Source organism: Pieris brassicae, chromosome 11, assembly GCF_905147105.1.
Source record: "Pieris brassicae chromosome 11, ilPieBrab1.1, whole genome shotgun sequence".
Lineage (NCBI taxonomy): Eukaryota > Metazoa > Arthropoda > Insecta > Lepidoptera > Pieridae > Pieris > Pieris brassicae.
Window position 1 is genome coordinate 7652142 of NC_059675.1, and position 56447 is coordinate 7708588.

At 33.9% G+C, this 56447-nt stretch overlaps 5 protein-coding genes across 13 annotated transcripts; 3 read left to right on the forward strand and 2 right to left on the reverse strand.

The window, feature by feature from the left end:
* Positions 1-15061: 15061 nt before the first annotated feature.
* LOC123716763 lies at positions 15062-48916 on the forward strand. Of its 7 annotated transcripts, none has more exons than XM_045672655.1 (20): positions 15062-15199; positions 15709-15900; positions 16086-16361; positions 16673-16820; positions 27694-27993; positions 28330-28488; positions 28833-29016; positions 31643-31792; positions 32704-32819; positions 34702-34876; positions 37031-37159; positions 38225-38370; positions 38526-38742; positions 38886-39157; positions 39356-39537; positions 39686-39877; positions 42834-42993; positions 45138-45262; positions 46408-46577; positions 47754-48916. In XM_045672655.1, exons 5-20 carry the CDS (start codon positions 27906-27908, stop codon positions 47944-47946), a joined length of 2658 nt encoding a protein of 885 aa, XP_045528611.1. In that variant the 5' UTR covers positions 15062-15199; positions 15709-15900; positions 16086-16361; positions 16673-16820; positions 27694-27905; the 3' UTR covers positions 47947-48916. The 7 variants fall into 7 exon arrangements, 6 of the variants coding, with proteins under 6 accessions (XP_045528611.1, XP_045528610.1, XP_045528613.1 ...); XM_045672657.1 differs by lacking the exon at positions 15709-15900 and adding an exon at positions 15391-15662 and having other exon boundaries at positions 15065-15199; XR_006754610.1 differs by lacking the exon at positions 15062-15199 and having other exon boundaries at positions 47754-48186; positions 48454-48916.
* On the reverse strand, positions 19359-22091 carry LOC123716767. The gene is made up of 2 exons (XM_045672665.1): positions 21680-22091; positions 19359-20676 (listed from the first exon to the last, which is right to left on the reverse strand). The coding sequence occupies exons 1-2, from the start codon at positions 21810-21812 to the stop codon at positions 19802-19804; spliced, it is 1008 nt and encodes a 335-aa protein (XP_045528621.1). The 5' UTR covers positions 21813-22091; the 3' UTR covers positions 19359-19801.
* On the forward strand, positions 19405-21678 carry LOC123716765 (protein ANTAGONIST OF LIKE HETEROCHROMATIN PROTEIN 1-like). Of its 2 annotated transcripts, XM_045672662.1 has the most exons (3): positions 19405-19712; positions 20754-20968; positions 21089-21678. In XM_045672662.1, the coding sequence occupies exons 1-3, from the start codon at positions 19405-19407 to the stop codon at positions 21637-21639; spliced, it is 1074 nt and encodes a 357-aa protein (XP_045528618.1). In that variant the 3' UTR covers positions 21640-21678. The 2 variants fall into 2 exon arrangements, with proteins under 2 accessions (XP_045528618.1, XP_045528617.1); XM_045672661.1 differs by having other exon boundaries at positions 20754-21678.
* On the forward strand, positions 22120-24571 carry LOC123716768. The gene is made up of 2 exons (XM_045672666.1): positions 22120-22603; positions 23607-24571. Exons 1-2 carry the CDS (start codon positions 22471-22473, stop codon positions 24479-24481), a joined length of 1008 nt encoding a protein of 335 aa, XP_045528622.1. The 5' UTR covers positions 22120-22470; the 3' UTR covers positions 24482-24571.
* LOC123716766 (protein ANTAGONIST OF LIKE HETEROCHROMATIN PROTEIN 1-like) lies at positions 22605-24878 on the reverse strand. 2 transcript variants are annotated; one of them, XM_045672664.1, is made up of 3 exons: positions 24571-24878; positions 23315-23529; positions 22605-23194 (listed from the first exon to the last, which is right to left on the reverse strand). In XM_045672664.1, the coding sequence occupies exons 1-3, from the start codon at positions 24876-24878 to the stop codon at positions 22644-22646; spliced, it is 1074 nt and encodes a 357-aa protein (XP_045528620.1). In that variant the 3' UTR covers positions 22605-22643. The 2 variants fall into 2 exon arrangements, with proteins under 2 accessions (XP_045528620.1, XP_045528619.1); XM_045672663.1 differs by having other exon boundaries at positions 22605-23529.
* Positions 48917-56447: the final 7531 nt, after the last annotated feature.

A 56447-nucleotide genomic window follows, 5' to 3' on the forward strand; every position in this document is an offset into this window, starting at 1 on the left:
CGATCTAGGAAGGCCATAGGTAGGACAGGCGTAAAGCAACCAGTAGGTATGATAGGCAGGGACGCAACAGTCATGCTTTTTCTTTTGTAGAAGTCTGTGGAATATTATTACGAAATACTATACTTGACTTCCTGTGAAACTAAACTGTTTAGACCATGCCGCTACGTCTTCGTAACAAACTAGATGGATTTTAATATAGTTATGTGATATATTTTTGTTTCATATCAATTCTTTTGTTTTAGTTGTACCTGTTTAAATTAAAATTAATTAATTGTGTTTTTTATTACTTTACTAAATGTTTTTATCTTCTAAATATTAAAAGCTTTAGTAATTTAAATACTTAGTTGAAGTTTTTAATTTGTTTTCAAACTTAATCAACTAAATGGCACATTCGATAAATTTACTGAAACAAAGTAAATTTAATTCTCTTTTTTATTTGATAACAGCCATAAAAGGCGGCCCATGGAGTCCCATAATCATGGGTAGGATACCGGTCTTTTAGGGAGATGTAAGCTGCTGCTGAGTTATCTAACTCTCTGGGTATAAAATATACATTTAAATCAATACAATAGTTAAATTTTTGTATTTTAAGTTAAAATTCACGAGATTTTAAAGTAATAATTTTGAAGTATTTGTGGTCAATATTATTTTCTTTTTTTTATCCTTTTTTAATCTACATCGATAAGTCGAGTGTTATCGACTGTTAGTGCATACAATAAATAATTAATGTACCTGTTTCATGATTATTCCTCCTCGTGTGCCTGACACATGCCGATGACTTTTGGATCTAAGGCAAGCCAAGGTTTCCTACACAGTTTGAGCGAATGTTAAATGTGCACCAATGGATCTCTCCATTGGTGCGCACGCAGTTTTAGTAGGAATATAAATATACTATATAGCCTCTGATGTGCGTACTAAAATATATAAATATTGTTCTAAACGAAATTGATGCTAAAGAGAGTATGTTATTTTATTGCGAATACTTATTGTCGTTATGTTTATATATTAAATTTAATGGGATCTAAATTTGTTTCAATAGGCAACTAAATGCGGTTTAAGTCAGGAAGACAGGTTAAAAGAAAAATAATTTTAAAGTGAAACGAGGTAACGGTTTCAAACCAACTTGCGGCAATTTTTTATTTTTATCCATGAAATTAATTCATTAAATACTAATAACCAAGTAAGTACTTCAATCACTTTTGCAGGTGTTGAAAATTCATTTCATACTAAAAATATACTGCAATTTACTAATTAACTTCTGTTTGAACATTCTCCGTGCTGTAAATAGTTTTAGAATAAATTGGCTTTAACCAAGAGTGTCAGTTAATTATATATGTACTAAATATTTTAAGGTAACTCTGAATAATAATAATTATTCATTTATTGTATTATGGTCACACAAAATTGACTTACTTAACGTATTCAAAACATTTGTTTATATGTGGGTAACACTGAAAATGTTTAGAACGGGCCAGTTAGGAACATTGCTAAAGAAAACTCATTGCATTCATTTGTCATTTGTTTTTGTAAATTGGCGGCAAATCTAAAACTCTTGAAACACGTGAAAATTCACCTGACACGAGAAAATTTTCGGTCAATGATTTATTATGACTTTCGTTGTGGGCTTTAGTCAACAACAAAGCTATGATAGGGGGCGATTGATTCCAAGTTGTTTATATTAAGCAACTATTAATTCTACCAGGATATCAGATGAATAATATTGAAATAAATGTAAAAATGATAATCATTTAACGCATTTACCTAGTCTAGCCATAAATACTGAAATAAAGTAAAAAAAATCTATTGCAAATAACATTTATTACTTTTACAGTGGATTAGTTTAATACATAAGTATAAAACAATTTAAAATAATAAAAGCTTATTCGAAGTGGTTGAATTGGCTGCAAAACACTGTTTCCATGGGAAAATCCTTCACTGCACGGATTGTGTTAGGGATCGTACGGATTTTGTTAGGGACTCCAACTTATCGTGGCGTTTAGAGCAGGCCGTCTTCTCTAGAACTGACTATAAATCATAGTCCAGCGGATTAAGATCGGGACTAGACGACGGCCAGTCTTCAGCTCTGATGAAGGCCGAAACGTTCGCTTCCAAGACTACGTAGACTGAGTTTTATGAACCGGCGCAGTGTCTTACTGGAAGTACCCTTCTTGGTTATTGAACATGGTGTTGATAAGGGGCTTCTTTACCCCGATGCCGGTACCGATGTTTTGATACCTTTTTTATAAAAGTACTTCTTCATTGCTAATAGCCACCAAACCATGACCGAAGTCGGATAGTGTACACGTTGCACTCTGTCGATTAATTAGAAAGCTACCTTAGAGCATTGAGCATAAATACGGTCATATTGTTTGTTAAAATGTTGCTCAATTGTAAAAATGTTCTCATCCGTAAACTAAATTTTTCTGTGACCTACCCTTGCGTACCGCTTCAGTGGTTATTTCGGTTTAACCACCCTATTCTTTTAAAAATTATAATTTAAGAAATTCCTAGTACGTCTCTTATAGGCTATGAGTCCTAAATACTAAACATGGTTCTAGGTGTTATTTTCATCCCCCGGATAAAATCTATTGCTTTCGGACAGGATTTCTTCGAATTCTTTCCCTTACTGCTTTGACCACCTTTTTCGTACGAACGCTACGTGGACGGCTAGATCTTTTTCTGTCACAAACAGAAGAGGTCTCGTTGTACCTATTAATAAGCTACAAACAAACACAAACATTTTACTAATACCCAGCATATTGTCTCCATACCTACTTTGTGTAATGTAATCACAGCGATTAGGTTCTCTTATCACCAGACTCCATTTTAATATTGAAAAATATTGTAAAATGTATTGGTGCAAAATGAAAAACCCAATGAACAATGATATAAAAATGACAGATTCTAAATTCAAAAGTAATATTTTGTTCATTTTCAATTGAACCAGTATTTATGGCCAGGCTAAGTATGACCTACGATAGATACGGGTCCTGATTTAAATAGTAGTAATGTAACTTATGGAATTAGGAGTGCATAGATAGATATCTAATTATAATCAACCTGCATTTATATCTTATCTTATCCCGTTAAGTCTGCATTGATAGTCTATTATTCAAAAGTTAGAACATTAGATGATATAGGTCAGGTTAAGCAAGAGGATTACGCCATTTAATCTGTCGTGAAGTCACTTTCATTTTTTGTATGCAAGCGAGAGTGCCAAAAGTTTTGCGCACTGCGTCGCTTCCTCAAACTGAATATGTATGTGGTAAACTTGCCAATTCAAATTCGGCTTCAACCTTCACCACCTTGCAAGATATTTAAGTTTTACAAATTAAGATATTTCGACTGTTCATTTTATTTAACGGTATGATGATTCAGTACAAGTGGCGAACGAGAAAATAAGTTCGTGCCTCAACTGTAAAAATATATATAAAATCCTTTAATAATTATTAGATTTTACGTGACGTGTACCTTAACATCGTGAAGGAACTGGTATGTTTTAGACATTACAATCTGAGACCAATTCATATTTTATTATATTAGGGTTGAGGTGGATTATTATTATCTATGTACTATTCCATTTATTCATTTGCTAATGCCACGTTTGAGTAGCAGGACCTTATTATATTTACATGATTTATTATTACTTTATCTATGTTAGTACATAATCGGTGTTAAATGAGAGTAATAGAAGCAACTATGCTTATAAATAACATATGTATATCATAAACTTTTATTAATATTGAAGAATAAATTACACGTGAACTTCGCGGTACTCTTTAATAAAAAAAATCGTACTTTTTAAAATTAAATATTTAATTATTTGCATATGAAATAAAAACTGATAATTATTAAAATGTCGTCATTGACACGTCCATGACCTAACGAAAACTTGCCGCACTACGCTGCAATCGTAGAAAAATGCCGCAAGGCTGACGTGCTTATATATTTTTAAGTGAGCACACTACACTTTAATGATGCTAGTAAGATAGATTAAAGTAAATAATGATGAAAGCTCACATTGGACCCTGATAAATGCTTACGCTTGTCACCCTGCGACTAATTGTACTTCCGTTATAATTTTTTACTTTGTCTTAAAGCGTCTTAATTATTTGAGTATTATTCATTTTTTTAAAACGCTACAATTGCTTGAATGGTCTGGCCGTGCTGTAACAATAGACTTCCGTTCAAATACTTGACTCAGAAACCCATAATGTCCCTTAATTTAGTGCCCCGTTATCCTCTAGGAATGTGATCTTTTTGTGATGATTTTCCGTTCTTACTATAAATCTTCACGACGTAATTACTAATTTCGGTTACTTGATTTGTTTATAACATTATATTTATCTCTATGTCTTACGTTACTTTATCACATTATTTCAAATAATATAAGAATTGACTAATTTAAAGGTACACACAGTTTACACATTTAAATAACGTGGTAATGACATCTGAAAGTAAAAACCATAAAAATATATATATATTTATTTATTTTATTTATTTACACTTCGTTACACTACAAAATAAAAATTAACATAATTAAATCAAAAGGAGGGCAACTGGCGGCCTTATCGCTTACGAGCGATCTCTTCCAGGCAACCACTGTGAGTAAAGAACAAATAAATGTATTAAATAAGATAGGCAACTAGTGCAAAAATACATGTAATACACAGTTATTAAAACAAAAACTAAACAGGAATAAAATATTAAAGATAGAAAGTAAAAAGACACATAAATCACGATAATTTAAGATAAGTCTCACGTCAGTTAGTAGTTAGTAAGAAAGTTAGGGATACGATGTGGACAGGTAATGTTTGTAAAGAAGAAATTTAAAGGAAGATAAAGAAGGAGCTAAGCGAATAGGGACGGGAAGTGAATTCCATAGCCTAACTGCGGAGACCTTAAAGGAATCGCCAAGAAAGCAGGAGTTATGAGATGGAATTTCAAGGGTATAATTTTCGGAAGAGCGTAAGCTATAGTTATGGGCTCCCAAAAAATTGAAATCATTTTTGAGCTAGGAAGGAGTTTTAGGGTTGAACAGGATGGAATATAGGAGATGAAGAACATGAGCATCACGTCGCTGACGAATTGGCAACCAGCCTAGCCGCTTACGGAACGCAGAAATATGATCGTACTTTCTTAGACCGAATATAAATCTGATACAGAAATTTTGGAGACGATCCAGTCTAGCAATTCCTCGTTAAGATCGGAGGAGCAAGAATCGGCGTAGTCCAGTAAAGGCAGGAGGAGAGATTGCGCCAGTGAGGTTTTGGTACTAAAGGGAAGAAAATTACTAAGACGTCGAAGGATACTGGAGGCACCGTACAATTTTCGGCTAACTTCTTTAACATGCTGCTCCCAGGATAAATTTTGATCAAATAAAACCCCCAAATTTTTTACTGTACGGCTAAAATTTAAAATTACACCGTCGATATGGATAGGGGGTATCCTGGCCCAATCAATTCTCATCGTGAAATAGGAGCTGCCAATAATTCGTCGTTCCACAACTGAGCGTTTTCTAAGGCAGTTTTTGCCGCGCACCACCACTATGTGGAACCAGCTGCCCACTGAAGTATTTCCGAACCAATTCGACTTAGGGTCCTTCAAGAAAAGAGCGTACCAATTCTTGAAAGGCCGGCAACGCACTTGCGAGCCTTCTGGCAATGTGAGTGTCCATGGGCGGCGGTATCGCTTCACATCAGGTGAGCCTCTTGCCCGTTTGCCTGCTATTACATAAAAAAAAAAAATTAATACCTTACTCTTTTTGGGATTGATTAAGACCAAAATTTTTACTCCAGTCAACTATCTTTGCCAGCTCATTGTTAGTAGATTGTATGGCTTGCGGGAGATCATCGAGACTTGATTGTACGTAGATTTGAAGATCGTCAGCGTATAAATGAACATTAGTTGAAAGTCGGAAAGTTAAGGAGTTAATATATATAGCAAAAAGAAGAGGAGAAAGTACGCCACCTTGCGGAACGCCAGATTCAATCAAACTCCACTGAGATATGCAATCGCTTGTCTTAATACACTGGCGGCGCCCATTAAGATAGTTAGAGAACCAGTAAACAGAATGAGAAGAAATATTAATATATCTAAGCAACCCCATTAGAATTTTAAAATTAATAGTATTAAAAGCGTTGCTGAAATCGAGCAGTGTGAGAATTGTGAGTTGTTTGTGGTCCATGCCTTCGCGAATATCATCGGCTACTCTGACCAGAGCAGTAGTCGTGCTATGTCCAGGTCGAAACCCGGACTGAAGTGGAATCAGTATGGAATTTTTGTTTAGGAAATGATTTAATTGCTCATGTATAACGCGTTCAAGTACCTTGGATAGAAATGGGTCGAAAATCAGAAAAAGTACTAGGATTAGCCCTTTTGGGGATAGGGATGATAAGTCCATCCTTCCAGCAAGAAGGAAATTCACCTATAGAAATGGAAAAATTAAAAATATGTGTGATTACAGGAAGTATAAGAGAGAGAGAATAGGTATGATCATAGCACGACCAATCAGGTCAGAACCAACAGCATTGGAATGAATAGACGAAATACTCGATTCAACTTTCTGACTAGAGAATTCAGCGAAAGAGAAAGATGGAATACTAGGACGAGGGAGAGATGATATATACTCAAGTGTTAAGTCCAGATCGATATTACTTGTGGGCGTTTAGGCTGTTTACGTCGATATCGGGAGTCATGGCAGTACGTGGTGGCTTACCGATACCCAGAGATTTTAAAAATTTCCATATTTTTGAGGGATCCCCATTAGACACTGAGTCGTGAATGTGTCGTCTCTGCGCATCCCGACAACGCGTGTTGCAACGGTTGCGCAAGGTTTTGTAAAATACATGTTCCTTATCCGTTTTGGCTGTTCTCATCTTGGCCCTAGCACGGTTTTTTTGTTTAATCAAAGATTTGATTTCATCGTTGAGCCAAGGAGCAGGTAAATGCTTGAGTTTAACGGGCCTCAAAGGAGCATGTATATCAAAAAGATTAGTGATGGAGGCATTTAGTAACTCAACTTTACCATTGAGGGTGGGACACTCGTAAATCGTGCTAAAGTCAATTCTGGCCGCATCTATAAGCAGACGCTCGGTGTCGATCGCAGCAAAATTGCGCCTAAGGACTACGGTGGGTTTTAGTTTAGGAGGTTTAAGATTGAGAGACAAATAAATGAGGTCGTGATGAGAAAAAGCAACAGCAGGAAGTTGGCCATGGTTGGTAACTAGGTCATTAGAAGAGGTAAATATAAGGTCCAATAAGGAAGGAGTGGAGCCTGGGACTTTGTGCGTGGCATTAAGTGGCAGGTTATGAAGATTATAAGACTCGGTGATGAAGAGCAACTTTTTCGATCGACAGTCGTCTTTGATTAAGCAGGTATTGAAATCACCCATAACTATTATGTTTTTATAAAGAGGCGAAAACTTTTCAAGAGTATTATCAAAGCCTGCGAAATAGTCGACTAAAAGAGAAGGAGAGTAAAACACTCCAAGGAGAATTTTAGTCTTACTGAGCATCACCTCGACCAGAAGATGCTCGCATTCATTAGGTGGTGGTGGTTGAGGAGACATAATGATAATAGTGTAAGGGATGTGCGATCGTAGGTAAATAGCGACGCCACCTCCACGCATTCCAACTCGATCATTTCTTATTAGGTTAAAGCCGGGGATAGAATAGCTGAGGGAGGACAGGGTTGGACACAGCCAAGATTCTGATATAAGGATAGCGTGAATTTCGTTGGATACAAATGTTGTCAACAAGTCCAAATGGTGAGCAGGAACGCTCATATATGTACATATGAATGTAAATATATTGGAAAAAAGAACGAAAATTTGAAGAAAATGTAAATTTTTAAAATGTAACAAATTATCAACGACAATTATTTTTATACTTACAAAAAAACAGTGATTAAAATGTTGTAACATTGATGCATTTTCGCAACTGAAATATGCTCCCTTATCATTTGTTTTATGTATCTTCTTTCTTTAAAGGCAAGTTACGTGCTCACATTATCGGTATTTTTGTCTAAGGCATGCCATAATATGAAAAATCATAGTTAAGAATCCCAAGCTTACACACAAATACATATCACCAGCTGTATACTGTTCAATTTTAATGGCAAAAATTGAGCAATGTAGGCGAAAACCCCCGCTAAAAAATTCTGACTTTATTTTTTCCAGTCTTAACTGATGTGTTGCACAGTGCAGGCGCAACATAACTCGATATGACTCTGGACTAAAGTCTTATAGACTATTTTTAGTTTACAATTATTAAAGTGTTTGTCTTATAATGAAAAAATGGCTTGCTGTATAAGGCTTACTGTGTAAATATTTGTAAAAAATAATAAAAATATAATTAAGACACTACCTCTACATTTTAAATGACTCAACCCTTTTAAATACAAGTCTTATAATACAAGTAATTTCACGCATTGAATAAAAACATCCTTTAGAACCAAAAGAAACGAGGGAAAACGTAGAGAAAGCTAGATTGCTATTGTACGATACACTTTTGTGTTTTGTAAAAACCCCTCAAAGATGTGTGCTCAAGATATCCTTACTATATAGAGCTCTGATCACATTATCATGTTTACAAACAATATATTCTAAGTAATTTTGATGACATACTCCTCCATAAAATATGTTCAAACAGTTCAGGAATGATCCTGAACTTATCACAGTCTGCAATTTTTGAGACGTGAAAGAAAATAATAATAATCTTGTTATGATGGTGTTTTATAACTATGTAATATCATATAGCATAAATAATAGTGATGATGATCAAGTGTTCAATACGAGAAATTCGAAATTCAGTCACTAACCCACATTTCGGTTCCTCGCGAAACAAAAATGTTTGCGGGCCGAGTACACTGACGACTGAGTTCCACCACGTATATTGTCTATAGTCTCACATATAGATATACGAGTACATAATGACAATTCACACTTCTCGTAATACTTTCCGTAAAGCACAGCAAGACAGTTAATAATATTAAAATCAAAATACATAATTGTAATAAAAAAACGTGACTTTCAATTAAAAAGTGTATTTACTTTAAATCTCTTATTTATGAAATAAATCTTGAACAGAGAATAATGTGTCCCTCGTCCCATGGGGTAAAAAGTTTCATTTCGAAAAGAATAGTAAAAACGAATTTATTAATTCTTTTATATAAACTTTAACCGGCTAAAGAACTTGACAATTTATTTTCATGATTTTGTCCTTTCAAAACATTTGAATCAGGGAATAGTGAGATATATTTTATGTGACAATGACCTTTATAAAGGTTGTACATTTTTAATTATGAGACGTAAATAGTTACTACTATAACGATAATTAATTTAGTAAGGAAGCCCTAAATTGAATCTCAGGATTCTGTGTTCGTTATATTATATAAAAAGGATGTAGATTAACATAAGTGAAATTACGTGAAGGTATCAGATATAGTTTAATTACATATTAGTAAGGTGTTACTAGTACGTATTAACGTGACACGTATGTTTAACAATTTCGACTCAATACAAAATCAAAATTATTAAATTCTGAGTACTGGGGCGCTGCATGAAATTTTGTTGATAATAATCTAAATAAAACAAACTATGAATATGCCTTATCCAATGGACGTAATGCGGGCGAGAGCAAACAGTGCTTCACCTATAGCTATCTTAAAATTTGACGCTTTGTGACGTACACCAACAGTATTTGGAACTAGCCCAAATATTTCCTTACCAAAGGACTAAGGGTCTAATATTCAGTGTCGATTTAGCAAAGTATAAATCCCATATTAACGATTTACAATGATCTGAGCGGCATATTTTAACATCAGATGATCCGTGTTATAACTTATGTACCCACCTATAAATACTGTTATTTTTCCCTGGCAAGTAACTAAAGACTTAATCGAATAAACAAATGGGATGATAAGCAGTACAATTTTCGTATACCAATTCATTGTTTACCAACATTACTGAAAAATTATTACCCAATCCATTATTGTCTTTTGTTAAAAGCGTTATTGTACACGCGCCTTTATTCAACGGCAACGTCGAGTCATGTGCTTTGTTATGTCCGATTAATTTTATAATAGTGAACTAGAATATGCATAGTTCATTTCTTGACACTTTAACTAGATTAGTAATTAAATATTATATGTCAAAAGTCACAGGTAAGCTTTGTAAAGTAAATAAGGAAAATTAATGTACTGATTCTTATTAACATAAAGAATATTAAAGAATATTTTGTAGGCATTGAAAATTTGTAAAAGCAAGAAATGTGTTTTGCCCTTTATAAATATATACTAGCACACTAGAACACGCGACATTATTCACCCTGCCTTGTAATAATTCAGACTGCCAGCAATTAAGGAAAAGCCTCAACGTTTTTAACACGTCGACCTCTACCAATTGTATTTGACGGCTTTAACATTCGTAAAGATAAATTAAGAAGCAAAAGAACAGTACTAACGAGCGAAGGTTTCATTATAGGCTAGGGTAAGTTATAAAAACTTTTACGCTTTACGAGGTTCTGTGGGGAACGAATCCTTGCAAATGGCTAGAATTTAGTTTTGGTTAGAGAACTAATACGAAACGGTGAACTTGTTGGGATCCATTTCTTAAATAAACTATTAAATTTATATTACTTGTTATGGAATCCAAACAATTATCCCTTTTTCATTGTTCACTGTAAATAGAATATATTTTATACATTATTCAAGTAATATATGAATACATCAACAAATAGTTGGGCATCAAATTTCAAAATCAGAAGCATAATAGTTATGGCGTTCGTTCAATTTTGACAATGTATGTAAAATCTACGAATAAAATCGATAGATTGACTATTTGGTGATATGTTAGCGTAAATGATGATCGGCTTGTATTTTATGGAATTAATTAAAGCTTCAATGTTATTGTTGTAAATGTTTTACACATTACAAAATTTACACCACAGTTTTTGAATTTACTTCGTTTTTACACTTGAAACTCCCAATACTATGGAGCACTCATTTATAACGAACAAATGAACGAAAAATGCAATTAGTGAGAAAGAAAAACGGCTCACAATGAAAGGAAACTTTTTGAAGACATAAATCTTTCTTGTTTGAATTTAGTTTCGACAGTCAGCCAGCTCATAAAACCCTTTATGTTGTTTTTATATTAATGAAAGTTTGGTTGATGATTATAAAAATGCATAATAAAATTTACCTATATTATTTATATTTAAAATTTTGACACTTCAAGTACTTTTAATTTGTTGATTGATTATTGTGTTGATAATATATAGCTCACATATAGTGTAAAGTAGATTTGTGAAGCTCAGGATCATGCAAACCAAATAATTTAAGACCAATTTCAGAATACATACTAGATACTACATATTACGTAAATCTAGTATTTCACTAGCTGACCTAGAGTGGAGTAACATTTCTATTATAATGTTTTTTCATAGAGGTATTGCATCATTATGGAGCGACCCCGTCCTCCATTTATACCTTGCTAATAACGAAAACTGAGGTCTGAAGAGTTCATTCAATAAAAGAGCCCAAAATCAAAAATTTCAATCGACTATAAAGCTACATAAATTGCAAAATAAATATCCGCTGTTTATAGGGCATTTGTTTTGACAGGCCCTTTTTATTGAAAGAGAATTATCGTTGCACAGATTGGATTCCGCTATCGATATTTAAATGCGGTACGATGTTGGGGATTGCGCGCAATCAGTTCGTCCTTTAATTCGTCACGAATTTTTTGTATGATGATACGTATTAATCGGTTGAGAAATTTCAATTTGGTCAACGTTATTTCAGTAGGGATTTATTAACCGCTGAAATCATTTAAACGCGATTACAATTTATAATACTTGGTAAATCTTAGATTGTACCATAAATTTTTTACACTTCTAGTGAAGTCTTTCATAGACAAGCCAAAAACCTCTGTATGAATGAAATTTGAGGCATGTTCAAGTACTAAGGGTCGATAAGATTATATATTACATACTAAATCTTGGCATTATTGACAAATAACATCTCTCGTTTCAATACAGTATCGTTTCCCAGGCCCATAGAATTTTATATTTCTCGACCCATTTCCATGCTATACGATCTTTTGTAAATTGGTACATTACCCTTATAACTAAACAGGCTTTGTGATCAATGTACGTTGTAATACAATATTTATATCACAATATGAAATGGAGTGTTAGGTATTTATATGGGTAAAAGTTCCATTTTGAACTTTAGTGTAAGTGTGTAGTGGTAATCACTATTTGGGAAAGAAACGTAACAAATAAACTAAGCTTTTTTGTATGTTCATTAGTTAATTCTCTTATTAATAAGAATAACTAAGCAATAAAATGGCCATAAATACAGAGGATATTTTTTATATATTATAAACATATTTTTATTTATATTTCATTGACATATTTTCTTATTATTGGTAATATATAATATATTTTCTTTACTCACAGTGGTTGCCTGGAAGAGATCGCTCGAAAGCGATAAGGCCGCCAGTTGCCCTCCTTTTGATTTAATTATGTTCAATTTTTTATATTGTAGTGTAACGAAGTGTTAATAAATAAATATAGTACGGCATGGCCTTTTCTAGCAGTAAGGGGTCGTATAATTCCGCTCTTTGTGATAATACTCGTAAATCACCGCAAGACCCAAGTTCTTTTGACAGTAGTAGCTTCATGTATTAATACATTCATGTGCTCTTTCCTTTATATCACACTATTTCCTGTTTCTCAATAGAATCGTTAAGAAGCATATACACATAAGAGAAAAGTACGCTTTACGCTTTGAGCTACGGTTTTGTAAAGTATTTACATTTGTTTATGTAATACTTAAAACGTAATCAGAAATTAAAGTTAGAATATTAGGCATGTTTGGCTGTAGCAAATATTATTAGACTGATTTTGTTATTTGACACGATAGGTGATACATTTTTATCATCAAGGCAAAAGTTTTTGTCGGTGTCAAGAACAGGAAACTCACCCGAAACGTATTATAAACTTTTAATATGGACGTGGACAATATTTTCTTTGTTTTAGCCTACATCTCTGTCTAAAATATTACGAAACTACATATTTCTGTTAAATATCAATTTAAACTTAGTGTAAAACATCAGGAAATATACTGAAGTGAATGTAAAGCGTTCCCTAAGTGAAACTCGGAAAGTGTAGACTGTGTTAGAGACACACGGAGTGCCATTTCGTGATATTTGTTTGCGCCTGCGGCTTTATGTAATATAAACAAAACGCATTGGAAACTCTCACAGTTTGTACCGTTGAACCGATTCGAATATTTAACATGGAACCAATTTTGAAAAACATTGTTACTTAAATAGGAGCGTGCCGGATTCAGGTGGAATGTTTCAATTTCACAATCCCTTTTTCTATATCCGTCCATTGCATTGCTCATAAAACCATTTGTTTCCTCCTCCACAGAGATATGAAAAAATATGTTAGGTTTTTTTACTCTTGATGTTTTAAATTAAAACTCTATCAGATATTGTACTTAATTGCTGTCGTGAGTTAAACCTATAAACATTCTTTCAGTAAGCTAATGGTTTTATTACAATAAAAACTCTCTCAATATAATGCAAATAATCCTCGGAGTGATATTATGAGAAAATAAAGTAATAAAAGTTGACCTCCTACAGATGTGGCTATCTCTAATACTTCCAGGAAATGATGAACGGAACCAGCAAGTAAAAGGCATTAAATCTGTCTGGAGCTTTCGATTTGCATTGGGAAAATTGCATTTTCGAACTGGCGGCGACAAGGAGGCGACGTCTGCAAATGTTTGCAAGCTCCCTAAAGCTTTACTTAAGAACCACCTTCATCTTAAAACTTCTCATCCGTGGATAACTTTAATTTTTCACGCTTACTACATAAACAAATGATGGGCTGATTTCATAAGCACATTCTAATGAATTTTCAACGTATTTGTTGAAAATTATTGTATAATGAACTTACTTACTAACCTATTTTAAGTATAATAATTGTAGAAATTCTCATAAATCTTGAAACCATCGGACATATACTATATATATATATAAATGAATCCCTATTTTCCTTGGTCACGGCATCACGCGTGAACGGCTCGACCCATTTCGCTAATTCTTTTTTTGTTGTGTTTGTTATTGACAGGGGAAGGTTCTTATGAAAGAAAATTTCGAGGAAAATTATAAAATTTAAGAATACTTAACGATAAATCATATTAAGTAATCATGACTTTTGTTACGATAGCAATTTTTTTTCAGTGCATAGTGCTTTTACAATTCAAACTTTTTTCATGTAACCTTATGGCGTTTGACATAACATTGACTGAATGCGTGCTGCAAATAACGTCAAAGAGGATGTAGGAAAAATTAATATCTTTTAAAACAAATGCTTTGATCGGAGTTATTATATTGATAAAATACATATAAAATAATTACAGTCGCTAATTGTTTGTGGCATTAATCTTGAACATTTATTTGTCACCTTTTCCCGTTTCGGAATGCCAACAAAGCTATTTATACACGCGCCAGAAAAACAGACAAAGAATGTTGTATATTATATAGCATTTTTAGTTAATTATACCAATTCGAAATCAATATTCATAGTTAAGACAGGACAACGTCCGCTATTAAATAATACGCTTATAAATAATATTTAACAAAACGAGGTTTTAGTCTTCCTCTGTAAGTATTTAATACTGGCTGATATCCAGGCAAAACAAAAGTAAAACAGTTTTAGAACATGTCAAAAGTTTAATTATGGTTTAAAATATAGAAAATTATTGAATAAAAATCTAAATTTGGCGTTTTTTGTGAAAAATTCTTAGTAGAAAACCAAAAAAGAATATAATTCAAAAATGTCGTGCTCTTATGACGACTGTGGAGATTATCAAGTAACACCAGTGCTCATGGCGCCTTGCGACTCCATGCCGTGTTGTGACGGTCCAGCCCTTTGTTATCCCTGTTTGCCTCGCTGTCCAAAAGGCCAAATTGTTTACTGCTGTGAAAGAAAGCCATGTCGGCCACCGAAAGATGAATGTTGTTATCAAACGAAAAAAACGAAGTCCAATGATCGTCAACGAGATCCTGAAAGAGACTGTTCGCCAAACCACTGCTGTCCACCCTGCAAGCATACAACATGTAATCCAGTTAAAACTAAATACGTTATACCATGCTACCGCTATGAAGATGGCCGTATAGTAAGTACTTACATAATACCATTACACATCTACACAACTCTTTTTGGATGAGTTCCAAACATCTCGAATGCGGTGTATATCGGAACCTTACAAACAGCATATTCCTGCATAAAAAATACATTATATTTGTACTTGTGAAATTCCTGAAACCAACACATTCGTATTTAATCTTATTTTGTGGTTGGTTTCAGGAACAGTACATGCCGACACGACACGGTAGGCTACCGGTTTCTGCATACCGTCGAAACGGAATGCAGGATCAAATGCATGGATATAGAGGAGCCATCAGATACTTATGTGCTGGTGGTCATGATTCGTATATGCCTTGTGTTTACACAGCCGTTGAACCTATTCGTAAATTATTTCCGAGGATAACTCAAGAAGTATTACCAGTTAAAAGAAAAAAAGATAAGAAATAAGTGGTCTGCGAATCTATCCCCGCTTCCACGGAAAATTTTAAAAGGTTTTCTTTTGTCTATTAGCGTCACATTTCCAATGTCAATTGGCAGGTTAACCCCATGCCCTCATCTGCCTTAAAACGAAATGGACTTCAAGATCAAAAATTTATTGAAAGTGGTGGCATTGCTTATGTAAGAAAATGTTGGCGCAACGCGCAGTGGAGTGACTATCCATTCGCGTTTGCTGTCAAACCCGCGAAGAAACTCCCCGTCAAAGTCAATAAGAAGCGATGAACGTAGTGGGTGCGTTAATTAATCAATTTTGTCACTTGCAACCACGTTATGGCAGTGAGAAATGATTTTGGACAAGGTCGTTGTGGGTGTATTTTAACGCTAATAAATCTAATTATGTGAGCTAGTGAAATACAAACCCTAGTAGACATTGAGACAACAGATTGTTATCTTTAAACGGCCACTGTCGGTTGCAGGTACAAAAGTTACCCGTGTCTGCATTCAAGAGGAACGGGATGCAAGACCAAGAACACTCAAAACTTTTGGGCACTACAAACTTTCTTAAGAGATGTCCCCGAGATGTAATGATTGAGTGTGACGTTTGTACACAACCAGTAAAACTTAACGACCCAGTTAAAGTACCAGAGCTGCAAAAATCTGAATTATGCTGTAGAGTCTTTAAGAAGAGACCTATCGAGGTCTCTCTTGAGGATATATTAGATGAAGATTAAACTTATGGCAAAACTAATTATGTGGGTAATTTATTTTTAAGAGTAAACGTTTATAGATTATTATGAGTCTTGCAATGTATTCAAACGCTGCCAAACAACTTTTAAACCGTTTATCGTAAGCGGTAAAAAAAAGGAAAAATTCTTTAATAATCTTTATCATCTCTCTTATATCCTCTAATACAAGACGTACTGACCTTGATTGTAGGGTACAATATACAATAACACGGACGGTGTAACATCTTTAGAACCAATGTTTTTTGGTTTGAAATATGTGTCATTCCCAACTACATTACACTTTATAGAAATAAAACTTGCGCTTTATCTTGTTCCAGGTGAACCAACCCACTGTACTCACGCGTAGGGCTTGTGAAGTAGCTGTGGGGTGTAGGCCCAGGCGAAAGCCATTTTTTGAACATTCGTACTGCGCAGACGCAGAGCAGCAGATACATCGATACGTGTCTGAAGATGAGCGGGTATCGTGTTAGTTAATTCATTTTAACTTTTATGTACCTTTTTTATTATGCATAAAGTACTCTAAGTTGAGTTTGGTATAAATTTAATAAAGGCCTTATTGGAAATCATATAGGTGGCTTTTACAAGAGATTAATATTCTAGCAAAAGCCGGCACCTGAATCAATTCCCACGCAATATCCTTTGACAGGGCCAAAGCAAAAAGCCGAATAAACGGTGTCGTTGACGCTCACACTGAGGTGAAATTCAATTTTATTACAACTCACGCCAGGCCAATATAAGTAAACCGGAAAATATTATTACTTACGAGTAATGAGATAGTTTTGTGGGATATAAAATAAATACGTTATGTCAGTAGTGCAAAACATTATAAAAAATGTTATATACTGTCATCATAAATATTAATACGAGAACTAAAAAAAACAGTGATATAAATAACATTATGAACATTTTGTGGGATGTGGCACCTCTAACATTAAAAGCCTAACTATAACACTAATTAATTTTAGTTTATTCAAGAAAAAGTATTGACTATACCTTATATTGTAAGAGAATATTTTATAAATCCTCGTTTACAAAACTAGGACAAACGTTTTAAAATAGCTGAATCAAAAATGTCTATATTGTGTACATTTCTATAAGTTAGTGAAGTAGTTGAAAGGCTCTCTAGCCTCAGTCCTCAAATAACCTTTTTGCAATACAATTCAAACGTTTTCAACAAAACTGTTGCAAGCAGAATAAATATAAATATTGAAAAGATAAATTGTAAGTTTAACAGAAATGTAATGAATGGGTAAGACCCTTATAATTAATATTGGTTTCGTAATTGTACGTTTAGTAATCCAACATTACTACATTTGGACGTAATGTTTACCCGTTATACGTCGAGAGCCTGTTGGATTTATTTCCGAACCCGGATGAAGATGGGATCTTTGTGATTGGGCCAAATAATCCCAACTATTTACGAGCTTTCCTGACTCGTTTCTCGTTTATTGAAGGCTTAATTTATACATAGTCACGTTACATTTTTTTACGAATTCATAAACGCTTGTTTGTTAAGGTAATCAAAAATACATTTGTTATAAGGAATGTACAATTTTCCTTTAAGAACAGTATTTTTGTTTTAATCTTTGATCCGTTTCAGACAGACCTTTTCGTCGCCCGATATCATTCCTTTGGTATATTTTTCTTAGTATGTAGTATTAGATGAAACTGTTATGATATACTGTGACTAATTGTCATAGTAGTAGAATACTCTAAGTGGTAAGCTATCTCAATAGGCCATATTAGTCTTATATATATATTATTGAGAACCCAGAATGCGAAATGTTAAATGAGAACATCAGTACCACTAAAATATAGCCCAGGAAATGTATCTAAAATATAGCTCAGACCATGATTCCCAAGTTAACTGCAATTTTTCGCTATTTATGTAGATCGGATAACGGAATTTAAACTTTCCAGCCTCTTCAGTAATTAACAGAAAGCGCAGTAGCTAGAAACACGAAAAGTTACGAGATAGGAATTTCGTCTTAGGATTTTTTCCTGCGAACTTAATTAAATTTATGGATACCGACGCGAAGTTGACCGCTTATTCAAATTAGGTTATTGATGCTTCGTGAAGTTTAGTCGAATTATCTATAAATATCCTGGGAAATGATCACGTAGGCATTTAAAATAAAATACAAACAGCTTTGAACGTTATAAATCCACGTCCAATTTTTATTTACAAATTGTGTAATTTTAAGTTTTCTATGCTTTTAGTCATCATTTATTTTCTTGTTTGTTTTGTACAGGGTAATTGTTGCTACCATTTCGAGAAAAAGAAAAACGGGAGTGGCTTGAACTACTGTCAGTCGTGTCACTCGTGTCCCCATTACGCAGATTGCGTCCCAGCGAAGGCTATGGAGCCTCCCAAGAACTGCTATTATTACTGTTGTTGATGACAATATTGCAAATTATGTCTTGTTCAACGTGAATCTAAACAATGTGGCGGCTATGTTATTAAAGTTTTATTATTTTTTTGTTTTAATTTTAGTTACAATTGCCGTAAAAGTGTTTCATAATATGAAACACACCATACAGTTATACGCCATATCTATGGTGTATATGGAATATATTGATCGAGGCCTACACAAGATTTAAAAGTGGAATTAACAGCATATAAATACAATCAATATAAGACAAAAAACTATATCAACTCAAACTGCTTTATGTAGGACTATTGTTCTATACAGTTAAGACTAGGTACCTAGTAAATTTAATTTAGTCTGCCGTTACCTTAACAGGGCGCAGTCATTGGCAAGTTGCAATCAGTATTAGCGGCAACATTTGGTTGAACAATAAGGGCCGGCGCCCACTGCCGGCACGGCGTGGCATGGCACGGCAGAGCATCCCGCGGCATGCAATGGCATCCTGCGGCGTGCAGTGGCATCCCGCGGCGTGCAATGGCATCCCGCGGTGTTCCGCATCCTGCTGAAAGCCCAGCCACTCTGGTTAGTTTTGCTCCGCGCGTATTCGAAGTTGGTTGTGTTTTTGCTCCGCGCGTATTCGAAGTTGGTTGTGTCGCAAAAGAACATTTTGTTGTGTCGTTATGGTTGACTGGGATTTAGTATTAATAGCACTTCTAGCTGAAGATGAAGAGAGACAAATAAGAACTGCTAATTTGACGAACAGACAACTCTGGGTGCATAATTTATGGAGAACAAGATCTACAAATGGTGAATTCAGCAACTTATTTAATGATTTGAGATACGACATCCGAAAATTCTATGATTATTACAGAATGGACTATGAAAAATTTGAAAAGTTAAGTGATTTGCTAAAATCGCATATAAAGAAAATCAAAACTAATTTTCGATCGCCTATACCTGTTACAGAGAGATTGTCTGTATGTCTAAGGTTAGTAATTGTTTTTTATAATCAGCTATCTATGATCACAAATGTACCTACAGTACAGTATGATAAAAAGCGAAAGTATTATAAAAAATTTAGTTTTCATAATCCGGCAATTGAATATTGGAGTTATTGTCATATATATCACTATTATTTTGATGTCTGGATATAGGAGTAGGTATGTATTCTATATGAGTAGTACCATAGTTTGGTTCGGAGTTATATTGTTGTTCGGGCTTATTAAATGAAGAAAAATTGTGTAAAGGATTTCTTCTTTCGATAGTTGTATTATGGGTTCTGGCAACAGAAGTTGGTGCGTATTGCTGAGATGAATGAAATTCATTTGAAATATCGAATCCTGAACTTGATGTCGAAGGACGACTTCGCTGCACAACTGAACTTAACTCCACATTTTCCAAATGCTTTATTTCTGCATCAGTAACAATACGTAAAACATCGCGTTTTATTTCAGCTTGTAATTTTGGTGACAAAGTCTTCGCTGTTGCCGCCATTGCTTGAAAAAATATCTCCATAGGATGTTGTTCCTTCTTTTGGTTTTCAATGTATTTTTTTAATATTTCTGCTGTTGTTTCTGTATACTGTGTTTGCGATGACATGTATGATCGCTGACGAACATGTCTAGCTGGTCTAGAATCTGATGCATGGGATGAACACGACATTTGAGATACAGGCGATTGTGCTTCAGGAAAATTAACAGTTGATGCTATATTGGGAGGTTGTGTATTTTCGATATTCTGCGTATCTTCGGAAAGCTGTGTATCGTCGGAAGAAGAGTCTAAATTTGAGAGCTGAGGTCTATCTTGAAAAAACTTTTGCAGAAATTCAAGTTCCTTTTCAAATTTAATTGGTCGCCTCTTTTTGGCAGCGTCACCGCTTTTGGACACCCTGTTTTTTAAGGCTTTTCTATAATTGTTACGAAGGCAGCTCCATGCCTTCTGACATTCTTCATCTGTAACAAGAATGAAGTATTTTAAATAACACACGCTTTTAAGTCGTCTACTAATGTTTTTTTTTGTTTTGTTACAGGTATCTAATAACAGGAGCTTCTTTTAAGTCTTTAGCTTTTAGCTATCGTATGGGATTCACTACTGTGCGTAAAATAGTCCACGAAACCTGTCAAGCAATATTTACTGTATTAAGATCTACTGCATTGCCGAAACCCACGAGCCAACAATGGCAGTCAATTGCAACCGACTTTGATAAATTTTGGAATTTTCCTAACTGCATTGGGGCCATAGATGGTAAGCATTTCAAGATTAGAGCTCCTAATAACAGTGGAAGTATGTATATCAACTACAAGAAGTTCTTTAGCATCGTTTTATTAGCTGTCGTGGATGCAAAATACAAATTTGTGATTGTAGATGTCGGAGCATATGGTCGAAATAGCGATGGCGGTATACTTCAAAGCTCCAAATTTGGTTCGAAACTACGTAATGGTTTTTTAAGCATACCACCGGAAAAAGCTTTACCACATTCAACTCAAAAATTACCCCACGTATTTGTTGCTGATGAAGCCTTTCCACTAACAAAAAATATTATGAGACCATACCCCTCACATCTTTTAAATGATGAAAAAAAAAGGATATTCAATTATCGCTTAAGTCGAGCACGGCGTATTGTAGAAAATGCTTTTGGAATGTTACAAGAAAGATTTGAACTATTTCAAAAAGGTATAAAAGTTCAACCAAAGTACGTTAACAACATTATACTAGCAAGCACGTGTTTGCATAACTTTATCATTGATGATCATTCTATGGAGGCACTTGGCTCTAATACTAATAATGCAATCGATAGAACCAATGATACAGTTTTCAATAATCTGGAAGGGATGGTTGTAAGAGATTGTTTCACGGAATATTTTTCTAATGTTGGTAACGTGTACTGGCAAAATGAAATTGTTAATAGATGTTAGTTTCTATTTCTGACAAAAAATAAATAAAAAAATAACTTACGTGTTGTATTCATTTCTTCTGCAATTTTCTGCCATGCGTTCCTTTTCATATGTTGATCCATGTAGAAACGAGAGGAGACATCGTATATACACTCATGCGAACGAACCAGATTAATCAATTTCTCTTCATCCATTTTCCCGTATTTTACGTGAAGTAATTTACTGTATCGCGTACGCACGTGCTAATTACTTGCCACGCTCAGTCAGTGTGAGAGAAAAAATCGCGCGCGCCAGTGCGTTTTCTCCCTCCCTTGCCCCCGCGCACCGACCGGAATGCGCCCCATCGAAATGCTGCACAAGTTTCAACCTTATTTCAACTAGCTAGCAATCATAATTCCTCGATCCAAAAATGACCCATATGTCTCACGGGATGCAATGGCGTGCCGCGGAATCCCGTGGAATGAAAAGGCAAGTCACGTCATACCGCCGCATTTTGATACCACGATGCCGCGACGTGCCGCAGGATGCCGCGGCATGACGCGACACGCCGCAGGATGCGGCGGTATGACGTGACTTGCCTTTTCATTCCACGGGATTCCGCGGCACGCCATTGCATCCCGTGAGACATATGGGTCATTTTTGGATCGAGGAATTATGATTGCTAGCTAGTTGAAATAAGGTTGAAACTTGTGCAGCATTTCGATGGGGCGCATTCCGGTCGGTGCGCGGGGGCAAGGGAGGGAGAAAACGCACTGGCGCGCGCGATTTTTTCTCTCACACTGACTGAGCGTGGCAAGTAATTAGCACGTGCGTACGCGATACAGTAAATTACTTCACGTAAAATACGGGAAAATGGATGAAGAGAAATTGATTAATCTGGTTCGTTCGCATGAGTGTATATACGATGTCTCCTCTCGTTTCTACATGGATCAACATATGAAAAGGAACGCATGGCAGAAAATTGCAGAAGAAATGAATACAACACGTAAGTTATTTTTTTATTTATTTTTTGTCAGAAATAGAAACTAACATCTATTAACAATTTCATTTTGCCAGTACACGTTACCAACATTAGAAAAATATTCCGTGAAACAATCTCTTACAACCATCCCTTCCAGATTATTGAAAACTGTATCATTGGTTCTATCGATTGCATTATTAGTATTAGAGCCAAGTGCCTCCATAGAATGATCATCAATGATAAAGTTATGCAAACACGTGCTTGCTAGTATAATGTTGTTAACGTACTTTGGTTGAACTTTTATACCTTTTTGAAATAGTTCAAATCTTTCTTGTAACATTCCAAAAGCATTTTCTACAATACGCCGTGCTCGACTTAAGCGATAATTGAATATCCTTTTTTTTTCATCATTTAAAAGATGTGAGGGGTATGGTCTCATAATATTTTTTGTTAGTGGAAAGGCTTCATCAGCAACAAATACGTGGGGTAATTTTTGAGTTGAATGTGGTAAAGCTTTTTCCGGTGGTATGCTTAAAAAACCATTACGTAGTTTCGAACCAAATTTGGAGCTTTGAAGTATACCGCCATCGCTATTTCGACCATATGCTCCGACATCTACAATCACAAATTTGTATTTTGCATCCACGACAGCTAATAAAACGATGCTAAAGAACTTCTTGTAGTTGATATACATACTTCCACTGTTATTAGGAGCTCTAATCTTGAAATGCTTACCATCTATGGCCCCAATGCAGTTAGGAAAATTCCAAAATTTATCAAAGTCGGTTGCAATTGACTGCCATTGTTGGCTCGTGGGTTTCGGCAATGCAGTAGATCTTAATACAGTAAATATTGCTTGACAGGTTTCGTGGACTATTTTACGCACAGTAGTGAATCCCATACGATAGCTAAAAGCTAAAGACTTAAAAGAAGCTCCTGTTATTAGATACCTGTAACAAAACAAAAAAAAACATTAGTAGACGACTTAAAAGCGTGTGTTATTTAAAATACTTCATTCTTGTTACAGATGAAGAATGTCAGAAGGCATGGAGCTGCCTTCGTAACAATTATAGAAAAGCCTTAAAAAACAGGGTGTCCAAAAGCGGTGACGCTGCCAAAAAGAGGCGACCAATTAAATTTGAAAAGGAACTTGAATTTCTGCAAAAGTTTTTTCAAGATAGACCTCAGCTCTCAAATTTAGACTCTTCTTCCGACGATACACAGCTTTCCGAAGATACGCAGAATATCGAAAATACACAACCTCCCAATATAGCATCAACTGTTAATTTTCCTGAAGCACAATCGCCTGTATCTCAAATGTCGTGTTCATCCCATGCATCAGATTCTAGACCAGCTAGACATGTTCGTCAGCGATCATACATGTCATCGCAAACACAGTATACAGAAACAACAGCAGAAATATTAAAAAAATACATTGAAAACCAAAAGAAGGAACAACATCCTATGGAGATATTTTTTCAAGCAATGGCGGCAACAGCGAAGACTTTGTCACCAAAATTACAAGCTGAAATAAAACGCGATGTTTTACGTATTGTTACTGATGCAGAAATAAAGCATTTGGAAAATGTGGAGTTAAGTTCAGTTGTGCAGCGAAGTCGTCCTTCGACATCAAGTTCAGGATTCGATATTTCAAATGAATTTCATTCATCTCAGCAATACGCACCAACTTCTGTTGCCAGAACCCATAATACAACTATCGAAAGAAGAAATCCTTTACACAATTTTTCTTCATTTAATAAGCCCGAACAACAATATAACTCCGAACCAAACTATGGTACTACTCATATAGAATACATACCTACTCCTATATCCAGACATCAAAATAATAGTGATATATATGACAATAACTCCAATATTCAATTGCCGGATTATGAAAACTAAATTTTTTATAATACTTTCGCTTTTTATCATACTGTACTGTAGGTACATTTGTGATCATAGATAGCTGATTATAAAAAACAATTACTAACCTTAGACATACAGACAATCTCTCTGTAACAGGTATAGGCGATCGAAAATTAGTTTTGATTTTCTTTATATGCGATTTTAGCAAATCACTTAACTTTTCAAATTTTTCATAGTCCATTCTGTAATAATCATAGAATTTTCGGATGTCGTATCTCAAATCATTAAATAAGTTGCTGAATTCACCATTTGTAGATCTTGTTCTCCATAAATTATGCACCCAGAGTTGTCTGTTCGTCAAATTAGCAGTTCTTATTTGTCTCTCTTCATCTTCAGCTAGAAGTGCTATTAATACTAAATCCCAGTCAACCATAACGACACAACAAAATGTTCTTTTGCGACACAACCAACTGCGAATACGCGCGGAGCAAAAACACAACCAACTTCGAATACGCGCGGAGCAAAACTAACCAGAGTGGCTGGGCTTTCAGCAGGATGCGGAACACCGCGGGATGCCATTGCACGCCGCGGGATGCCACTGCACGCCGCAGGATGCCATTGCATGCCGCGGGATGCTCTGCCGTGCCATGCCACGCCGTGCCGGCAGTGGGCGCCGGCCCTTATTCTATATATTGTATTAATATTATGAATTTAAAAAAATTCATAACATTTTCTATATTGTAATTTGGGCTCTTTTGGCGATCTGAATTGAAAAGGGATTTTAACTAAAATCATTCTCTTTGCAACGAAGCTTAAGCACAGTTTGATAGAACGACAACTAAATCATCAATGTCCATTAATACAATTAAACGATTTACGTTTACTACACAGATATTAACATAAAAGACACTAATAAAACTATAAAGACGTAAGTGGTCCTTAATACTGAAAGTTGAGTTTCTTGTAGATAATAATTATACTATTTGTTAGGTACTTCACGACATTTGTCCTTTTTCAAAAATATTCATTTAGCTGATTAGTGACCATCAGTATGTGCTCGCTCAGACATGGTGAAAACGCGCGATTGTCAGGTCGTGTGGCTTGAACCGCAAAAATGTCGACTATTCAAACATTGGCGGTTAGTTAGCGATCAGTTTCAAGATGGAAGTCGAAGACGAACTAGCGTTTCTGTGTTTTATACAGAAACTAAAGAAAAGGCATCTAATATCATACATCATTGGGTGCATCCAATATTAAGGGATCGACTGACACATGGCCAATTTGTAATCAGCACACTGAAGATTCCATATTGTTGGTCTTTTCTCCACTTCATCAATACATAACTCAGTGTCAAAGCGATCCATAGCGAGTCGTGAGCTCATGTTGCATGTCTGCTCATGTTGTGACATGTTAATCGCGCGGTGCCTGCAACGCAAATGAACGCTGAGTAAGATCTTCGTAGTAATGGAAGCGCGCGGGTGCCGCACGATTCTATTTTCTAGCGGTTGTGGTATGTGTGGACGATTATATAAACACATATGTAAATAAGATCCGCGCAGTTCCCGTGTGATTTTCAAACCGCGTAGTTCCCGCCGTGTCTGAACAAGGCCTCCGAACAAGGCCTATAGCTTTCGCCATGTTCGCTCAGCTGGTGATAAGGTAAGCTACATTACACATCGATGGGCAGAGACCGCTCTCTAAAGAGAAGGCAGTGGTGGTCAGTTTGGACAATGCGAAAGCCTTCGATCGGGTTTGGTACGAGGCGCTTCTCTCAAAACACCTTGGAAAACTGTCCGTGAAATTGTGTCAATAGATATCTTGTTTTTTGGCTGATCAGAACATCATTGTCGACGGCGCGTGTTCCGACAGACCCATAAATGCCGGAGTTCCTCAAGGCTACTTGTGTAGCTATTGTGTAGTGGTGTACTTTTTCCGTGAATGATCCTCCTGCATATTAATGATATGTTGCAGTCAAGCAACGGTAATTGCTATGCGGTTTACAGCACTGCGAGTACCTTTCATACCGGCCGTGCTAATATTTCTCGGGTAGTGTCGGAACAAAGTTATGTTTGATATCGAGAATCTTTTACATGTCTCGGACTCAGGTCGATTTTATTTAGTCGAATTTAACCCAATGAAGACAATATGTGCCTTCACCGCAAAAAAGAATCCCTTCGGCTCGACTTGTCGACGACCCGATTTTGCTCTTTCTGATCGGCTTGATCCTTTGGCTCTGCGTAGGTGGTTGTCTTAGCATCTTCTATCGCATTTATCATGGGGAATGCTCTGAAGAACTGTTTAAAATCCATGGGACTGTTTTTTCGTGTTCGGGTCATAAGTCATAATGAAGCCATGTTTCACCTATAGTTATCGAGGCAAAAATGGGTTAAGATCTTGTTGTAACGAGGGCTTAGTGAAATTCTCAGCATCTCAGTGACTCTACGCATCAGAAAGCATTTTGGGGCGCCCAGCGCGCTGGCACCTTTTTCAATCTTCATTCCTTCTGCTATAAAACCAAATGTAAACCGACGATCGAAGACAATATTATCATGTCTTTGTTTATCAGCTTCGTTTCTCCAATTTTACACAATTAAACTTTTAAATTTCTATTATTATATCTAATTTCTGGGCTATGCATGTCAGTATTCTATTTATTTCCAACAGCTTCGTTTCTCCAATTTTACACAATTAAACTTTTAAATTTTTATTATTATATCTAATTTCTGGGCTATGCATGTCAGTATTCTATTTATTTCCAAGGAGAATGTATCGCATTATCACTATTTATTTAACATCCCTTGTATATAAAAAAAACTATGCATATTTCTATAAGAGTTAACCTTTCAACGTAAAAGAAACTACTTGTCAATAAAGACTACTATATATTCCCTATACCCGAGCGGTACATATACCAGAGCGGACCGGGTGCCTCAACTCAACTGAATTTCCGAACGATATTTCCGACATGCCTGATATCGATTGTCTAGCGCTATTTTATCTTACATTTTTAAATAACGTTTACATAATTAGTATACTGTAATAAACCTATTCACATTATAATTATTGTTTACTTAAAAAAACTTCGTCTTCATCTTTTACTTCGTTCTGAAACATTTCTTTCATAAAAAAACAATCAAATAAATGTTATCTGTATGTCGGGGTCATTCCGTCGCTGAAAGAAATATTATACAGTTTTGTATGTAGCAAGCAGTAAATTTTTCAAATATAAGAATATTACTTTGTTCCAGACAACGCGCTGGCCGAAATGCGAAACGAAATCAAATGAAATCGGGAGATTCGGCAAGATTTGTAATAAAACTTCGATGAACTAACTCTACCGATATAATAAAAGATTTAGGGTCTACTCGATCATGTATATAGCGTTATTCTATTTGTTTGTGAGTGACTCGTGAGCCAATGAGAAGGAGACGTGGGTCGGCGCGGTGACTTGCCGCGCAATATGCGCCGACCGGTGGTGCTACTCGCCGTTCTGTACGCCGCTGTTACAGCGCAGATTGCATGGACACCGATTTTTTTGGATGGCAGTAGTACGTATTTTAATAGAGGTTATATTTTTTAATTAATATATCTTATATTATTTTTCCAGTGCTCCAAAGTTAACTGTATTCTTAATACCGAACCTAAAAAATTACAAAAAAGTGTATGTATCTATAAATATCCTCTAAAATAATTAAAAGTCACTATTAATAATTAAAGATGTCCCTAACAACTTGCCATCTCCCAACACTAATGAGAATTATAAAGTTTTAATGTGAATAATTTAGCTAAACGAACAATTTTTCATCTATATATTATTTATGGGTCTAAGAATCTATACTTAATCGTAATTTTGGGGTTAAATTGATATGTATGATGACGATCAGGTCAGGTCGATCTATGGACGCAGACCTCGTCGGGTTGTGCGTGCCCTGGTACAGGGGATGAAGAGTGCGCGTGCTGCGTACGTGACGGTGCGTGTCCTTGCGACGTTATCGCACCTTCACGCTGTGCGCAATGCGGTCTAGAGCAGTATTGTTCCAACAGTAAGTATGAGACTGCTTCCTCTCTGTTATATTATAATAATTTTATTTTTCGATCGTTATATACGTAATATGATAAGGAATATTTGTATAGAACTTAAAGTATTTAGACTATAAATTAATAGAGAATGAGGGCTATTGCCTCAATAAATAAATGCGGTAAACGATATTCAATTTTACATTTATTTCAATATTATTAATTTGATATCCTGGTAGAATTAATAGTTGCTTAATATAAACAAATTGGATAATATATACTAGCAGACTTTCTTATCAGGATATAGATCGGATTTAATATATTATCATACTGTTAATAGCCAAATTTTAGTTACGTTATAATTTTCTAGTGTGCAATATCACAATCGACTCCCGAGTGCTCAAAAATAAATCGGGCAAGACTTTCGGACAGATAAAGTCACCATCCATCGAGGGACCGGATTCTTGTTCGTATCTCCTACAACCAGACGCCGGACAACGAGTGGAAATACAAATCTACCGTCTTCTGGCTGTGGGAAGATTTAATGGCACTAGGTATTTTTATAGTAAATTATTTAGCGGCTCATGCTTGTCCTTTACCGAAGCTGTACCGATCAAACATCCAAGTTACGTTTAAATTAAGAATAGATAATAATCGAAGGTTTATAAAGAATGATTACTTTGAAAAGTTTGGTTTATTTTAGAGTACAACTATCATTCTTATCGTTTAAAGCAATGAAAGTCGTACGCTTTCACGGTAAGGTAAGATGTGGGTTTAATATAGAGAGCCTTATTACCTAATAAGTCTGTCTCGTAAGTTTGCTAAGTCTTCTGCTAGGTTTATTCGCTTGCTAAGATGTGCTATTCTAATCTTATCTTAATTTAGCGCGGCTTATTGTCGATTCTCAGTAATAGTTAATTATAATAACGCGGGTATATAAAAAGTGAACTAAATTATAAAACGTTTATTAGAATGATGATTGCTAATTTCTTCTAATAAATTGACGAACTGATTAAAACTGAGACTGAAACTATACTGAAGTACAGTTGTATGTAGTCGTACGTTATTTCCACTTTTGAAATTAGAATATCGTGAATCAAGTAAATAAATAATTGTTAAAAAAGTGCATTTTCTAATAACATAATCTTAATATTATCCACGCTGATGACAGTGAAAGGGAAGCCATTTTGTTTTTATAAGGTCAGAGCTCAAGCTTCCTGAAGGATGCCTGACCTTAAACTGTTGCTGTGTTTGCTTTCGCTGTGTGTTTACTGAGAGTTATTATTATTCAAGCACACTCGTTAAATAAAATTATTTGAACTGAAAGCGCTGATGGTACTCTATATAAAACGACTATTGAAGAAATATAAGAAAATTCGGTGAATTACTCAATATTTTTTTTATTATAAAGTTAACCTCATTGTTTCTCTTTTGTTTCCTCAAAATATCTATTGTTGCTAGAAGTACCCGTTTCTAGGTTACAAACGGGTATATGAAATCTATTTCTAAGTTCAGTTTCATTTATAGTTTACGTTTCTATTAGTACCACAAATTATAATTATTATTTTAAAACAACTGAAGTTAACACATAAGAAAATTATTGATAGAATTGTTATTGTATACTTCGGAATTATTAAACTTAGGTTTTCAATGCTTTTGCTTAGTGATTTGTAATAGCATAGAATATAGAAGCTAAGGTAATTTGGGTCGTGTTATTATTTGGACCAACGACTGTTTTTAATTCAACAACACACAAGCAACTTGAGGGATTTTACAAGATTTTTTTGAGATAGGAATCATAATTTTGTAGTTCAAATTATAGTATATATTTAAATAATAAATGCCAGTGGAATTGGATTTCGAGTCTGCAGAGGCTACTACATATTTATGCATAACTGAGGTTCCAGCTAATACAGAAACAGCGCAAGTTTCTTACAAAAATAAATCAAATACAGAGTGTATTATAAGCCCACAGACATTCACGAATGCTTCAAGTGTAATACAACTTTTGTTTGAATAGATTTTGATTTTGTACCACATGACTTGACATGAAACAATGTACCATGTATCACAAAATAATTGTAATCTAGCAACACCCAACACAGGGGCTCCCTAGTGTGGAGACTAGCGTTAGATCAATTTTGTCACAACCATATTTATGTCATGAATAGAGTTTTATTAATATAAACAAATAAAGGAATTCTACTAATAAAATATACGGACACTAAGAAGCCGTGATCAAATTAGAAAAGTATTGATTTATCTATATATATCTACTAGTATACATTACATACATCGATACACATTCTCATATCTCGATTTCTCAGGTTCGTCATCAAATATTTTTAAAACGCCCGTAAAGGACCATTTTAACAATTGTTAAAATTCAAAATGAATTTCCTATTAATTTTGAAATCACTATAACAAACTTATATATGCGATTTATTTTTGGCAACCACAGGGATTAATTTACAGCCACTACTTAGTAAACGCGGTATTATTAAATAAATAGAACCAGTATTTCATTAATTAGTTATAAAGGGTGTAGAACTCTTGTGGGAAAACATTGAATAAAAAATTATGCGAATAAGATTACGTCTTAGTATTGTCTTTTGTTAACATAGCTTTTACACATTAAGAAAACACTTTTTTAAACGGATTGAAGCTATGTATTATTATTATAACCTTATAATTATTTACATAATTTTAAATTTAAATTTTTACGACGACGTCGATTTAGTCGATACCAACTCCGGGGAAATAAATACAGATAACACAACTTTCTCTACAGCTGTGGTACTTTTGATATTCAACACCTTTTGGTGTCTTTGGTGTCAAAGGGTCTTCAGCGTGACCACGCACGCTGTAAAGCACGCGAAACGTCGGAAAAATTTAAAATTATGTAAATAATTATAAGTTTATAATAATAATACATAGCTTCAATCCGTTTAAAAAAGTGTTTTCTTAAGATTACGTCTTATTAAAATTCATATATACATCTACTTCAGTGCTAAAGGAAATTAATGATTGATTAAATTCTTATCTTTGGCAGAACTAGAGTCCCGCCATGAACTTTATAATTAATCATAGTTTAAAGTACTAACATAGTTATTATGCAAGATTGTTTCTTCTATGGAATTTGTGACTGAAATAGGTTCATCATAATCTTTATTATATTAGTTGCGCGGGAGGATGGCTGCAGTTAGGAGGCGCGAGTGCTGTGCAGGACGCAACTGGTGCTGCAGAAACGAGACTGTGTGGTAGCAACGAAAGGTACACACCGCCGGTGGTTCTTTTTGCAGACTACGGTGCTGCCATTTTAGACTTTAAGTAAGTATTTTCTATCATTTCTATTATTAAATTAATATCAAATTAATTTTTTACTTTAAATTTGAATTATAATAATTATAAATATAATATATATTTCCATCGAAGAATTGAAGCGCCAATTGTTTAAATCTACGTTTATTCGCTCGAATTTTTTTACCACAATTTAATATTCCTGTTTCGGTATTGCAATATGAGGCCACGTATTGAGTGTTGGGTTTCAAGTCAATAACAGAACCCAACAGTATCGTCATTATTGGACATTGTTTGACTGATTAATCAGAGGTAACACTTTTGAATAATGCAATAGCTAACAAACATGTATGAACCGTTTAGAGTGAAAAGTTTTAGACAGAATATGTCTCAGTTAAATGAAAAGTTCATATGTGTATTGCTTAAGTATATACAATTACGCCTTGGTTGTACCACCATATACATACCACGATACCGATTCTTTTTATAAAGTGCGTTTTTTTCACTTAACGAAGGTTAATGAATTTAATATGTTACATTACTTTCCTCACTATCATACTACATCCGTTCTTTGTAATATTATGCAAATAAAAGTGGAGAATCCTTATTGAAATCCAATTATTATTGAACCTTATAAAACAATAATATTACAGTTCGATGAGGCGGGGCGGATCTTTCTACGTCATTCTTTCTTTATAGCTGTCTGTATATTTCCAGGCTGAATAGTTATTGTTCAGCTTGTCTAGTTATGTGCATTTCATTAACCAAACATTGACCAGCCACAGCGGCGGTTATAAATATATAACATTCTTTAGCTTAATATTAAAGATAGATTCTTAGCTTATAAAAATTATATCCTGATAGATATATCTAATAGTGACTTATTAGACTGACTGACACGAAGGCTTTACCAATTATCAATGTTAAAATTATATTGACAGAATAACGGAGAAAACAGTAAGATCGCAGTTCCTGGCATTCTTCAGTTTTACGTCTCTGAGCAATACCCAAGGCGTTGGGTTTCATCCACGAGGTGGCTCTAGAATCCCTCACACGGGTAAATCGATTGTTTTATTATGAGATAACCTATAAACTCTCTTATATACTAGCTATAAGATGACACATAATTCCAAATTTATTTGATGACAGATTAAATGCAAATTTATAAAATTTGAGTGTAATGTTTGATGATTTATTATTATTCTTTTAGAGGTATCGACTAGTTAAAAAAATCCGTTTTGGACTACAGACACTCTTTAATTTACTGCCCCATTACTAGTATCATAGTAATATCACCAACGATCAATGTATATGCGGAATATGAACGGAAAACGTTAACCAGTAATAACTATTACGACCACATAAAAGTCTGAGAAAGTGAAAAGATAAAGGAGTATTTATTGGTTTTCGAAGGATTTTTCCATAATAACACAAGTGTGGACAAAGGTACGACCCTCGTCAGAACCATACTATACACAACTTTACAAAGATACCCCTGTGGACGCAATGTACCACAATATAATGTATCATAGGGAGCTCCTTTTATTACAGCGCGTTGCTCCTTTTGTCATGTCATATTAATTCATCAAATACGCGTAGAGACAAGTAAGAAGATTTAATTATGAAACAGATATTACAATTCTTCAAAATTAATTCTGTAGTCTATAATTGTGATGATTTAAAAGATGACGGACATGAAAAGCCGTTTTATTTAAAGATTGAACTGCACGTGTAATAAATGTTTCTATGTCAAGTGAAACAGAAGAGGCTATACATAGGATGGATCCTAGAAATTTAATATTTTTCATAATGACGTTCTCGACGGGAAATAATGTAGCTTAGTTTATCTGGTACGTGCGATATGAACAGTGAGTACTGAAATTGCACGCGATGATGTGACAACCCCGGCAGCTCGAGAATACGGAAAATTGTTTCCACTAAGCTGAAATGGTGCATTTTTGCCACGTTTTACTTCGTTTAGATGCTCTTTTGAAAAGCTTTTCACGTTCATTCAAACTCTTTACACATTCTGGTTTGAGAGATAAAATATAAAGAAAATGTATGTATTTGAGGACTCTTTAATCCTTCTCTCCTTCGTAAAGAAATTTAAAAATGATCTGCCTTCTTTATGTTCTTAGTTATGCTAACCCATGCATTGTCATTTGTATGGTCTTATTAAACGTAATGAAAGTGTACGATTACGATTAATACGATTTTTCATCAAAGTAAATTTATAGGGAAAAATAAAATAGCAATGACCCAGTGAAACAGACATTTTGGCGGAGCGAGTGCTCAATGCCATGAAGCATTAAATTGCCGTTGTTAACTAGCTATTTCTGCCACTTTTCTTTTACATCATTTAAAGGGTGACCTCGCTGTTCCGGTCTCTACAAATATTAGTTAACATTTTCATAAAATACCTCTCATTTCAAGAATTCTGATGAAACGACTAAATTGTAGCTTTAATATTTTATCACAAAAGACTTCAACTATTATAAAATGTTTATAATCGTATTTATATAACAGATCAATTGTGTTGAAGACACGTAATAACATTTTTTATTAATCCAAGAATTTTATAAGAAGAAAACAAGAATTAAATTGTCTCGTGCAAGTTTGTTTTATTAAGTTTTCAAAATATTCGTATATCATAAGTTTTGGTGCCTACTCTTATTCTTTTAAACGGTGTCTACTATTATACTTATTGTTCATATTTCATTGATACTTATGCATGACAGCTGTATGTCATGTGTCAAAATGTCAAAGTGAGTCAGGGAATAAAATTAAAAATCAAAATATCTATAGTATTTTGTATCTATGCCTGAAATATGTCAAATATTGTGTCTTTCACTTATAACTAAAACGCAACAAACTATGGCTACAACGTGGACAATATTAGTTCACTGTAATAGATTTGTAAGATACATCTGATGTAACAGATTGCGACTGGCTGTATCAAGACGTGTCGTGTCGGACACCGGGCTCCTGTGTATTGGCGAGTCCAGGTTATCCCGGCTTGTACCCACCGCATCGACGATGCCGTTACCTGTTTGCTACAAACTCTGTACACACAAGGGTCAAAATCATCTTCACGTCTATAATATTACCGAGAAAGTAAGTTCAAAAACATGAACAATGATAACTTAATCTAATTTAAGAAATTGTATTTTTAGTAAGTAAAATTATATTATATCAAAGATTAACTTATAAATGAGAACTAGGAATAAACCCTCTGTTCTCTTTGGTATGCGAATTCCCGCTTGAAATAGTTGCTCATCAGTTTTTTAATTTTACGATAACTCCTAAGATGTAATAAAAATGACTGCGTTATATCCTTCAGTTAACTAACGCGTAACAGGTTATCCGTCTCAAGAGTTTTATTAATTGTCTCAATATGTAACATTTTTTTAGACATCAGTCATACTGGCAAGATAGATCATATCCATACCATTACAGACTTTTTCCATATAAGGTTATCAATAACTTTTCACTTATACGTCTGGATAGAACAAAGTTTAAAATGAACGTTGATTTCTCGAAAGTACTGTTAATTTTGTCTAAAGACTTAATTCAGTCGAAATTAGTTGAAGAAACTTACTTAAATCTACCTGGCATTTTCATTTCCCGTTGCTTGTATTTCGAGGGTAAATTTGTTAATAAATTTCTTTAGCTTTTGTTATTCTTATTCTTGTTAGCTTAATTCACGGCGTGTGGTCAAATTTCCCAATTTATTATTCTCTATCAAGAATTGTTGAGCAAATCAAATCAGCGTTATTGTTTAATAGTTTTATTGCGTGTATGAGATTCACTATCAATTTTGTTCAGTAATTGCTCAAAAATTACAGGTATCACTAGGACACAAATCGTGAAATTGTTATTCAATATATAGTATTCTTATATTATGAAAACAATGGTTCATACTTTGATTAATTAACTATATTATATTTAAACTTAATAGACTTTTTGTTCCTCCCATACAAAACGCCAATTTCATATATAAGGACCTAATATTAAAACTGACCATAATTTCACTGTATGTATAGGTATGGTGTGTGATTTTTGCTTAATGATACTAAAGGAGTAGAATTATAAAAAGAAGAACCAGCATAATGAAAGCGTTTAAAAAGCAGAGCGGGAGATTGTGCTACTGTCGAAGTATTTTAGTAACGCCCGTATTAAAAATCCATCCGAAAGGCTAACAATCAGTAAATAAAAGAAATGTCACCTCATCTCACCCCTATGCACACAGCGTTTACTAAAAATTTACATCGAAGTAATCAACTTTGGAAATGCGGGACGTCCATTAACTTGAATTGATGTTTTCAATTGTACTTCATTTGTGAATAAGTTAATTGAAATTCTACCAATGGAGGCTTTCATCAGCTATGTTCTATACGTTTTTGTTGCTTTTCAATAGGGTATTTGCGCACTAGATAGTACGTTTCTATTAATTGAAAATTATTTACTATTGTGTCGTAATTAAACGTAGCTTGTTGTTTGTATACGCACTCTATACAGACATAATTTGTTATACTAGTACTAGCAGCTGAATTTTTGAAAGGCCGGCACTTGCGAGCCTTCTGGCAATGTGAGTGGCCATGGGCGGCGGTATCTTAACATCAGGTGAGCCTCCTGCCCGTTTGCCTCCTATTACAATAAAAAAACGCGGTCATTTTGCAACGATGATTCATTAGTATATGTTTCTAAATTAATTAACGTTTACATTTTTAATGTAATGTGTTTACACCCTTTGCCCGGATTTCTCCTGAAGTATAAATACACCAACAATTCACCAAGGCAAAGGGGTTATGCATTCTATCAGACCCGCCACGTCTCACAATATATTTGTCACGTTTTAACAAATAAATAATCTAAAGAAATCACATTCTTCACAAGTCCTACAAAAGTTCACACGTGTGCTATAGTGAAATTAAACAGTTGATAATGTGAGCTTAATAAATCGTATCAACAATAAATCACCGTGACCACGCACGCTGAAAAGCACGCGAAACGTCGTTAAAATTTAGAATTATGTAAATAATTATAAGTTTTTAATAATAATACATAGCTTTAATCCGTTCAAAAAGTGTTTTTCTTAATGTGTAAAAGCTATTTTAACAAAAGACAATACTATGAACAATAAATCATTTAGAAATGTATATTTTTGTATTGTTGACACATCTATATAACTTTCTTCTACATTTAAGATTTAATAGCACCTAAAGCGTAATTAAAATTAAGCCTGTCTATATACATAATATATTACAGCCGCTGTACGACGGACTATATGACGCTTCGTGCCGGAAGTTCACCCTCCGCGCCGCTGTTGGCAACACTGTGCTCGGAAAGAGTCTCCACCCTGGAGCATCCCGGGCCAAATTTACTTTTGGAATTCAAGTAACGTATTGTTTTCATATCTACCTGTTATATTTGAATTATATTATTAACGATCTGAATAAGCCCTAATACATCGGGACACAAATTGAGCTTTTTAAGAGTTTATTTAAAAAATATTTTATTATATTAGGATTGTTTGATATCCATCGAAGGACGAGAAGCAAATTGTTATATATGTTTAATTACCTAAATAAATACTTGTATATGATGTGTGTTAAAAAGTAGACTCTAGAACGTTAAATTGTCTCAATGTGTGTTTATGAAATGTATAACAAAAAATTAAAATCAAATTTTATAGGTTGCCTTTCGTATTTGTTAGAAAATGTTAGATAGAAAAAGCTAGTATTTGGCTAGAGAAGAATAAGGTTATTTAATATTTGTGAAGATCAAGTTGTGTTTGAAAAATATTTCAGTTGTTTATAGCTGTGTTCGAATGTTACAGAATAAATTATTTGTTTAACATAACATGAAGCCTGAGCTACCTTTCAAACTATCAATTTAATCACAAGTGCAGTAAAATTATTAACATAAAATTACACAATTTTAATAATTTGTTGTAGAAAGAGCCATTTTTAACGAATGACAACTCAAGAACTACTAGAACAACACGCAGCTCGCTAGCTGCAATTATTCTTATTGTGTAAAACTGTTATATTATATACGAGCCCCGATGCAAAAAATGTATGGAAAGTAGTGCAAAGCGTAAAATTTCTTTATTTAACATAACTTAAATTCTTTCATGACTTTACATAAAAAATTTAAAAAAATATTCTATAAATTTAAAAGGCTAAAATATTATTGGTTCATAATTAAAAAATACCATTCGTAACGCGACGTGTGATAGTAGAACAGCTTAATATTTTGTATAGACATACAAAATAATAAAGTGAGAAAAAATCTCGCAGAGTAATTTCACTCTAGACGAACTACTTTGCAACGGGGCTCGTAATATGGAAATATATGTTATAATAGTCGTTGTTTAGTGTTGTTGGAATAAAAATACAAATTTAGTTGTTATAACTCATTTATTTAATATTATAGTTTTTTTAATTAACCTTTGTTCAGCTCGGGTCCTGTAGTGCCACCATACGATTACAATGGTTTTATTGCGAAATTGGAATTTGTGGAGAAATCAGAGTCTAGTGATGCACCACCTACAGTTGTTGTCGCCTCACAGCCGTTAGCTTTCCTGACACATCACACAAACCACGGTATGATTATATTTATATTTTAATAAACTATTACTATGTACTACGGTTAACTGAACTTTATACTTTAACATAAGTTTGCACAATTTATTAAATACAATTTGGATAGGCAAACCTTTAAATTGGTACTTTTTTAAGTAGATAAGATGTTTCTACAGGTGAGCGACCACGAGTAGATCAAAACGCAATATCCAACGAATTATCGAATAGTGGTAGAATTGGGTGCGGGGCAAGTGTACGAGGTTATGGACCGGGCGGTGTAAGGTCCGGCCATTTCGATACGAAAGCAAGTGCATGGAGAACGCAATGTGCCATCCATTTACTTGGCGTTCCTACAGACATAGTGCAAGTGTCGCTGTTCAATTATAATTTAAGGTAGTATAATTTTTTCTTGACTTATCACTTCTGATCATTTTTTTATATTACCACAAAAACGATATATAATGATTTATATATGTATTTTTGGATATGAATTTAGCTTACATTTTCATTTAAAACTTTAACAATTTTGTTGACAGATTACAAAGTTGTAGATCTCACATTGAAATATTAGAGGGTTTACATGAAGTTGGTGGAAGAGATAGGACCGATCGGTATGAGCGAGGAGACAGAGCTCTTCTCAGAGTTTGTGGCCCCTCTGTGAGGGAAGCTAGAGATCCTACTGGAAGATTTTTAGTTAGACAAGCTGTAACTTCAAAGGGTGCTAACCTTACTATCTTAATTCGAAGAGCAACATCTCAAAGTGCAGATGAAGAAGAGTTTGTCGATGGTGCCTTTGCATTTCATGACGGTGAGTACAAGAACCAAACGTAATTATACATCACTGTACACGATTGATGATGATGACGACGACGATGATGTAATTATAAATCGTTGGTCAATATGCAGAAAAGTTTATCTAAAATATATGAAATGGTCTTTGGGTTCGTTTTCATTAGTTATATGTAACTAGTAAACATTGTTTGTTTCATATTAACAATTTTTCTAGAGCAACATGAAGGAACAGTATCACCGGATGCGACATGCGCCTCTACACATTATGGACTGGCTGCGCCTGCGCAAGGGGGTGTATCAGCGCCAAACCAACACCACATATTTTGGAATATAGAAGAAAGACTCTTGTGCACTCATCGTTTTATTCCGGCTGCTAATCAAAGTGTTACTATTGAGGTAAATGTTATGTTAGGTAATATAATTTGTTTTGCTTTGTTTCACACGTTCATTTCGAGAAATATTTATAATGAAAAGGCCAAATAATAATAAATATATTATTAAATTAATTTCATATATGAAAAAAGAGAAAAATGTCTGTTCTTAGATTCAACGTTTGGAGCGAATGTGGAGTGCTGAGCCGACGAATTTAGTGGTACCTGGGGCGGCTGGTTGCCGTACAGCTTGCGGTGATGCTGGTTGCGAGTGTCGTTCCGCTACGCCCCTACACTACCACGATCACATTGCTTTGGTTGCAGGGGATGGTACACACTTGTCCTGTCTTTGCGGAGACTTCCAAGTAAGCAGCTTAATTTTAATTGTTAAAAGATAATAATTGTTTTATTTATAGTCATGTAGAAAAGAGCGTACCAATTCTTACAAGGCCGGCAACGAGGCTATGGCCATGGCATTGAGAGCGTTCATGGTTCATGGGCGACGTTATGACATCAAGTGCCTCCTGCCAACCGTTTGCTCCCTGAAAAAAAAATATACATTATATCATCAGTTATAACTTCCTATCTTGAGCTTTATAATATATAGGTATTTATATTTCTCGCCCTGCTATATTTTATAACCAAAAGTACTCTTAAGTATATTTTATACGTAATTACTCATATTTGTTACCGCCATATGTACTCGGGAATTTTTAAACTTCTATAGTGGGTATTATTACAGTTCCCTTGTAAGCGTTTCTATTTTAATTATGCGAGTTACAAAATAAAGCTCTTTTTTTTTGAAATGTCTGTGAGGCTCACGCTAAGGATTTAGTAAAGCCTCTACGCGCGATACTACCCGCTACGTCAGGTCAAAGCCCCTTACTATCCATCCAACACAAACTATCTGGATAAAGTAATCTCGCCATTTTAACTTTATTCGATACGTTTATATTCTTTGAAATAATTATTTCATGATTAACTTATTTAATATATGTATTGATTAATTGATAAAAAAACAGGCTTGCTTTGTTGAAATATTATTCTTCAGAAATAAAGTAGTCAAGCGACACTCAAAACTCTGTTTAAGAATTTAAAGTATAAAAAATTACTGTTAATAAAAAAACCAAATTGAAATTGTGTTGAAAATTATGAAGAATTTCTACATTTAGTTTCACCTTTTATTATTGTTCCATGTCGATATGGGTTTATGTTACCCCTTCCAAGCTTATCCGGCTGCGGCCTGACCGCATAATTAAATAAGAAGGCTAGTATTAAGTATGTAATAGCAATAAAGCGCGGTCTAACCGTAGCACGGGGGACCATATTGAAAGCGACCACTAATTAATTTATTAACTATGCTGCCAATATTGTGAAGACAGGAAGACCTTTAATCTAATATTGAACACTGTGATATGATATTAAACGTGCCTTCCGGTGTACCGTGATTTTTACAAAATATTAAATATTGTATAATAAGTCAAAAATTTCTTTGGAAATTCTTACAGTGCACTTGGTGGTGAGGAATTAGACATTTTTATTAAAACACAAGCGTGGTATGGCCTTCATCACAATGTGTATAGTAGTTTTTACATGGTTCCAATATAAAAAATACAATTCCTAATTGTAATCATTTTCCCTCTACGATCATTGTCCGATGAGGTTTTAATGTTGTTATAAAAAGTGCCAAGTTAACAACTGAAAATATTTTTAATGAATGATTTGTTTATTTATTTCGTTATTATTTATATCACTTATTAGTATATCAATTAGTCAAAAAGTCAAGAGAAAGTAAAATCACATCTCGTTTAAAGTAATTAAATTATAACCATATTCATACTTTCTGTTGACTTGATTGAGATTTGAATGAAAAAATAATAAAATTGTGACGTGATATATTTGGAAGCCATTTCTCTCATCTGTATAATTTATAGAGTTACTGTTTTCTTGGACAATGACAAAACCAATTTTTCAGTATCATGGCAATTATCGTCGGCCGTTATGATTAGTGATTTTGTAGTCTGCCACAATATCAAGAATATTCTCATACTAGCCAAGTGAAGATAAATTTTAAATAAACAAATGACAGTGGTGTAATATGATAAACCGCACTAGGCTTTCATTCTTGGACGGAGAGCCACATTAATCTGTTGGTTATGTATTGTGCATCGCTCCGGTCATACAGCACATAACTCGCGGTATGTCATGTGTCGTACATTATGCTTGGGCGAACTACGTTCTGCGCACTTCCATTATTCGCATACCGCGTTCCTATTGTAACCAATTTCCTTTTTGTAAACTATTTAAGTCAATATCGGTATTGGAACGTAAACCCCAATATTTCCATTCCTCCAGAGAAAAGATTAGGGTTCTGTCCCTTACTTTTTATTATCAGTATGCAAAAAATCAACTTATTAAGTCTACGGGTTGGTTCGGTTATAAAAGGTTTCGAGGAAATATCCGACCGCGATTCTTTGCATAACTAATCATATGTTTTGTATTTGCTAACACGTATCGAGTCTTGATATAACCAGTCTGGCCATAAATATAGTCACATAAGTTTTTTTTTTTTTTCAACTTTTCAATTATTTTGAACTTAGAACACGTATATTATTTTAAAAACTTTTTATTAGATTTTGCGCCATTTCACATATTTTTTCGTGTTCATTATCAAATTACAATATGAAATGGGGTGTTAAAGAAGGTCGGTCATATTCCCGACACTTCAAAAGCCAGGTATCAACAGATACAACAACACTTCGTCTATCGAAAACCAGAAAAGATCGGGGCGGCCGCGCGCTGTTAGAACTACAAAGGCTGTTAATGCTGTTAAACCCAGAATTCGTCGAAACTCCATTAGGAAGCAAAAAATCATATTGCGAGAAATGAATATATTTCATACAACATAGTTTTTAGTATGAAAATATTGCTTGAGAACATTTTGAATTTCTTTTTTTTTTGTATGCACAAAGTATTTAGTAATAAGTAGCATTGATAAATTAGAAAATAAATTGCAAATGCTTTGGCTGATATGTTTATATATCTTTTTGTAATTTCATTAAAGTAAAAAGTAAAGTTAAAATCTTATAAGTGTGTAATACTTGTAATATATTCTGCTTAGAAAATAAATTTGTACATATTCCATTTTTTTAAGTTTGAGCTAAGTGCTCAACAGCTAGTATCTAAGGGAAAGTTTCATAGGTTAGTCTATCGTATATCTATGTCAAAACCCGTAATTATCATTTACGGGATTCATAGTTCGCGATAAGTCTCTTAATCTAAAATTGACTTTAATTTATAAATTGTTTAATAATATTTTAGTCAACCTGGCTACCTGTGGTTGTACGAAGTTGGACAAGCCTCCGTCTAGAGTATTCAGTGGCGCACTACACCTATGCTAGTCGTGGCTTCGATTACGCCGCGGCTTATAGCTTCAACGATGACTCTATGTGTGGCCAACGCACGTATACTACTCATTCAGGTAAAAACGAAAGAAATATTTCCTTAGGATCTACTATCTGACGACTTTAAAACAATATCTGTATTATAATAAAATAATTGAATTTTTACGTAAGCATTTTTAATGATATTTAATGCTTTTAAGAGCCAAATTTTATAACTACAATATAATATTTTATAACTACTATAAATTTACAACGTTTTAACGTTCACACACCTAGAATATGATATATTATTTTACAACCCTCCATCAGTTGAGACAAGGGATAATTGGTAATTTATCTGAAATGAACTCACATCATCTCAAATGGCGTCTCTTCGGCGGCGTTTGCTTCTGTGAATCTTCGTTATCACAAAAGTTGAAGGAATGATGTACTTGAATAAAAATAGCAAACACGCTGATTATGCATCATCATTACATTCTAAACGATTATTGTTCTGAATGGCGCGAGGCGTGTCCGAGAAAATAACGTACCCCGACCCAGTTTCACGCTCGTGGAATGAACGAGACGAAAAAACCTTGAACAAGGTCGTAAAGTTCCAATTACATAGTCGCTATTGTGGTGACTTGTCGCTACAGTTTCATATTCGTGCCCGTAAAAGTTTTGTTTCACCTTTTTTCAGCGCTATCCGGGTTAATTGAATTATGTAGTTGCAGCTGAGAACGATTAATTTCTTCGGTTTTTGCATTGTTATTTACATTGAATTGATAATTTAATAACATTAAACAAATATTGAACTAGAGGCGAATGAGATCTTCACCTATTTGCTGGACATTTATTTTAATATATTATTTCCTTACATATGAAATTGGCGTTTTGTATGGGAGAAACAAAAAGTCAAATATTTTTAAATATAATATATTTAATTAATCAAAGTATGAACCATTGTTTTCTATGCACTTTTGCCATCTCATAGGTCGTTCATTGATCCCTTTACTAAAAAAACCAGTCGGACGGGAATCAATAAAATCTGTAAAGGCGATTTGGACTGCCCCATCAGAGTTAAATTTTTTCCCTTGCAAGAAGTTGTCCAAATTTCGAAAAAAATGGTAATCTGTTGGAGCAAGGTCCGGGGAGTACGGAGGATGTCTTAGACATTCCAATTGAAGCTCTTCTAATTTGGTAGCCGTCTGTTGTGCAGTGTGGGGTCTAGTGTTGTCGTGAAGTAGCAGTGGCGTGGAGCGATTGACCAGCCTAGATTGTTTAGCCGCTAGCTTTTCCATCATGGTTTGCAATTGCTGACAATAGACATAAGCCGTAATAGTCTGGCCAGATTTGAGAAAACTGCAATGAACAATACCGGTACTAGTCCACCAAACGCTTACAAGTAACTTTTTTGGGGTTAATTTTCGCTTGGGGCAGGATTTGGCTGGCTGGCCAGGATCCAACCATTGCGCTGAGCGCTTCCGATTATCGTAAAGAATCCATTTTTCATCACAGGTAATGATTCGGTTTAAATTACCTTCATTATTGTGCCGGTTCAGTAATGTAACGCAGCAGTCGACGCGCGTTTGCCGGTTTGCTTCAGTCAATTCGTGAGGTGGGTACCTTTGAAGCTTTTTAATCTTCCCAATTTGCTTCAAGTGAATTAAAACAGTTTTATCACTAACGCAGCCTGCAGCTAACTCGGACGTGGTTTGTGATTGATACGCTTCCACAATAGCCTTCAATACTTCATTATCAACTTGGGTCTCAGGCCGTCCACGTCTTTTGCAATATGACCGCCATACACATCACACCCTTCGAGTCGTTTCCGCAGCATTAGTGCCACGGCGGAACTCGTACTCGTAAATAATGGTTTAAGTTTTCCATTTTGTAAAATGAGTGACGCAAACAGAAGAAAACAGAAGAAAAAAACAAAACAAATAGCTGTACAAATTTGAATTTGGAATTCCTTACCAAAGAGGAGAACATCGTGATTAAAGTGGCCAGTACGAAATAAGCCAATTTCATATGTATGGACCTAATATTTGGGAAATATGGCTTATATATACTCCAGATAATTTAGTTTCCAATGGTGAAATATTATTTTAATCGATGTAGTAGTTTTCGAGCTTATTCAATACAAACATACAAAAATACAAATCATATTTATAATGGATGGATGACGATGATGAATAATATTAGAGATGTAACATTTATAAAAATACTCTTCTTTTGATAGGTGAAATATCATCACGCAATGTATCAGTCACTGGCAGTCTGAATGAATTTTTCTATCAGCAATGCACCTGGGTCCTAGATTCCAACGTCGAACGACAACTTTTCATTGATATATCTTCGGAACAGGTAGAATGACCATTTTTTTTACAAATTTCATTCCTATTATGAATTTATGTAATGTTTTTCACGAATTATTCTTAAACCAATTTTCTAATGTTAAAAAATCAAAAATGTACAATTTTTTTAATACCACTAGTCTGGCCATTAATACAGTTACATAAAAACTTTTCTTTTTTTCCAACTTTTGTATATGGAACACGTAAATTATTTTAAAAAATTGCGAATTTCACATATTTTTTCGTGATCATTATCAAATTACAATATGGAATGGGGTGTTGCTTTGCGCAAAGTGGGTATGGAGCCGTCGGTCATATTCCAGACATTTCAATAGCTTGGTATAAGCCGTTGGTTCGTATATCGTAATATCATCAGATACAATACCACTTCGTCTGTCGAAGACCTGAAAAGATCGGACCGTGTGCCGATAGAACTACGAAGGCTGTTCATGCTGTTAAAGCAGAATTCGTCGAAACCCCATTAGGAAGCAAAAAATCTTATCGCGAGAAATGAAAATTCCTGGCTAGGACTCTGTCACGTATTATAAAACAAGACCTGAAGCTCGGTACTTATCGTCAATATACAGTGGACTTTCCAGCAGGATTCTGCACTTCACTAGGCACGACCTACCCAAGCCTGGCTTAAAACGAACGTTTCGGATTTTATAAGAGGCCCTCTGAAGACTGGCCCTCATCTAGCTCAGACCTTAACCCTTTAGACTTCAAATTATAGTCAGTTTCAGAAGACATAGCCTGCTCTAAACGATACTCACTTGAGTCTCGTTCTTTGGAGCAATCATTCGCGAAATGTCCCTTAGAAACAGTGCGTAAATCCATAGATTCCTGGCCAAACAGATCAAAGGCCCGTATAAATGCCAAGGGTGGCCATTTCGAATAGAATTTTATTTTTTGCTTAGATTTTAATAAACATGTAGGTATACATTTTATTAATATTACATTACTTAATTTTAAAAAAATGCATTTTCATTTGTAACAGAACTCTTAGCTGGACTAGGTTATAATTATTATTCGGCCAAAATATTCATATTTAATTCCTTTTTGTAACATTTTGTAATCAATTTTAATTAAGTTACTATTGTGTCAATAAACAATTATAAAATTATTTTTTATTAATATACGATTTTTAATTCATAGGACAAATCGTGCAGTTCTTGGAATATAACAATTCACGAATGGTCAGGCACAGGTATCCACAATGAGGGCGGCCTTGCCGCTTCGGCTGGGGACCTACTCTATACATTTTGTGCAAGACATAAGAACCACACATACACACTGCCTTGGAGATTAAATACTGTTGTCATCAGGTAACAAAAAAACAAAACACCTGATTTTATAAAAACATCTAAATAATCCATTGATGATTTTACTATATCCTTAAATTTATATTGATAATAATAACAATAAAAGCCTTTTATTTCAGATACAATAACACTTAAAAACATGTATATTTCTATGATCTCATTCTTTTTAGATATCTATGTGCCGAAAGTAGTCCTCCAAATCCCGCCATTCCTGTCTGTCACTGAGTCACTTTCTGTTATATCTGGTATATCTACCTTCTAAGTTATCTTCCTCTTATGGGTTTTTGCACCTTTTCTAAATTAAGCTAATTACAAATATGAAAAAGCTCTATAAACATGATTGTAAAACTAAGTTTAGCCGGTTTGTACTCTAAATAAGTTTTATCACATCACAACAGCCTGGCCTACTTACCATATCATTTAATCTATAGTTTTGTACCATATTCGTTTTCACTAATACCTCACTTAGTATACATGAAACTACAATGCGTAAGGCGTTTAATAGGAAACATCAATTTTTATCGATACTTCGGCCTACGTATGAATTCTGCTGAACAGCTCAAAATTAGAAGTATTTTCTTTTAAATCTTTTTAACAGTATTCAAAAGTTGATAAGAAAGCACGAATTACGTAATTGTAATCATCCTTTCGCATGTGTCTTCAAGTTTAAAAAGATCCTTTTCGTTAAATTATTTATGAATGCTCCTAACTTTAATAAGTTACTCTACCGAAAGGGCCCGAAAGTAAGCGCATACCTTTACAGTTAAAATGTATTTCACGGTACACAGCTCTTTTTGTACGTATTAGAAATTCGTGTCGTACGCGGATGAATTTTAAATGACATTTTATGCGTGAATTTAGAGCGACTTTATACAGTTAAACATAAGAAAACTTTGTTAAATTAAAACGTTAGTTAAATATTTAATAGGTCATCGTAAACGAATCAAAATTATAAATTTCATACCGTATTAATATTCGTGTTAAATGACTTTGTTTACAGAATTCAAATTAGCATATCGATTTATGTGCTACTGAATAGTTTAATGAACATATATTTATCATTTTAAATAATTATGTTTGATAATTATAGACAATAGAGATGTGGTCATTATGATTTTTAAAAAGTATGAGATATTAATAGTACATTTACAATTTTTAATTATCATTTTATTTGTACAGGTTAGTAGCTCTATCACGTCAGCAGCCTCTGTACGCAATGCGTTGGCGATCACAAGTAGTTCGCGCTAACAATAGACTCGGCCCGCCAACTCCTGCACCGGCAGCCTCCGCGCGATCGCCGCAGCAATTAAAAACACACTCAGTGCTATTATTAATCTACCCCGTGTCCTTAGTTAAACATTTTATAGTATAAATCAAGTTAATGTTAGGCTATGAACTTTTTGTACCACTTGTCTAGTTTAAACTAATAGATTGTACATAGAAGTCGATATTTCACATAAACCCAATGACCAACGATGTGGTCATTGTATTGTGTTGACGTATCAGTGTTGTAATGTTTACCACATTGTAAATGACAAATAGGGAATGGAAATGTATGAGTAAACAATTCATATTGAGAGAGCTCATCATTACCTGGACTTTAAAAATAAAGGTACTGTTATAGATGTTTCGTATTTCTATTCATTGTGTTGTTACATATATTATTGTGTTAGTTAATCGTAAACAGTCTTTTACTCTATAACAGACTTGAATCACATTTCTGTTGCATTTTTATGGCATTACAGAATAATATAGAATCGTCAATTAGAAGAAAAAATCAATGATATTACATAATATTAATAGAATTTAGAAAGTAGCTGGAATATTGTTTATTTGAAGTTGAAATAAGTAAAACTTATTAATAATACAAAATTTTTAGTAATCATACAACAACTGAATTATTGAAATATCAAATATGATACTGACTAATACATACTTGGAGATGGGACAAGTGGAGTTAAAAATATGAACAGGGAGTGAGATGTAGACAAAGCATTCAGTTCTTACAATAAAAACATAATTTTCTATGAGTATTTATTATTGTTAACACATTTTTAAATTTTCTAACATTCCAATTACGATTTTAAAACAAAATTGAAGAAATAAATAACTCTGCACCAAGCTCTAAAACAAAAAGAAGTAATTAATTTCAACTATGTGTATTTTCAAAGATGATCTAAGCATTAAATATAGTAGTAGATAAAAAGTATTGTTGTGAATGCTCATACTAAGCTTCTATATAATTTGAATTTAGAAGAGTTTTATTTGTAGATTCGGGTAATTGTAGGTTGTAAATAGCACAAAATTTGTATTATAAATATTAATTAAATCACTTTGTAAAAAGAATGGTATAATAATGATTGTTATATGAAATAGATGAAATGATCAAATTCTTTAGTGTTTTTATTTAATTCATATTAATAAACGGCTACTAAATATGGCACTGTTATAAGCCAACTCTTAGATATTTTTACATTACTTTCTGATTTAAATATTTTTTAAGAATACCGAAAGCTTAGGAAGTGACAAATCATAGGATAAATCTAATAATTCACATATTAAGAAAGTAATGTCTACTTTCAAAACCTTTTTTATAGTTTATTGTATTTATATTTATTTGGCTTAAATTAAGCTCGATTTGTTTTTTTGTGTACCAACTTAAATCCCAGAGAAAAAATTGTTTATTTTATATATTTTGATAAAAAAGCGTGAAAGGTATCCATAATAAAATAGCAGGTAGGCAATATAAAATAACAGTTACACTAATCAGGTAAATCAGTATTGTGTAAAAGATATATATTTAGGTAAATTTCTTGATATATTGAGAATATAATATGCCACATATCTAATATGGTTGATAAAGCTTGAGACTAGAAACTATTTTCAATTGGAACACAATATCATCAAAATCTATATTTAGAAGCTGTAATAAATCCCATTGTACGAAGCTTGTGTCAGTCACAATATTGTATTTCATATTAAACATTTGGCTGGTTCAATAAAGATAATTTAAGGAAGCCGAAGTTACTAGATAATCTCAAGCGCCTTTTGCCAAAACTGGAAATTAATAAAATAGAGAATAAACTTAGAGTGCAGTGAAGCTCTATCAGTTCGATAACGCCTCAAACTTAGGAGTGCTCGCTTTTCTCTCAACGACGATCTTTTGAGGTTTCTTAAAAATAAATGTTTTACGATTGAGATAAAAAAAAGTACCTACATCAATCAATATTTCAGCCAGGAAGGGTGAAATAAAAGGCCTTTTTAAATTTTATCTCTGAATGTTTACATAGAGTGGACTATGAGTAAAACGAATTTCCTTTTAAAGGTGTACGATAATAAACTGGGGACAGTTCAGCGGAGATTTAAATCATATACTCTGAAATGATCTACTGTGTGTAAGCAACACATACAGTGTTGCTTTTCATCAGAACACCAAATACTCCTACTATTTGAGACGACGCAAAGTGGATTTCTTTTCACAGATATATCACGTTTTATTATTTTATCCACAGACGTAATTTAAAGTTCATGCGGGCGTGGCAAATACTCAATCCCAAAGAGCCTTGTGCACAAAATTTCAAGCTTATTCTTGGATCAACGAGGAAAAGCGCTAAACACCCATATTTAATACTGAATTTCCATAATAACAATTAATGAAATCTGAATTAAGGTCAACTTTTACGAGGTTGTGTGTAGTTCGTTATGAGTTTCTTTATTGAGTTTTACTGGGTAATATAATGTATGTCAACCAACATGTTTGTATGTATAATTACATTCAACTGCTGCGGTCGTACCGCCCGACCCCAGGACTGACATTGCCGTAAACTGGTATATTAAATACGTTTCGAGTTTTTAGAGATAAAATAGAAGCTGTTAACGGCAGGAGTTAGTAACGATATCGAAGTCCTTGTTAAACTAAGGGTATATATGTGTTATTCATGAGCTAGCGTATGTTGCATGCCCCAACAGTTACCTTTTCATTTCACTGAACATTGTACGCTGTATTAACTGCAACAAATTACAACAAAACCGTTCGCCTTTAGAAATCCAATTTGGCGCTCACCCAATTAGGGGTTTATTCATAAAATTGAAATTAGAAATAAATTCAAGCTTTAAAAGCCCATTTTAATGTTCTATTTATAAACTGGGGCGATGTTTTATATGCATAAAACTGAAGGTTACAATGCAGTGCTTTTTATTATCGGTTATTTTAATGTTTTTATTATTATTGGATGTGTTAATTGCCCACGTCTCGATACTCGTTTATTATTTCAGTTAATTATGATAAATCCTTATATTCTAAGTTTTGAACGACGAGACCTGAAGTACTATAAGTCATAATTATTTAAATTTTTAATTTTATTTCAAAGTACAAGAAATTGAAGTTTCTGGTAACGCGGGAAATTGTTTGCCCATTCAAATTCTATTGTTACCAATGTTTAGATACTATTTCTGAGTTAATTAGAAGGGTAAAATAAACAAGGAATTTACCCGATGCTTATATAATTTGTACTGATCCTGTATTACACGCTATGTTATTCTAGTACAAGCGAGCAATAACGGCACAGAAAACCTTAAAGATACGATGATGGTGAAAGTACGAAATTTAAAAAGTACTCAATGTGAATTGTATTCCTTTTAAATATTCGAGAAAACTGCAACGAACCTTAGATTGTTAATTCCTCTGTAATTAAAAAATTACAATTTTATTTTATTTTCAAATATTTAGACAGTAAGTAAATCTATCTTTGGATTTCTTTTATAGAACAGATGGCAAACGGATAGGAGATTTACTTGATGTTATATGATGCCACCGCCTATGGACCCTTCTACTGCTAGAAGGTTTGCAAATCGCTCAATTGTGGAACAATGAATACGAGAAGAATTTCTTATTCTACCTCGACGTCCGGTGATGTATATAACTGCAGGTAATCCGAACAACTCCCCTGAACTCCGTAAACATCGTAAAAGCGGTAGAAGATGCACAGCAAGACCGTGCTCAGTAAGTGAGTGGGACTATTACCGGCCGGAATTATGTAATATAAAATATGTTTGTATAATCTTGTTACCATTGAAAGTAAGTACTGTTCATTAATTTCTAAGATATTGTAATAAATTATAAGTTTTAATAATATACATAGCTTTAATCCGTTCAAAAAGTGTTTTTCTTAAGGCTATTTGTGTTCAGGTTAAAGTTTTTATGAAATGAGTTATATATTTTATAATATCTATTAAGAATTAAAGCGAGACGATAAAGTTTAAAAAAATGAACTAAGTTAATTTTTTTAACGCTAAAGTCCTTATGATGTCGGGCTCTCATCGATAAAGCGATTTAAAAAGATGATAAAGCCATGGAATAACATACCAACTATTTTGATCAAAAAATCTTGTTCTTTTGATTATTTGAGAACACAGTATTTTCGCATCATTTACGGTATTTGTATACTTTAGTCCAATTCCATTTCTTAAATTTCATGTATAAAAATCTTAATAATCCTTAATGGTTGATGTTTACGAGTAGGTGAATGTACCTTTCGCCCTCTACAAAACGTTTCAACTGCTTCGAGTTTTTTTACCGTTTAACACCATCCAAATCCCTAGCAGATAGAATTAAAATTTTGTATGTTTCTTCTGTATGGCTATAGTAGCCATACAAACATACAAAATTTATATATATATTTTTTTTTATAAAATAGGGGGCAAACGGGCAGGTTAAGTGATACCGCCGCCCATGGAGACTCTCAATGCCAGAGGGCTCGCGAGTGCGTTGCCGGCCTTTTAAGAATTTGTACGCTCTTTTCTTGAAGGACCCTAAGTCGAATTGGTTCGGAAATACTTCAGTGGGCAGCTGGTTCCACATAGCGGTGGTGCGCGGCAAAAAATGCCTTGAAAAACGCTCAGTCGTGGAACATATATGTATATCCTAGTCCTAGCATAGGATTTATATCCTAGTTCTCCTAAACAATTTCAATGTACATATTTTTTATTACCCGATATTTAGGTCATACTCTAGATAAACGCATTGCAGCAAATATTTGTTGAGAGAAAATAATAACAATTTCTTATATTTGTCAAACGAAAATCTAATTAGGATCGTCTATTTATGTTTCTTTGTCCACATAACTCTCACTAATATTTGCTTACTATTACGGCTATGACAATAACGGGCTTATTTATATGATATGATTTTCACAAATCGGTACCTACACTATATACTATAAGTACATAAAACAACTGCCTCGTAAAGAATTTAAATGATTTCAATACGCAAATACCTGAACGGATCTGGATAAAAATTGGTCTGAAAAAGTATATTGGATATTCGTGGTATACATTTGTTTTCCACGAGAACGAAGTCACGGAGAACTGTTTGTATAAAACCATCTCTTTAAGAAAAGTTGTTCTATAAAAGCTTTTGTCAAAAAGTGAAATACGAAAGCAGTAAAGTAGCTGAAACAGACACAATAATACCTTTCTTACATAAGATATCTTAAAAGTTACACAATTTGCTGTTTTGTGTCGTTATTGTTTGATAACATAACTGGGGGGTAGTGGTTGGTGGAACACAGACCAACAGTCTTACGCAGAATCGTTCGTCAAACCTACCTTTGCGTTATAAAAATTTGCATGAAATTAACCATAGAGGAAAGCTTGAACGTAATGTTTGCAGTTCCATATAGGACAGGCAGACTTCTGCGTGTTATTTCAAAAGTGACTTGTTATGACTATGTTCAGAATAACTTTCAACCCAAGTAGGCCTGTGCGTTAACCACTAAGCCACTTTAATTTAGAAATAACAGTTTATTTTCGATACTTAAAAACCTGAAAACTTAATTAATAGGGTAAGTAACCTTCTCTTGAGTTTCAAGTAAACAAACACTCGGCTCAACACTTTTATACCGTCGGTTTTTTATGAAACGATATCTTTCTCATGGCAGACTTAAGAGTGTAGAGTACACTCGAAATCTATCAAGCTACTATAAGTGATAAAGGTTGACCTATAAAAACGTGATTACTTGGAAAACGACCTAACTGATGTAGAAAATTGATTCCGACAATTTGACTTGACACCTTGACACATTATTTATATTTTTTTACATTATTATTATTATGAATAATTTAATTAGTAACAAAATATTACTATAAATAATTTACTATTCTTGGGACACACACATTACGTGCGAACTAAATATTCGATTAAACTAGTTAACTTCTAGATATACAACCTTGTTATGAGTATTTGTTTCCTAAAAGATCAAAGGTTTCATACTCTCGAAAAAATAATCGTAAATCATAAGTCTTTTTCTTATTATGTACATTTTTATGCGTCGTTTTGTTATTGTATTAAAATTATTAAATCGATGCATGCAGATATGCTTATGCATAATGCTTAACGACTTGTGTTTTGTTTCAATATACGAATCACTTCTAGAGCTGCCTATATTTGAATTATGATTGATAGATAAATCTTTTGCTTTGCTTTAGCCACTTTGGTATTAGATTAGTTTTTTGGCAGTAAGGTTTTTTATTTTACAGGTGGTAATGAATATATTATATATAATATTATATTGAGCAGTGGCCCCAAAAAGCCGCAGGTGAAACAAATGTATTCTCAAAGTTCACGTAAGATAAGACGGACGATACAGTGTTTCGCGGAACAAAAATAAACTTTACGGAAAATTAAATAAAATCGCTAGTAACAGCTTTCGGCCAAACTAAAATGCCACTTAATTTTTGGTTCCATAATACTCGGCAAGATTGATTAAAAGCGAAAATAGACAAAAGTTAGAGGTGTCCTTGTGTTTTTTGTATCGAGGAATTTATATTGTTGAGTGTTTTGAAATAAAATTATAGTGCAAAATCATTACATTTTTTTTAATATAATTCAAACTTCACATACTTATGAAATCAAATCGATGAGTGATTTTTGTTACTACCCGCAAGTTATGATTGAATTTCTTCTAATGAGTATCTCGTTAAAATTCTGTTTTGTTACAGATTGGTAAGCACTAGTTTAAATCCAGTCGGGAAGTGAAATTGAAGTAATTAACATTCGCTTTCTTAACACGACATTTCTTAATTGACCTCCGCGAAGTTTCACATTTGTTAATTGGAGTTTAAAATTACAGTCCGTCTTCAAGTTTAAGTGCTTTCGTTTGCAATGAAAAGAATCTTGTATAGTGCAAATGATTTGCAAAGAAATATTTCCGTTTATGTTTGTAATTCGTTTTAACAATCTGTAGAAAATTGCATACTTCATATTGAAATAATGTTTTGATGTACTTATATTTCCTTAAAATGTTTATTTAAATCTAATGTGTTTTATCCATAAATGCGAGCTCTAATAAATGATTTAGATGTATTTTGGTATTTGTGCTTTGTAATAAATAATAACAACCAATATTACAATTAATTTATTAATACCCCAAATACGTCAATAACAATACTTTACTGTTTGCCATTCGTTTATCGTGATGCGTATTGTTGAGTTTCGAATGTACCAGATTAAAAAATTGAATACATCCACGAGATTTTTGGTGTAAAAACATTTAGTTTACCGCAACGAAGCAATTTCATTGTGCAATGAACCGAAAGAACCCTCGTACACACCTGGCCGCGAATTCAAACAGATTACGGCCCAAATAATATACGCTGGTACTTCGTTGGTAATTATAATAGAAGATGATAGTGCCCTTCGTGGTATGTGTAACAGCACATAATACTATTGGCAGTCTATTACTTAAGTCTACTTTACTAGTGAGCTGAATGAAGTTATTTCATTGATTAATACATTTTTTAAATATGCCGGTATGTATATCAAACTTATAAATGCAGGCAACTTTTGACTAGAACATTGTTCAGCTGCTTTGTTAGCTAATTCTCTTTTAGCAAAGTTGGACATAGTGGCATATATCGGCACAAGTGCTATACTTTAGAAACGATTAATTTCATTTGTTCTTTATAAGTGGCATTGCGTATTATAAAATCCAAGACTATGTTGACGATAAAGATGTATGGCGCTAATGCATCTCTGCATGTGCGGCTTCCCTGGCAACTTGCGCTGTGCAAGTGTGTATATCTCATTTTACACTAATAGTAAAAACTCAATTTTCTTTTGCATTGTATAGAATCTCTGTATACCTTGCATTATATAAACTTCTCAGCCGATTATTACTCTTGTAACCGAGTCTTTGTAAGCTAAACCATTGTTGAAAAGAGTGTCCATGGAGTTTCTTGCCGGTTCTTTTCCATGAGACCCACTTTTTGGAACCGTGCAACTAGACGTTTCATAAGAGCCTGCAAAGGCCTATTTGAAATAAAAACTTTTGATTTTGAGTTATTTCCAAGTCTCTAACTTTCAAGGAATAAAATCATAATCAGCAAAAAAAATTATCATAATAATTTGTTTTCCGAAAACGTTTTTTGTTACAATTTATTTATAACTGTTACTTGATTAATAACGAAAAAGTATAATTTTAATAATTAATCTTTTTATTTTGGTATTTCCCACTTATTACTAATTGATCATGCACTGTGTTGTTCTGTTATTCTTGTAGGTTGAAAACTTTTTGATAAATAGCTAATAACTAAGCCCATTTTTCAAATTCTTATTATGCGTCATATTGTGAAACAAGATCTACGACGTTTAATTCATTGTACATCCCACGCAATTTTAATTATTATAACAAAATTTGTGAAAGTTGACGTAAAGCCTTTAAAAATATTGAAGACTACTGAAATAAATTATTGTCAATTGGCTGAAACCGCTGGTTGATACTTCACTTAAGCGAAAAACATTTTCCATTTGTTACCTCGACACCTGATACAGTGCCACTCTGTTCACACAAGGGTTGCAATACGGAGCTCCCCATT

Coding starts and splice junctions, on each gene's coding strand:
- LOC123716765 (XM_045672661.1), top strand. CDS start 19,405: ATGGTTGACTGGGATTTAGTATTAATAGCACTTCTAGCTGAAGATGAA. Junction 19,713..20,753: donor AGATTGTCTGTATGTCTAAG/GTTAGTAATTGT, acceptor GTTTTGTTACAG/GTATCTAATAACAGGAGCTT.
- LOC123716767 (XM_045672665.1), bottom strand. CDS start 21,812: ATGGATGAAGAGAAATTGATTAATCTGGTTCGTTCGCATGAGTGTATA. Junction 20,677..21,679: donor AGAAGAAATGAATACAACAC/GTAAGTTATTTT, acceptor TTCTTGTTACAG/ATGAAGAATGTCAGAAGGCA.
- LOC123716768 (XM_045672666.1), top strand. CDS start 22,471: ATGGATGAAGAGAAATTGATTAATCTGGTTCGTTCGCATGAGTGTATA. Junction 22,604..23,606: donor AGAAGAAATGAATACAACAC/GTAAGTTATTTT, acceptor TTCTTGTTACAG/ATGAAGAATGTCAGAAGGCA.
- LOC123716766 (XM_045672663.1), bottom strand. CDS start 24,878: ATGGTTGACTGGGATTTAGTATTAATAGCACTTCTAGCTGAAGATGAA. Junction 23,530..24,570: donor AGATTGTCTGTATGTCTAAG/GTTAGTAATTGT, acceptor GTTTTGTTACAG/GTATCTAATAACAGGAGCTT.
- LOC123716763 (XM_045672655.1), top strand. CDS start 27,906: ATGCGCCGACCGGTGGTGCTACTCGCCGTTCTGTACGCCGCTGTTACA. Junction 32,820..34,701: donor CTCTAGAATCCCTCACACGG/GTAAATCGATTG, acceptor CTGATGTAACAG/ATTGCGACTGGCTGTATCAA. Junction 42,994..45,137: donor CACGTATACTACTCATTCAG/GTAAAAACGAAA, acceptor TTCTTTTGATAG/GTGAAATATCATCACGCAAT.